Source organism: Schistocerca nitens, chromosome 7, assembly GCF_023898315.1.
Source record: "Schistocerca nitens isolate TAMUIC-IGC-003100 chromosome 7, iqSchNite1.1, whole genome shotgun sequence".
In the NCBI taxonomy this organism is placed as follows: Eukaryota; Metazoa; Arthropoda; class Insecta; order Orthoptera; family Acrididae; genus Schistocerca; species Schistocerca nitens.
The window spans coordinates 403,226,151-403,298,239 of record NC_064620.1 but is presented as its reverse complement, the minus strand read 5'-3'; positions in this window follow the sequence as shown (position 1 = coordinate 403,298,239).

The following is a 72,089-nucleotide window of genomic DNA, read 5'->3' as shown; positions in this document are numbered from 1 at the left end:
TTCGAACTTAAGTACACGCACCGCCGGAGCTCCGGACTGGGACTGCTTGAATCTCATTGGCAGTGGCGCAGTCGTTAGTGGCAGCGCCCTCGTGCCGCGGTGGCGGCTATAGGAAGCGCGTGGGCGTAACTGGTGGTGCGCTTATTTGAACTGTGCCCGACCGGATAGAGGTCGATACCGCACTAAGCATTATTACAGTCTGTTTATTGGCTAATAATACGAACCCATGACTACCAGTCCATTCTGTGAAAACCGCACATCAATAGCACTTTCTATTTCTGCAATATTTGCGGTACATGTTGTAGGTGATTCGCCGTGAATACACAGAATAGTACACAACGTATATGGAAGCGGACTACATGCAAGCAAACATGACCAGGTATTACCCAACAGATTGTCATTACCATAAATACTAAAGTTTTACGCTAACAACAAAGCGTAAAGAGTGAAATACATGGATCCTAAAAGTTTACAAAACTTAAGATTGTACTGGTAAAAACTTGTCATGTCAGTTTTACAAGCTGTGTCTTAACACCACTGCTTATTCTAGACATTACTGCTACCAAGTGAGCATTGACACTGGCCAATTGCTGCGGTCGTAGAGATTGGATCATACGATGTCTGTGTACATACGTAGCAAGCGATAGTTATTCTACAGTAGCTGAAGATTAGGGTAGACGATCACACACGTAGAAAAAGCCCTTTGTGAGTACTCTCTTGGTAGCTGTGTGTGTTGGGGCTTATGGGCGCTCAACGTCGAGGTCATCAGCGCCCTGACACACATTAAAGGGAACGAATGTGGACGGACCTAATAAAACTGAAACACACACGCAAAGAAAGCAGGAAAAGAAGGAAAATACGACATAAGAAAGTAGAACGTAAGGAAAGGGAAAACGTAGTAACAAGAATGCCACAGTAAATTGTCATTGGCTGGCCACTTACATAAAATATGGGCGAGCTTGTCACACAGTAAGCAAATTACGATCCTCTCCCTAAAATCTTTGTAAAAACATTTGCAATGGCACAGAACTTTAAAACTTTAACCACATTCGTTCGAGTGTTGCCTAAAAGAGATGACAGGTCCGTTGGCAAGTCAGCCGCGGCCCGCTGGTCAGAAAATAAAACGCAATCCAATTAAACGTGGCGCACAGTGACGTGGACGCCACAAGCGCCACACATTGGAGGGTCCTCTCACCGGAGCAGGAAGCCATGCGTCAGAGGGCTGTGGCCTATCCGAAACCAAGTGAGGAGAACCTCGTCCCGTCGACAGGGCTGAAAGGAATTACACCACACACGCGTTGTGGGCTTGACTATACGGAGCTTATTGTCAGTCACTTCCAGCCACTCATCCTCCCACCGACGCATGACTCGTGAGCTCGACAGCGAGGTGAGTGAGTGCAGAGGTATAGCACACTGAGATACTTGTGGATCGAGACACGCCTCCTTGGCTGCGAGATCTGCCCTTTCATTCCCAGCAATGCTGACATGCCCCGGAACCCAGCAGAAAGCAATGCCGATATGCCCCGGAACCCACCTTCCCCAATCGCTGTAGGTGGAGGAGGGCATCCTGGATGGTCTGGACTATTTTATCTGCTGGATACAAATGTTGCAAAGAGTGAAGGACACTTAGTGAATCGGAACAGACAAGAAATTTAGAACAGGAGTAATGTCTCATCTGCTCCAGTGCCAGCAAGATCGCAGACAATTCTGCATCAAAGACAGTAAAAGTCTGAGGCAGTCGGACCTTGAGGACACGATCCGGAAAAACAACAGAGCAACCAACGGAATCCCCTTGTTTCGACCCATCCGTAAAAACAGCTACATAGTCGTGGTGCTCAGATAAAATGGCAGAAAATGCTGCATTAAAAACGGTGGCTGGAGTGCAATCTCTCTTGTACTGCAATAAATTTAAAATCACTCCGGGCCTCTTCAGTAACCAGGGTGGCGGTTAAAACCCAGGATTTGGGGTTGTACAGACTCCACACCGAGGGACTCTAGCACACGTTGCACACGGATCCCAAACGGCAACGTAGCCCGGGGACGATGGGAAAAAAGGCGGTCCAGAGGTGGATGAGCAACAAGATGGTGAGCAGACGAGGTGGGAGCTGCAAGAAACTTACAAGCCTGGCGCACCAACAGGAGCTGCAGCCGGATGGTAAATGGCGGTTCCCCAGCCTCAGCACAGAGGTTGGGTATGGGACTGGTCCGATAAACGCCCGTGGCCAGTCGAATCCTGGACAGCGTCAGGGATCTGCAAATAAGACGGCCTCGCTGACCCATACACTGTGCACCCATAGTCCAACCGTAAACGCACAAAAGCTCGATAAAACTGAAGGAGACGCGTCCTGTCCGCTCCCCAAGACCTGTGGCTGAGGCACTTGAGGATGTTCAGTGCCTTCAGGGTTCTGGCTTTCAAGTCGCGTAGGTGTGGCAGCCATGACAACCTGGAGTCAAAAATTAGGCCCAGAAACCGCACTGTGTCTCTAAAATGTAGGACAGTATCCCCCATATGCAAAGCAGGCAAAGTAAAAAGACGACGAGAACGATTAAAATGAACACAAACACACTTATCGGCAGAAAACCGAAAACCCGTCTTTGCAGCCCACTCCTCTAACCGCCGCACTGTTAGCTGCAACTGACGGCTCACGGTTGCAACACTGGAGGAGGTACAGAAAACAGCAAAGTCGTCCACAAATAAGGAGCACTGTACTGGACTCCTCACTGTAACGTTATACTGTTGATGGCTAAGGCAAAGAGGGTTACGCTTAAAACACTGCCCTGGGGGACACCGTTCTCTTGCTCAAAACGATCAGACAGTGTGTTACCAACTCGGGTCCGAAAAAACCGCCGAGACGGGAAAGACCGAATGAAAATGGGGAGGCGGCCACAAAAACCCCATTGATGCAGTTGTGCAAGAATACAGTGTCTCCAAGTACTATCATATGCCTTACTGATATCAAAGAAGATACCGATACAGTGATGCTGACGGAGGAAAGCCTGCTGAATAGCCGCCTCTAGTAGGGTCCGGTTGTCGACCGTGGACCGAAATTTTCGGAATTCACACTGAGAGCGGCTAAGGAGCTGTTTGGTTTGTAACAGCCAGACCAGACGACAGTTAACCATCCGTTCCAGGGTCTTTCCGACACAGCTCGTCAAGGCGATACTCCGATAACTACTGGGACATGTGCGGTCCTTTCCTGGTTTTAGGAGAGGGATGAGAATTGCCTCCCTCCACGAGGTGGGGAACACTCCTGTCTGCCATATGAGATTAAAACATTCGAGGAGGATTTCCTTTGACGCCACTGGCAGATGACGAAGCATGGAGTACCGGATGCGGTGGTGACCTGGTGCAGTATCAGAAGTCTCAGTAAGTGCTGATTCAAGTTCCCACATGGAGAAAGGGGAGTTGTAGGCCTCAGAACTGTTCGACTGAAAGTCCAAGTTTGCTCTCTCGACAGTACCACGGTAGCGACGAAACGCTGCATCCTGATTTGCAGTGGCAGTACTTTGTGCAAAATGCTCTTCCAGCGTCTGTGCAATGGCTCTGGGTGTCGTTTGGAGGCATCCCTGGTTCAGGACTGCAGCTATTGGTAAACGGCTGCGTTTACCGGAAATCTTCCAGATGGCTTCCCATACTTTTGTGGAATAAGTGGAACGGTTGATGGAGTCCAGGAACTCCTGCCATGACCTTTTCTTGCTCTCCTTAATGACACGGAGTGCCCTGGCTCTCGTGATTCGAAAGGCGGTAGGATTGACCGCTGTTGGGCGGCATTTAAATCGTCGAAGAGCCGCATGCCTGTCCCGGATGGCTGAATGGCACTCTTCTGTCCACCAAGGCACAAGGCGCCGCTTAAGAGGGCCAGAAGACTTTGGTATGGACAGGTCAGCAGCATGATGGATCACAAGTGTGATGTTATCCACCCATTCCTGTACTTTGTTGCGGCGTTCAAAGACAGCCAACCGACTGAACAGTGGCCAGTTAGCCCTGCCAATCAGCCACGATGGCGGCCTCTGCTCCAGCAATACACCATCCAGGAGATGAATGCGGATGGGGAAGTGATCGCTGGAATGAAGGTCGTCAATGGCCTCACAGTGAACAGAGTCGGTGAGGGTTGTAAAGCAGAAAGATAGGTCAATGGCTGAGAATGGACCAGTAGCACCAGAGAAATGAGTCGGAGTACCAGTGTTGAGGATGCACAACGCTTGAGATGTCAGGAGGCTCTCCAAAACTCGACCTCGAGCGCAAAGAGAAGTGGAGCCCCACAGGACATGATGGGCATTGAAGTCACCCAGGAGGAGAAACGGGCGGGGCAGATGTTCGATAAGATCTGTGAGAGCCTCTAAGTTCACTGCATCCAGAGGAGGTAAATTAAGGGAGCAAACGGTAAGCTTCCGACGTGAATGAATTTGAACTGCAACTGCTTGCAAGTCAGTATCCAGGGGGAGAGCAGAGGAGTGGTGGTCATTATTGACAAACACGGTGACTCCGCCTTTGGCCCTTTCCCCAGTCAGGTCATCCTTGCGATATAACGTATAGCTCCTTAGTACAGGAGCATCAGATGGTTTTAAATGCGTTTCCTGAAAACACAAGCACAGGGGGCATTGCCGTGCTAGGAGGTTCAGTTCCTCCACATGTGTCCAGAATCCATTCATGTTCCACTGTGTAATGGGAGCCATCTATCAGGGTGGGAGTAGATTCATCCTCACTTTCTGTCAGGGAGGAGTGCCCACAACAGGTAGAGGTTCAGTTTTGGTGCGAGATGATTGCCCCAGTCTGACATCAACCTCCATCGCCTCTGAAGAGGAGGCGAGAGAGAATGACATCAACATCAGCAGACTGTATAACTTCAGTCTCCTTCAGCGGGCGAGTCTTTACCTTTGACTTTGGCTTAGATTTGTTGGCCTGAGGTGGCATTGGAGCCAAAACCTCAGAAGCAGAAGGGGGTGTAGCAGCGCTGGGCAGTGCACAAGACTGGACCCGGGAAGGGGCAGGAAGGTCCATGATGTCAGCTACCACGGTATGGTCAGAAGGCCGGGGGGGGAGCAGCAGGCTTCACAGGAACAGCAGCAGCACACGTACATTGACAAATGCAGGTTCTAGTGCTGACAGTAGCAACCTCCGTTTGTGTAGCGGCATCAGTTTTCAAGACTGGCTGTTTGAGAACGGAAGAAAAGGGGGCAGCGAACGTGGGCGGCTGCGTGGACTTGTATACACTCCTGGAAATTGAAATAAGAACACCGTGAATTCATTGTCCCAGGAAGGGGAAACTTTATTGACACATTCCTGGGGTCAGATACATCACATGATCACACTGACAGAACCACAGGCACATAGACACAGGCAACAGAGCATGCACAATGTCGGCACTAGTACAGTGTATATCCACCTTTCGCAGCAATGCAGGCTGCTATTCTCCCATGGAGACGATCGTAGAGATGCTGGATGTAGTCCTGTGGAACGGCTTGCCATGCCATTTCCACCTGGCGCCTCAGTTGGACCAGCGTTCGTGCTGGACGTGCAGACCGCGTGAGACGACGCTTCATCCAGTCCCAAACATGCTCAATGGGGGACAGATCCGGAGATCTTGCTGGCCAGGGTAGTTGACTTACACCTTCTAGAGCACGTTGGGTGGCACGGGATACATGCGGACGTGCATTGTCCTGTTGGAACAGCAAGTTCCCTTGCCGGTCTAGGAATGGTAGAACGATGGGTTCGATGACGGTTTGGATGTACCGTGCACTATTCAGTGTCCCCTCGACGATCACCAGTGGTGTACGGCCAGTGTAGGAGATCGCTCCCCACACCATGATGCCAGGTGTTGGCCCTGTGTGCCTCGGTCGTATGCAGTCCTGATTGTGGCGCTCACCTGCACGGCGCCAAACACGCATACGACCATCATTGGCACCAAGGCAGAAGCGACTCTCATCGCTGAAGACGACACGTCTCCATTCGTCCCTCCATTCACGCCTGTCGCGACACCACTGGAGGCGGGCTGCACGATGTTGGGGCGTGAGCGGAAGACGGCCTAACGGTGTGCGGGACCGTAGCCCAGCTTCATGAAAACGGTTGCGAATGGTCCTCGCCGATACCCCAGGAGCAACAGTGTCCCTAATTTACTGGGAAGTGGCGGTGCGGTCCCATACGGCACTGCGTAGGATCCTACGGTCTTGGCGTGCATCCGTGCGTCGCTGCGGTCCGGTCCCAGGTCGACGGGCACGTGCACCTTCCGCCGACCACTGGCGACAACATCGATGTACTGTGGAGACCTCACGCCCCACGTGTTGAGCAATTTGATGGTACGTCCACCCGGCCTCCCGCATGCCCACTATACGCCCTCGCTCAAAGTCCGTCAACTGCACATACGGTTCACGTCCACGCTGTCGCGGCATGCTACCAGTGTTAAAGACTGCGATGGAGCTCCGTATGCCACGGCAAACTGGCTGACACTGACGGCGGCGGTGCACAAATGCTGCGCAGCTAGCGCCATTCGACGGCCAACACCGCGGTTCCTGGTGTGTCCGCTGTGCCGTGCGTGTGATCATTGCTTGTACAGCCCTCTCGCAGTGTCCGGAGCAAGTATGGTGGGTCTGACACACCGGTGTCAATGTGTTCTTTTTTCCATTTCCAGGAGTGTAGTTTGTAGAAGTGACATGAAAAGCTTCTACCAGTATAGCAATAAAATTTTAATATTTTTTGACTCCGAGTATTTCGCCTTATAAGCTTCGTGGCTAAAATTAATGGATGTCCACATGTTACACAAACATCTATTTTCTCATACATGTTTAGCACGTTTGTGCCATCGTCAGTGGGTATTCTTTATTAAAATCAGTGAAATGTGAACGTATTTTAAGCGATAACTAGTCTGACAAAAATTAGGCCTAAAACAGATTTTGTGTGTTGTTTTCTCCACCTTCATTTTCTACATTACTGTGTTATGTAGGACTCTTTGTACATCATAGGATACAGTAACTTGTTATATGCAACTAAATGATGTTAATGTGAGTTTAGTTGGCGAGTTAACACATCAGTTTATATGTAAAAGTAATTTTGCTGTGTGAAAATATTTCGCTACTATATTTGCGATAATTTACTTTCAACTTTCGAAAATCTTTTTGCATCTGCATTCTCGTAAGTTTTTGAGATGCACCCACAGACACTACAAATATTTTGTGGAACTTCGTTCATAAATAATTCTTGGTGCATTGTTATCAGCAACTTATGGGAATACAAATGAGAAAAGATTTTTGAAGACTAAATGTAAATATAGGCCTACTTTACGTTAGAACTATTATCACTGAAAACATATCCACACGTTACAGAACTGAATAAAGAACACAAACTGACGATGGCACAAATGTGCCGGGGAGCTGGGGTCGCCTTGTGTGCAGCAGACCGAGCACAGAATGTGGTAGAGTGGTCCTGTGGTCCAGAGTATGCCCGGAGGTGCTAGCGATATAGCAGTATGTGTAACAACATTTATTTGCCTGAATGAGTTTACAGAGTTATAAGGTAGTGTGTCGCTTGGTGGCCAGGCCTCAGCGTGAGCCGTGAGGAAGTGCTGAGACAGCCCCTCAGGGAGTGGTGATGTCAAAGGTTAGTCAGCTGCGGCAGTGTGTTTTCGTGAAGAGGGCAGCGTGAAGACAGGCAGGTGTAACCCCTCCAGCCTTCTGTGGTACAGAATGGTCCACACCTTAGCGCTCTCGTAGACAGCCTGTTGCGTGCTTACAAGGGAACCTCCCCATCGCACCCCCCTCAGATTTAGTTATAAGTTGGCACAGTGGATAGGCCTTGAAAAACTGAACACAGACCAATCGAGAAAACAGGAAGAAGTTGTGTGGAACTATGAAAAAAAATAAGCAAAATATACAAACTGAGTAGTCCATACGCAAGATAGGCAACATCAAGGACAATCTGAGTTAAGGAGCGCCGTGGTCCCGTGGTTGGCGTGAGCAGCTGCGGAACGAGAAGTCCTCGGTTCAAGTCTCTCTCGAGTGAAAAGTTTTACTTTCTTTGTTTTCGCAAAGTTATGATCTGTCCGTTCGTTCATTGACGTCTCTGTTCACTGTAATAAGTTTAGTGTCTGTGTTCTGCGACCGCACCGCACAACCGTGTGATTATTAGACGAAAGGACGTGCCTCTCCAGTGGGAACCGAAAACATTTGATCAGAAGGTCATAGATCAACCGATTACTTCACAGGAAAACACGTCTGATATATTCTATACGACACTGGTGACGGCATGTGCGTCACATGACAGGAATATTTTGTCGACCCACGTAACTTGTACACTTGGCTATTGGGTAAAAAGATTCTTCTACCTTGCCCGATTTAGGTTTTCTTGTGGAAGTGATAATCACTCCCAAAAAAGTGATGAAAACATAAGAGTTTGTCACATAAACTGCAACAAATGAATGCAATAGTTTCACAGTCGCACGGTTTTTCCTGTGCTCTGTCAAAACATATGTTTTTAACGTTTTCAAATTTTTCCGTGTGTAGACCGTCAAATCCTACATATGTCCAAGCAAATTTGAACATGTCCTGGAATTTTGGAGAGCGAAGTTGATTATGCGTGAGTGCCTGAACTTTGATAATTGTCTGAAAATAAAAAATTAAACTTTTCACTCGAGGGAAGACTTGACCCAAGGACCTCTCGTTCGGCAGCTCCTCACGCTAACCACCTGACCACGGCGCTCCTCAGCTCAGAGTCTCCTTGATGTTGCCTACCTGTGCATGGACTACTCGGTTTGTATATTTTGCTTATTTTTTTTCATAGTTCCACACAACTTCTTCCTGTTTTCTCGATTAATCTGTGTTCAGTTTTTCAAGGCCTATCCACTGTGCCAACTTATAACTAAATCTGAGGGGGGTGCGATGGGGAGGTTCCCTTGTTAGAACAGTCGACTGTGTGGGTCAGCCAGTCGGCACTCGTCATCCACCATGGACTGACCAAGACTGCAGCGGTCGTCACATGTTGGTCAGGGGGATGGGTGAATGATTCATGGTTGGACCGTGTAGAGATCACAGCTTGCAGATCGACCATGACTGACCTTCAATGAGAGGGGGCTCGGAACATACCAGTTCTCCACATCTGCAATGTTCCAGTAGGCAGTAACGGCAGACCACAGAAATTGTTTGCAAAAAGTTGACTGTGTCTCGGCGTCGACGTCAGCGAGCAGATGGCAGATCGATCATCATCGATCAGCTTGTCTTGCTTTCACTGAAACTCGATAGACTGTCATTCTCTCTCGTTCTAGCAACACGGTCAGATTGGCGACACGACTGGATGTGTCTTTGAGCTGTGAAAGTCTCGTTATTTAAAGAGCCAAGCCTGTACCCATTCTTGGTGGATCTGGGTGCATGATCGAATTTGCCCTCGTTTATTTGTCTCGTCAGCGCTCCTTGCCTTGCTGTGGTGGTTCAGTAATTATTCTGGGTCACCAAGCTCAGGTTTCCTGCAACGTTTGACTATTGAAGTGGGCCTCTGGCAGGTGAAGTTACAGTAGGTTGCTTCATTCGGCCTTGTCATGTAGCATTGTGGCGTTTCCGCTTTTCACTGGCGGTGCACCTTGTTGACATTCCAATTAGCTCACTGACCCCAAGCTGGCCTTCTCCGCTCTAAGTTCGCCAGGTATAAATTAAAAAAAACCGCAAGTACTTCGAAATTATTCCGAAGCTCCACAGTATGCTGATGACTATCATGCGATTGAAACCGGCTCCGACAAATAAAGTAGACAATACAGCAGCTTTTGGTGGAATACAATGGTTTAAAACAGTCACAAACAGTCTCGACCGCAAAAACATTTATTTTGATGGTAACTTTTTTTTTTGCCATTCACAGATCTTCATCCCATGATGGTAGGTGATGGCGGTGAATGGAACAGATGTTGTAACTCCACGAACTGAACTACAATTGACTTTCTAGTGGATCTACTTGTACGCCGTCATCCACTGCTATCACCTGTTGCTGTTGCACAGTTCTATACATCTATAGTTTCCTTTCATGTGGGTAAAAAATCTTGGCTATTGTGTTTTCGCAAAGGCTAACGTGCACTATAATTTGTCACTCTAGCTGAACACTGCTTCTGGACGACCTCTGGACAAATGACAATTTCCTCCGTAACGTGAGGGTTACTACTTTGTAAGCGAATGTCTCTGGTATACTGCACGTGCAGCTAAACATGACCGACGAAGAAAGGAGCAGATAGGGAGCGAGTGACGTGGTACGTTAAGGCCGCCTCTCGCAAGACGAATATACATATTTTAAATTTATGGGTAATATTGCAAGCGAAAGGAACGGGAACTTCATTAGTCCGGGCGCGCCGTAAAAGTCGCTCACATTTCATGAATAATATATGTTGTAAACGCAGTAGTGGGCAGTTAGAAGGTTATACCCGGCGCTCTGAATTACGTCTTGATGCCGCCGTAAAGATTTATGCCCGCGCCGGGAGGCCTGGCAATGGTGGGGATGGGGGAGGGAGGGGGGACGGGTTTCGCCCGGTCTGGTCGTAGAGTCGCGTTTCTGGACGCTAAAAGCCCTCCCTCAAATTTCATGGCTGCGAAGCGGCGCTCCCGGCTGAAGAGACAGGCGCGACAGAATTTAACCCGCGTTCGACTTCGGCGTCCTCGCTGCCGTTAATGAAACTCGTTTCCGAAACGTCACCGTACTTCGCAGCAGTCTAGAAGCACACTGTCACCTGCATTCTTGACTTGGCCTTTACAATAGATTCTGCAGTATCCCCCTTACAACCTATTCAAATACAGTTGAATTTTGTTTCATTAGAACCTTACAAGAATCTGCGTTCACTTTATAACATTTTCTCTGTGTTCAAATTTAATATGCTGCTTACTCTTTTGCCATTACAAATTGTGCTCTATTCGTAATGAAATGAAGTACACTGAACAGCTTCAAGTATTTTTTTGGAAGATATCATGGATGTATTTGTGAAACATACACTCCTGGAAATTGAAATAAGAACACCGTGAATTCATTGTCCCAGGAAGGGGAAACTTTATTGACACATTCCTGGGGTCAGATACATCACATGATCACACTGACAGAACCACAGGCACATAGACACAGGCAACAGAGCATGCACAATGTCGGCACTAGTACGGTGTATATCCACCTTTCGCAGTAATGCAGGCTGCTATTCTCCCATGGAGACGATCGTAGAGATGCTGGATGTAGTCCTGTGGAACGGCTTGCCATGCCATTTCCACCTGGCGCCTCAGTTGGACCAGCGTTCGTGCTGGACGTGCAGACCGCGTGAGACGACGCTTCATCCAGTCCCAAACATGCTAAATGGGGGACAGATCCGGAGATCTTGCTGGCCAGGGTAGTTGACTTACACCTTCTAGAGCACGTTGGGTGGCACGGGATACATGCGGACGTGCATTGTCCTGTTGGAACAGCAAGTTCCCTTGCCGGTCTAGGAATGGTAGAACGATGGGTTCGATGACGGTTTGGATGTACCGTGCACTATTCAGTGTCCCCTCGACGATCACCAGTGGTGTACGGCCAATGTAGGAGATCGCTCCCCACACCATGATGCCGGGTGTTGGCCCTGTGTGCCTCGGTCGTATGCAGTCCTGATTGTGGCGCTCACCTGCACGGCGCCAAACACGCATACGACCATCATTGGCACCAAGGCAGAAGCGACTCTCATCGCTGAAGACGACACGTCTCCATTCGTCCCTCCATTCACGCCTGTCGCGACACCACTGGAGGCGGGCTGCACGATGTTGGGGCGTGAGCGGAAGACGGCCTAACGGTGTGCGGGACCGTAGCCCAGCTTCATGGAGATGGTTGCGAATGGTCCTCGCCGATACCCCAGGAGCAACAGTGTCCCTAATTTGCTGGGAAGTGGCGGTGCGGTCCCCTACGGCACTGCCTAGGATCCTACGGTCTTGGCGTGCATACGTGCGTCGCTGCGGTCCGGTCCCAGGTCGACGGGCACGTGCACCTTCCGCCGACCACTGGCGACAACATCGATGTACTGTGGAGACCTCACGCCCCACGTGTTGAGCAATTCGGCGGTACGTCCACCCAGCCTCCCGCATGCCCACTATACGCCCTCGCTCAAAGTCCGTCAACTGCACATACGGTTCACGTCCACGCTGTCGCGGCATGCTACCAGTGTTAAAGACTGCGATGGAGCTCCGTATGCCACGGCAAACTGGCTGACACTGACGGCGGCGGTGCACAAATGCTGCGCAGCTAGCGCCATCCGACGGCCAACACCGCGGTTCCTGGTGTGTCCGCTGTGCCGTGCGTGTGATCATTGCTTGTACAGCCCTCTCGCAGTGTCCGGAGCAAGTATGGTGGGTCTGACACACCGGTGTCAATGTGTTCTTTTTTCTATTTCCAGGAGTGTATTTGTTCGTAAAATCCACTACTGCAATTCCAGTCATGTGGCCACCATCAAGTGGAGGTCAACGAATATGTGGTATATGTTACATGCATCATGGCAGTTTTAGAATAACGCATTACTGGCACTGTACTTCAGCAGATGAAGTGTAGTTGTGTGGTACTGCAGAAGTACAACTATATACAGCATCGTACTTACGAAACATCAAGCGTATGGCAGTTATAGGGCAACAGATTACTCACATTGTTACTAAGCACATGTTGAATCTTTAAAGAAATATCTGACATGTATATATGTCACGTTGTGTCTATAGGTTGAACGTAAAACTGAAAGGTTCTGCCTACATTGATTGAGAACGAGACTGTGGAGTGGGGTTTGGGGTGGTGATTTTGCATGTATTGGATTAATAAAAAAACATGACGAAACAATTCAATAACGACATAAATAAATCCTCACAAGAAAGTGATGCGAAGAGTATTGAAATATAGTAATAGGTCGACAATATATTGCCTAGACCTAATTTTTGTGTACTTAGGCACCGGACGATGAAACAGTTATTGCAAAATCCGATAATGGGAGCGAGAACTGGGTTAATAAATTGCAGAAATTTTATTAACTAAAAATTTAAATAATTTTAGGCTACAACAAATACACAGTTATCACTAAATATAATGAGTAACTTCCTTCACTACTTGTAAATAAATGTTCTTCCATAGGCTACAGGTAGCCAATACATAGTGATAATCCTCTTAAGCACTGTATACAATAGACACTCTGTTCGTCTGGAATACAGATCGCATTATAATTTGACCAAGATATAAGGTTACAATTCTTGTGCCTGACGCATGTAGCAATGAAGTTCCTTCTATCCGCACATTTAAGTTACATTACACTTCAGTAAAACAACTCCAATCTCAGAGATTAAACTTAAACAGGCACTTTAGTAAGCTATTTAAAAGAAAAGCGCTCCATAACTTTCCGGTACAACAATATATAACACATTATCAATTAAGAACAACAAAATACTTAAAATGTTTGCTTATAATATAACCTGTTGGATCAGATCTGGGAGGTCCCTATCACCTACCACTTGTCAGGCTCCCGTCCCCTCCAATCCCCTCCCCCCCCCCATCCCCCCACGCACTTCCTAAATCTTGGTTCGGAAACGCATCCCGCATCCCTCTCCACTCTCCCCCCCCCCCCCCGTCCCTCCTCCAGACACCCACCCACACAAACCCCGTCCTATGCACTACATTAAAATCATACGTTCCCATGGTTTCCTTCTCCCTGGGAATCTACATCCACTCATTTCTTTACCCATATTAGTCACTCAGCACATCGATCTTTCTCTTTTACCTAATGCAACTGTATGTCTGTATTTATAGATCTGTGTCTATATTTTAATTAATCACCAAATCGAACGTAACGCAGCTGACGATCTATTTTTATTGTACAAAATGTTTTTTTTTGTCAACCACCACGTCTAACTTTTATATTACGTTTTTAGAATTTTGCTCTTACGTGGCTGAAGAGCGGCTAATTGTACTCGCTGAAAGTTCATCCCCCTGCTCATGTGGAGCAGGGGCGGGGGGGGGGGGGGGGAGCAATAAATAAACAAAAACTGGATTGAGATTGCCGATGACTATATTCCACCGCGTCACAACCTAATGTTGTAGGGCGAGCTTTTTAACATCACACAGTGATAACAAACTATCAAAATTGTAGTCCCAGTATATACTTTTAACAACCACAAGCGAAATGCATACTTTCAATCTTTGCAAATCTTAAGCATAAAATTCAGCAGTAATGTTTTCCAAGAGTCCTGCTTTATCCACGCTACGCATTGCGTCTTTCTTTTTGTCCATTGACACTACAGCCTTCTTTCTCTTTGCTGTCAATTTACAATCGCAACAAACTTGGTAACGGGGCACCGTAGAGCTCATTGTCACTTTCTTAAGTTGACAGCTTACCAGTACCTGTGTACTGCGGTTGGCCGAATTTAAATTTAATGACTGTCGTCGGTAGTCTCTTTCCGTTGTTACATCCAGACATCCAGAGTGTCGAGTACTGTACACTGTTACAATTGAAGTAAAAAGAAAAATACGGATTATTAAGTGCGTAGATATCTAGTGCCTCAGAACCGCTTGTGCTGTTGATCTGTAAATGTAATCATTCTATATGTACTGTTGCAACAATAAATCTTGAGTGAACTTGAAGTTTCTAAAAGGGTGTACTAATTATTTCTGGCAATGTAGCTACAAAACGTAAAAAAGACGTATTTAATAATTTCAGTGTTGAAAGTTCCTTTCATTAGGTGTTTCCAGATTAAATAGTTCAAAAAAAAATGGTTCAAATGGCTCTGAGGACTATGGGACTTAACATCTTAGGTCATCAGTCCCCTAGAACTTAGAACTAGTTAAACGTAACTAACCTAAGGACATCACACACATCCATGCCCGAGGCAGGATTCGAACCTGCGACCGTAGTAGTCGCGCGGTTCCGGACTGCGCGCCTAGAACCGCGAGACCACCGCGGCCGGCGATTAAATAGTTTTCTTTTTATTAGATACTTTCCGCAGTTTCCCCTTCATTAAATATCTTTCATTAGATATTTTCAAGTTACTGGAACGACTGTACATCTAGACGTCAGGGACTGGGAAGGATTACTCAGGGGCAGCACGCTATGTTGCAGGTAGCCTGCCTGAAAAAGGGAATTCTAAGGCAGAATCATTATAATCATGTAAAAGAAGTTGGTTTTGGTGCAGTCGAAGGGCACCTGATACCCTGTGAATGCAGTAATAAGAAGCGGATGGTTGAATACTGATACAATAAGATGTAGGATATCGACCATTTTCGGTCAAGAGATACGGCAGAGCGGAAGTGAGTTGCAATAGAGCCAGCCGCAGGTGGGCAACAGTGTTACGTGTTACAAAGCAAAACACGGCTGATTGTCGTTGTGAAGCAGAATCAGCTGGGCGCAGTATAGCAAAAGCTGACTCGGCAATTTGCTAGCGGAAGGATGGAAGCCTTTCCTCACTTGCTACCAAGGGAGCATTTGAAATACGTGCCTTAAACCCTAAACGAACATAGTCTGCAATTTACAAGCACTCAGCCATTCTTGTATTAAATCATTCTTATCTTAGAATCGCAGCCTACACCACGAGGTTGTGGAACACAGAGCGAATTCTCGGAATGCGATATTGGGTCCGCTGTTGGATCGCGAGATAGGATAGCCTGCCCTGAATCACGAGGGTGTGCCCGCTCACTGGAAGAAGTTCACGGCCATCGTAAGCTGTGCCACTGTGCTATCATGACAGTCGCCGCTGCGGACATTGTTCACAGCAACAGAAAACGACTGCATCATCTACAAACAATCTAAGAGGGCTGCTCCGAGTGTCTCCTGCGGTTTTTGTGTAGCTCATGAACAAAAGGACCCATAACACTGCTTTCAGGTACGCCAGTTATTACTTCTATTTTATTTAATTTTGAATAAAAACAACAATGTTTTCTTCTATTGATTTTTGTATATGTCAAACTAGTATTCGGCTAATTGGATCGTCTTCAGAGAACAACTGATAAACGTCTGAAAGGGACACTAGATCTAAGGTTAGCATACATTATAAGCAAAGATAAAATCCAGCTGCATAGAGTGTTGTACATCAACTTATTTTTTAACGTTGCAATTACACATTACACAATGAACAATATTAAGTACAACAACCGTCTTCAGAGAACAACTGATAAACGTCTGAAAGGGACACTAGATCTAAGGTTAGCATACATTATAAGCAAAGATAAAATCCAGCTGCATAGAGTGTTGTACATAAACTTATTTCTTAACGTTGCTGTTACACATTACACAATGAACAATGTTAAGCACAATAAATAATTAAACTACACAACATTACAGGTTAAATGGTTATAATGCTAAATTTTGTGGAGTTGTGGAAGCGACCAAAAGACTGTTAAACTGAGTATTCTTTGTGTGAGTTGTGCAACAAACAACTTTTTTAACTAAACTTTAGGCAATGGTCACTATTATACACATAAATTAAAATAAACACTCATACAGTACTATGGGTTATATGGTTATGATGCCATAGTTCGTGAGGTCGCGACAGTAGTTTAGAACTAACTGAGAAATAGTACTTATGTTGTTGAACAAACAAATTTTACATTTTAAATTACATTTTTATGCCAAGGACAGTATTAAACACAGTGCATTGGTTAAAATACACAATATTAAAGCTTTACACTTTAAATTGTTGAAATTTGTGGAGTAATTAAGTTTAGGAATACGAAATTCTATTGTGTTTCGTTTTCGTGTAGCAATATGTACCATTGTGGCAGTTTGTAGATATGTGGTTGATTGATTGCGTCATATGAAGCTTAAAAGTGGGGCTGAGCGCAGCTTTAATTTAGAACCATCTGGGGATTTTTACTCTATGACTTTTTGTCAGTTACTTCGAAATGCGACCTATCTGAGAGGAAATCATGACTTCAGTCACACAGCTGAGGCGGCGAAACATAGGCACCCGATTTAATTAGAAACGCTTGTGAAGCACAATGTCGAAAGCCTTTTGGAAAGCTAAAAATATGGAATCAATTTGATATACCATGTCGATAGCACTCATTACTACTTGAGAATAAAGAGCGAGTTATATTTCACAAGAATGATATTATCTGAATCGGTACTTACTACTTGTCAATGAATCATTTTCTTCGAGGTAATTCGTAATGATCGAACACGGTATATGTTCCAAAATCCTAATGCAAATTCACGTTAGTCACATGGATATGTAATTCAGCAGATTACTCTTATTTCCTTTCTTGGGTGTTGGTGTGACTCGTGCAGATTTCCAGTTATAGATATGGTTCCTTCAAAGAGCAAGCGTTTGAATATGATTATAAGTACAGCGCTATTGTACCAGCATATCTTGAAAGGAACATGACCATTGTACAAACTGAACCGGAGGTCTTGCCTTTGTTAAGTGATTAAGCTGCTTTGCTGCACTGCGGACATCTGTCATTAAGTTACTCATGATGGTATTTGTTCTAGATTCGAATTGTGGAATATTTACTTGGTGAAGGAGTTTCGGAAAACCGTGTTTAGTAACTGTCCTTTAGTGGCATTGTCCTCAGTGACATCACCATTATTATCGCGCAGTGAAGGCTTGGTTCAAATGGCTCTGAGCACTATGCGACTTAACTTCTGAGGTCATCAGTCGCCTAGAACTTAGAACTAATTAAACCTAAATAACCTAAGGACATCACAGACATCCATGCCCGAGGCAGGATTCGAACCTGTGACCGTAGTGGTCGCTCGGTTCCAGACTGTAGCGCCTAGAACCGCACGATCACTCCGACCGGCGTCGCAGTGAAGGTATTGACTGCGTCTTGCCACTGGTGTACTTTAGTTATGACCAGAATCTTTTTCGGTTTTCTATCATATTTCGAGACAAAGTTTCGTTGTGGGAGCTATTAAAAGCATATCACACCGAAGTTCACGCTAAATTTCGAGCTTCTTTAAAACTTCTCCGAACTTGGCGATCTTGTTTTGTTTTGAATTCGGCTTGCCTTGTTTATTCTTTCTGCAACAGTGTTCTGATCTGTCTTGTGTACCATGGGCTGTCAGTACTATCTCTTATTTACTTATCTCTCAATTGAAACGTCTAGATATTACTCTGAAAAGTGACACGTACGTAAGTATCCTGTCTGATCACCTGCATCCATTCGTGTCCATTGAACATTCCGACGGATTTGGGCAATTCCAGCAGGACAAGGCGCACCCCACACGTCCAGAGTTGCTACAGAGCGGCTCCAGGAAAATTCTTCTGAGTTTAAACAATACCGCTGGCCACCAAACTCCCCAGACATGAGCATTATTGAGCATATCAGGGATACCTTGCAACGTGCTGTTCAGAAAAGATTTCCACCTCCTCGTATTCTCACGGATTTATGGATAACCCTGCAGGATTCCTAGTGTCATTTCCCTCCTACACTACTTGAGACATTAGTCGAGTACATTCCACGTCGTGTTCCGACACTTCTGCGTGCTCGCGGGGGCCCTACGATATTAGGGGCAGGTGTATCAGTTTCTTTGCCTCTCCAGTGTAGTTTTGCAGATAGGAATTAATATCAGGACCGTGACAAAACTTTGCTCTGAGTGTTTAGGGAACAGTGGACATCTATCCATGTTTGTATACATTCAGATTAGTGTCAGGAACTGCCGTTAGATACGTAATACACTAACTAACGGGTATAAAGTTTTTTTAGTATTTGTTCAATAGCTGCAATTATATCAGGACACTCTGTTGTGGTCCGTCGATTGTACTCGTAGTTCTGATGTCACCCGCACGGTGATAAGGAAGATGCTTGCTTTCCAAGCGCTTCGGGCTACTGCGTGGCAGTGCATCATTATTTCTACAACACTTTTCAGGGCAATTAGTATATTGTTGGTCCCCCATTTGTGGCTTAATTCTATCACTCAGCAACATTTTCTTCAGTCGCCTTAACTTTATTAATTAGTAGAGGAAACAAACAGGTTTACAAATGGCCGATTAAGCCGGACCGTTACAGCCAACAGGAACGCATAAAACACATCTCAACACGGCAAGAAAACGGGCCACTGTCCGCGGAGGAAAAATGTCTGCCGTGCGGTTAAAGGCGCTGCAGTCTGGAACCGCAAGACTGCTACGGTCGCAGGTTCGAATCCTGCCTCGGGCATGGATGTTTGTGATGTCCTTAGGTTAGTTAGGTTTAACTAGTTCTAAGTTCTAGGGGACTAATGACCTCAGCAGTTGAGTCCCATAGTGCTCAGAGCCATTTGAACCATTTTTTTGAAAAATGTCTCTTTCTGATAAGACAGCTGAACCAAATCCGCGCCATCTCTCAGCCAACAATTCCATAGCTTCTCCTAAGATTCGCTAACGTGTGACGGGATGAACCTGAGTTGGTGGATGATTATTTACAACTGAGGAAATTAATCATAGTCATTTCTTTTGCATCTTTTCAACGATAAAGCTTAGTATCCACGACCAAGGAAGGATCTTAGAAGGGAGAAATTACCGGTATTTGTTTTAGTTTAACTCGCGATATTTATTTAAAACTTTCGAGTTCGTGTGAAATGGCGGATAATTGCAAGTGTTCTTAAGTTGCAGGGAAGCAAGACAGGTGCCGTACGGGAAACATAACGATTGTGATCTCCAATGAAAGTCGGTGTGACACTGAACGGCTGAGCCTCGGAAGATTTCCCGAAACGCTCGTTCACTGAAGTCGAACAATGTATACTTAAAATTGTTAGAGTATTAACTATACACGTATTTGTCTTTTCAGAAACTTGGATATAACCACGGAAAAGAATCACATTTACTGGATGCAGTATGACAAAGAAAGAACGGGTGGATGGCTACAGATGATATAGATTTTTCATTAGCATAACCAGACCTTCAAAATTGTTATGATAGAGACTTTTGATGTGTGAAAGAGCTCGTTCCTGACTTCAAGTAACTTTCAGATGAACATGGCACTATTATAAGTCCACACTACTAACAGACCGTAGTGGGATTGTCACTGCTGGCTAAGTTACGCCAATATAAAGATTTCAGTCACTGTATTTATAATACTCCCTTCACTATGATGAAACTCAATAACAGCGATTTTACAATCCCCGCTTGACCAGTTCGCGTAATTAAAGCAAAAGATTCAAGTAATATCAACAAATAAATCGTCATACTTGTCGCAAAGAGCATGTTTACTGTTACCACTTCCGCCTGCGTGAAGCGGGTTCATCGCTTTCCTGGCTGTGTACAATGTCAAATAAAACTTTACGGCGAGAATGTTTCGAATTGTACCACGTCGTCAGTTTCACAATGCAAAGCTCGACTTGCCTTCACGCTAACTGCAGCGTTTAAGGGCTTGGCGGCACGTATCTCCGACCATAAATATAATTGTACTCATTTGCATATTCCGTGAGTAGCCGCAATTCATATCGGCCGCTGTAGTTGGACCTGGCAGCGCAGGCGACTCATAAATCTAACCACCAAGAAGCTGCAGCTGTAATAGCAGCAGCACGTACGGGAATGGATTCGTGAAAGATACGAGTGGAACGAATTCCGCTAAGGCTCCCGTGCCATTCAGGTCCTCGAACTTGATGTTTCACTGCTGTTATAAATTGATAATAGGCTATTTCTTTTAATATGATAAATATGTAATAAAAGTGAGACTAGATGCAACCAACAGTCTCGTTACGCTCTATGAATGAAATATGCGCAACACTTATGGAATATTATATAATACTTATTCTTTAACTAACTGATTTTCGGGTATTAGACTATCACCAGGTACAAAATAAATATGTATCGCTGTAAATTTTGGGAGAACAAAGATTTTAAACTAGGCGGATCCAAAGAGTTCATCAACTGCTGTCAAAGATAATAGTTATTAACATTCGATATAATCTTTGCCAGCCAATTGCATTTAGTTTAACAACTTTGATATAACACAGTCCACAGTGACACGTATTTGATTTTGTAACTGATGAACGCCTAAGAATCGAAAACCAGTTAATTGATAAACATGGTACGGGATATTGACGTAGCCAACCAGGTAGTAGAAGTTTAATATATTTCCGTATTCCACTTTCAACGATGTCATATACTTCTTGGGTGCTGCAGCCTTACTCTGAAATGATTAAAATCACTCCGGAAAAGTAAAGTTTTCCCAAATGCGAGAATATGTTTCAAGGTACAACATGGTCACCTACCTAGGAAAAAGTATTCTACTGAAATTTAAAAGTCTTACAACGAGAAAATATTGTTAGTAGTGTATTTACATGTCTGTCTGTTGTATTATTATTCCGCTACACACCTATAATTAGTAAAACGCATTATACTAAGTATAAGTATTATCAGAATCCAGCTACCAGTTAAATTGTTTGGAAATAGAAGCTATTGGAAATTGACATACTTTTTCATTTTCGAGACAGACAAAATTATTAAGAGATTAAAGAAATTCAATTCCTTTGCATATATCACACGTACCAAGGTAAAAGACTTTCTTCCATCTAAAAGGACAAGATGGTGCGCGACCGACGACGTATGTGCTAACCATCTACACGTTATATAACTAACTTCAAAAATATACAAAATTTTAGTTTCCATAAAGTTCTATAAATGCCCAGTGCCGGGGGCACGCCTACTGGGATTAGCTCCGTGGGCAGGCCATAAAGAGTAGGTTTGTAGCTTAACTGGCACACCTGTAACGCTGCAGAATAGACCATTAGTGTAGCTTAACAGACTAGATTAACCTTGTCCAATTAACCTTGTCCATTGAATTGCGTCAGTTTTTATAATGTAAGTAGAAGCTGCATTTGATATTGTATTAACTAAAGACCCACTAACTAGTTTAGGTGGTGGGTTATTTTGTATAACATTATTGAATTGTGTAAATAAAGAATTTTTTTTTAAAAAATGAAAGACTAACACCTTCCAAAAAGCTTTCATATATAAGGGGCAGGCAGATGCAACCGATCAGCCACCAAAACGAAACTATAGAATGATTCCATTCAAAGGTAATCACCACATGCGTTAAGACAGTTATCCCACTGCGAGATTAAACGATCAATTCCGAGGGTTTTTTAGAACGCAGTCGGCAGCTGACGGATCTACAACTACTCTAACACTTCCTCATCCGACTGAAAGCGACATCCACGCATGTGTTTCTTCATGTCGCCAAAGATCGTAAAATCGATGAAAGATCCGGGCTGTACGGAGGATGTTGCAGTGTTTCCCAACCAAATGGATAAAGCGTAGCCTTCGTCAATTGGCAGTGTGGGGACGGACGTCATGGTGAAAGATTATTCCGTCCGAAAGCATTCTGTCAGCATGAGGACAAATGGGAAAGCCAAAAGTGGACAAATCCCACATCTCCTCCACCAAAGCAAACCACATCTCTTCACTCACGTTCGAAGGCTAGCGCCCCATGTGGTCATCTATCCGGCGTGGCTCATGGTGGTGTTGATGTGTGCGTGTGTTGGAGCCTCTAATACGTCGCAGTTGCCGATAGTTCGATTTTTTTTTTTTTGTATCCAATGAGTCTTTGTGCATTGTAGTATTTCGGCTGTTTAAGCATTGTGAGCTTGTTAGCTTAGCATTACATATGCATTAACTTTTGACAATTTACGAGTTCTTTTCGTATCTGTTGCATTATTTTGTGAACAGAATATCTTCCAAAACCCTACTGCCAATTGACGTATTGATATTTGTCTGTAATTAAGCGGATTACTCCCCTTTCCTTCCTTGAGTATTGGTGTTTCCTGTACAACTTTCCCGTCTTTAGGTACGGATCTTTCGTCGAGGCGAGAGGGTGTATATGATTTTTGGTATAGAACTATTTTATCAGCATATTCTGAAAGGATCATAATTAATATACAACCTGGAACGAAGACTTACCTGTATTAAGTTATTTAAGCTGCCTCGTTGCACCTAGTATATCTACAAGTTACTCATGTTGGTGGCTGTTTTTGATTCGAATTCTGGAGTATTTTCTCCGTCTTCCTTGGTGAAGAAATTTCAATAAACAGTGTTTAGGAACTCTAAATTAATGGCATCGGTAACCTCACCCATGTAATCGCACATTTAAGGTACCGATTGTGTCTTGCCGCTGGTGCATTTAACATACGCTTTCGATACAGACTGTCGCTGCCGAAATTATTTAAAGCTTTTCGCATTGTAGGCTGCACTAAGATTCTAGATACAGTAAAATATCGCCGATCTTGGAGATTTTGCCTCCGTTGAAACTTGGCATGTTTTTTTGTTGTTTTTCCAGCCGTGTTCTAACCTGTTTTGTGTAAAATGGAGAATCTATTATTAATTTGCTTGGTACAAATCTCTCACTTACCGTCGATACTATTTCATTGAATTTAAAACATTTCTGGTTTACGCTTACGTAGTTTGGAGGGAGTAGATACTGTCTCTTAAGAAGGCGTCATTCGAATTTTTATCTGCTTTCTTGAACAGAATATTTAGAGTCTATTTTTGGGAGACTTGGATGGTACAGCATTCTGCCTGGCTACAACAACCTTGCGGTCACTAATCCTTGTATCCATTATGATGGATTCTATTTACTGAGGACAACTTGTTGCTAAAAGATCAAGTATGTTTTCGGAACATTTTACAAATTGAGAAGGCATCTTGAACTAATTATTCAAAATAATTTTTGGAGGATGCACTTAGTCGGTATCCGGCGATGCATTATACCTCCCACCGAATTTAAACATGTGTTTTCGCCAGTTTGTCGAGGACAGATTGATGTCATAACCAGTTCGACTCGATTTTTCTTTGAACAGTTCAGCAGCTACATCACTGTAATCTGGAGATCGGTGAAAGGAAACAATTATTAATTTATTCTGATTGTCAAGAATAACCTCTATCCATACTAAATCATAGGAACTATGTACTTTAATTTCACTACGGGATAAACTACTACTAATAGCGCCAAACACGCCACCACAAACTGTACTTAGTCTATCCTTTCTGAACGCCATTTGATCATTTGCAAGAGTTTCGTTTGATCGTATCCCCGGTTTCTGCCAGCTTTCAATACCAATAACGATTTGAGCTTCGATGCTTTCTATTAGCGCCTGCGGCTCTTGTTGCATCCCAACACAACTACGACAGTTTACAACTACAATACCGATTGTCGCTAGGTCTACTCACGTCCTGAGTTTCCCCCGCATCTTTTGATACTGAAGCATTATGTGTACTTTCCCAAGACCCTATCACCTAAAAAAACCTCCCAAGTCACACCACATAGCCTCACTTAACCGTGTAGCTACTTCCTGTATGTAGTGCACCCCTAACCTATTCAATGGAAATGTACGTTGGAGGCAGCAGTGTCATTTTTCAGTCATCGGCAGATGCGGGTTCTCTGAATTTTCTCAGTTGTGTGCCATGAAAAGAACGTCGTCTTGTCTGCAGAGCATTCTGTTTAAGTTCATGAAGTATTTCCGTAATACTCGCGTGTTGACCGATGATAAACAAATCTGACAACATACTTTTGAATTGCTTCGATTTCTTCCTTTAATCCGACCTGGTGGAAATCCAAAACACTGGGGCAGAGCTCTGTAATAGGTCGCACTACTGTACGCGGTCTCTTTTATGGACGAATCACAATTTCCTAGACTTCTGTCAATAAAACGAAATCGCCCATCAGAATTCCCGACCTTACGTGCTCGTTGCATTTCATGCAGCTTTCCAACGTTACGCACTGATACACTCCTGGAAATGGAAAAAAGAACACATTGACACCGGTGTGTCAGACCCACCATACTTGCTCCGGACACTGCGAGAGCTGTACAAGCAATGATCACACGCACGGCACAGCGGACACACCAGGAACCGCGGTGTTGGCCGTCGAATGGCGCTAGCTGCGCAGCATTTGTGCACCGCCGCCGTCAGTGTCAGCCAGTTTGCCGTGGCATACGGAGCTCCATCGCAGTCTTTAACACTGGTAGCATGCCGCGACAGCGTGGACGTGAACCGTATGTGCAGTTGACGGACTTTGAGCGAGGGCGTATAGTGGGCATGCGGGAGGCCGGGTGGACGTACCGCCGAATTGCTCAACACGTGGGGCGTGAGGTCTCCACAGTAGATCGATGTTGTCGCCAGTGGTCGGCGGAAGGTGCACGTGCCCGTCGACCTGGGACCGGACCGCAGCGACGCACGGACGCACGCCAAGACCGTAGGATCCTACGCAGTGCCGTAGGGGACCGCACCGCCACTTCCCAGCAAATTAGGGACACTGTTGCTCCTGGGGTATCGGCGAGGACCATTCGCAACCGTCTCCATGAAGCTGGGCTACGGTCCCGCACACCGTTAGGCCGTCTTCCGCTCACGCCCCAACATCGTGCAGCCCGCCTCCAGTGGTGTCGCGACAGGCGTGAATGGAGGGACGAATGGAGACGTGTCGTCTTCAGCGATGAGAGTCGCTTCTGCCTTGGTGCCAATGATGGTCGTATGCGTGTTTGGCGCCGTGCAGGTGAGCGCCACAATCAGGACTGCATACGACCGAGGCACACAGGGCCAACACCCGGCATCATGGTGTGGGGAGCGATCTCCTACACTGGCCGTACACCACTGGTGATCGTCGAGGGGACACTGAATAGTGCACGGTACATCCAAACCGTCATCGAACCCATCGTTCTACCATTCCTAGACCGGCAAGGGAACTTGCTGTTCCAACAGGACAATGCACGTCCGCATGTATCCCGTGCCACCCAACGTGCTCTACAAGGTGTAATTCAACTACCCTGGCCAGCAAGATCTCCGGATCTGTCCCCCATTGAGCATGTTTGGGACTGGATGAAGCGTCGTATCACGTGGTCTGCACGTCCAGCACGAACGCTGGTCCAACTGAGGCGCCAGGTGGAAATGGCATGGCAAGCCGTTCCACAGGACTACATCCAGCATCTCTACGATCGTCTCCATGGGAGAATAGCAGCCTGCATTGCTGCGAAAGGTGGATATACACTGTACTAGTGCCGACATTGTGCATGCTCTGTTGCCTGTGTCTATGTGCCTGTGGTTCTGTCAGTGTGATCATGTGATGTATCTGACCCCAAGAATGTGTCAATAAAGTTTCCCCTTCCTGGGACAATGAATTCACGGTGTTCTTATTTCAATGTCCAGGAGTGTATTTAAACGACGTGACTGTGTCATTAATCGACGTGTCCGTGTTAAACAGCATACCACTAATACCGTGTTTGCACAGGATTGTTTTTCCAACTCATCTGTACTAGCTTGCCTTTTCCTACATTTAAAAAAAGGCTGCCATTGATCATACAAAACAGAAATTTTGGTTTACCTTGTCCTGCGTTTTCATTCCTGTCTGATGTTTATTTCATATTAGGTTTTTCATGTACTTGGAGTAATTTGAACTAATTATCAGTTCATCTGTAGTTCAGATTCTGCTTCAGTAACACGTAGGGACTTATTAACTGTCTCGGCCATTGATAACGTGCATTAAGAATACTGATCTACGGTGGACACACATTAAACCCGCCATTCTGATACATATAACCAAGAATTTTACTGGTCGATCTGTAAGGTCGGAGTACCCAATACTTCTCCTCCGAAATTCCAGAGGTCTCAGTAAGATCCTTCTGCAGTGTATAATGCACAGTAAATTCCATGTCTTCAATTTCAGCTCCAAAGGTATGTTCGCCACTGTCAAAATCCACAAGATGTAGAGCACGTCGACGGAGAGACTATTTCACTCCAGTGTCGTTTTCAGTCAGATGAGTTGCTAGATCAGATTAGTTATGGGCTTCATCCACTGGTAGAGGCAACATAAATTTACGTAAGATAGGCATATAAAAACTGTTTACATTGCTGTTATCTGTATGATAAAAGAATTAGAACATATAACTTACAAAATGTGGGACAACATGGCGTCCCCTTCGGATTCTCTATTGGGCAGCGTTATAGCAATATTTAGAAGAGATATATCTCAATCCACAGTAAATCTTCTTCGATTTTTCTCTTCGAATGTTCCAACATTCCAAGAATAGTTTGAGGAAACTGATTCGAACATGTACATTCAAAATGTAATGCGCTGCTAGGTACGGTTGGGAATGTCCTCCCTGTGCTGTCATTTGCTGCTGCCGAAAACTGCGAATGAAAGGGACACGTGGCAGCGGACGTTGTCCACCCCTGGGATGGAACAGCGCGAGCCCCTGACGCGCAGAATGGCCAGGTGAGTGCGCCGCCTGTGAATTATGCAGACCCGCAGCGCAGTCCGCCAGCACAGCCTGCGCTCTGCGATGTGTGGCGAGCGGGCAGCTAATACACGGACCCAGTGGACCGTTGCCCGTAAATAATTAACAGAACGCCGCCGATACTGCAATAGCTGTAGTTCGGTTGCCTGCGCCTTTTGTTTCATTTATTTGAAAATCTTCCAGGCTAAGGTAAACATTGTAAGACGTGTATGTTTCTATTGTCTACTGTCAAACCACAATTTATGAAAGATGTTTATATTTTATTAATAGGATTAAGTAGGAATAATTAATATTTGTCATGTTGGAAATAATTGTGGTAGCAGGGAAGTCTGCAACAAAGTATTGTTGGCAGGAGAGACCGCACATTGATATAATTTTAAAAAGGGCGGGAGAGACCGCGTATGGACACATTTTAAGAAAATAGCGGGAAAGACCGCGTATTGGTACATTTTGTAATGGTAGCAGGGGTTTCTGCACCAGAAAGCATTGTTGGCGGGAGAGACCGCACTTTAGCGTTCGTAGGAAGTCAGTAGTAAGCGAGAAGTGAAGCGAGTCGGTGGCAGGTCTGAAGCGAGAGGTTGAGAGGAGCGGTGTGTCTGCCAGCCACCAGCTATGATTTACAAGAGATTATAAACGGGTGTACAGAGACATCAGCTAACTATTACCATAAGAGGAACTAATATTATTGAATTATTTTTTCGAGAAACTCAAGACTACTGAAGGTATGTTTACGCAATGCTAGTTGTAAGATTATTGTAAAAAGTATGACCCATTTGAACGTTTGTAAAATCATTTCATTCAGAACATGATTAATTTTTGCCAGCAATATTGCATTACTGATTATAATCCATCCCAAAAACCATCAACGTAAAACTTTCGAAAATTTTATTGTTGTCAAGAAAAAGTTTAACTGTGAATTACATAACGTCTGTCAAATTAATTAAAGAATAACGTCAGCTTTGGTAATTAATACAGCCATTTATTATGACAGCCCACCGGCAGCTAATAAAGTATAGTAAACCAGAGTAAGTATATTCATGTAGCAGTTCGATGTAGCAGTCAGATGGCGATCCAGTAACAATAAAAAAGGTAAGGAACAGTTTTGTGTTATTGCAGATAACGACTGAGGGCCACGACGACGATACATTCTATGTTTCGTCGAAATAATCACTTTTAAAAAGCAGCAATTAAATTTGTATGCGAAGATTGAGAAAGAGAATAAATTTCAAAGGGAAGATTTCATTTGTTATTATTAAGTAAGAGATAGAAATCCTATGGGAAGGTTTCATAGGTTATTGTAGAAGGGAAGGTTGCGTAACAAATGAGATATAGAGGAGACGGGAAGGTTTCACTTGGCGACATCCAATCAGTAAGACTCTTTAGTGAATCTACTGTGAAAATGAATGTAGTGACTCTGACAATTGTATGAATAAGTTAGTGTTAAGTGGCGCTACTCTTATACTAAAGTGTATACCTTTAATTCACAGCCCACCGGCAATTCTGTTTGCTGTATTGATTCTGCGTTGAAAAGTGTTTTTTCAGGGTTGAATCCGCTTTGAACAGTGATATATTTTGTTGCGTGTGCTTATTATAGACAATGTCCCGCAGAATAATTACTCGTTCTCAAGGTGATAAAAGTGTAGAAAATACTGAAGAGAAATTATTTTCAGGAATAGACAGAAATAATACGTGTGAGAAACCCGATAGTGAAACGTTAGGTGAACAGACATTCGAGAGTAGTAATAATATGGAATCTTTTGACGAACAATCAACTTCAGAAATGTCAACTGATAACGAGACATTAGTGCAAAATAGTTTGTTTTTAAATACAACAGACGCTACACAGCCACAAATTACGTGTAGCAGACATAATAATTTCAGTAACGAAACCACTATAATGCAGTCAAACAGTGTACATTACGTGCCGAAACAGAGCCAAACGGCACACAGCTACACAATCTGCGTAGCAGATACCACAGTTTTATCGACGAAAATTCCGAAATAACGGAAGAGGTGACACTATTAATGTCATCTGAGGATGTTCAAATGAACACAGATGTACAACCTTTAACAACGAATACAAAAACACACAGAAGTCAATCTGAAACGAATCCAATAATGGCATTTTTGCTACAAATATGACAAGACATGAATCAAAACTTTAACAGAAGGGCACAAGAATCAGCAGACCTAAAAAACGAAATCAAGGTAGTCGCTGAAAAATGTTCACAATCAAACCAATAATTACACGCCGAGATTCAAGATATAACAGATAAACAAGAAGCATTCGCGGTTAGCGTACGAGAAACAATGAGAGAGAAATTTTATAAACTAAACGCTCACAAAAGATCAACGAACTCACTACAAGAATAGACCTGTTAGATACTAACAATGACAGTAAATCAGATGACACTACACCAGTCTCAGTTCAATAGATTTCCAATGGTAAAGATACGCAAATTACAAATGTGCAACAAACAATTGCAGACCTAGAATCACGTAATAATTTGTTACATCAGAAAATCAATTATTTACATCAAGGGGTAGCTGACACACAAGAAACAACTGCAAACAATCAATAACAACAGAACACACACCATTAGGACATGCCTCAGATGCACAATACATATAATGTCGGTAGACTGCAGAGAGTAAGAGATCTTAATTTGGTGGAAAGACACGTAAATTCATATGCACAACATTACGAAAATAATTACACACAAAAACATGACGGTTTCGACCACAAGCATTTCCTTTCAGTGAGAAAGTTAAAAAACATTTAAAAACGACAGGACGCAAATACATCCACTGAGCTGGATCCAACAATTCAATGTGGCACTCCCACCGTTATGACTAGTTCAACATAAGCTAGAATTTATTATTATTAGTTCTTGAAGGGAAACCAGCAAGAAGAATGCGACCAACCGCTAGACAGTTTTTTTTTCAGTAGAAGCATTCCAGGAAGCATTTCTAGCAGCATATTGGTCAGAAACCAGCAAAAAGTCAACATATAAATCCATTACACATCGTTGAAAAGGAGGATGTATCACTCGGTTTAGTTTTAGATTCACGTCAGGTTAATAAAATAATCATTACAGAATCTGACCAACCACAGACGTTACAAGAGTTACTGCAAAAGTTTCATGTCATCTCTATATATACCACCCTCGATCTCAAATCAGGATTTTGACAAATCCAGTTGCATCCAAATTGCCAAATTTGCTTTGGTGAATGTTACTAATTTTGTAAACTTCCATTTGGACTAACGATTTCGTCTGCAGCCTTTATACGAGGTATGAATACAATTCTCCCACAGGATCTTAAAAACAAAATTACTACATATGTAGATGACATTCTAATCGCAGCAGAAACCTGGGAACAGCACAACCACACTCTTAAACAATTACTGAATACATTCGAGCAGAACGGTGTAACTATAAACCTCCGTAAATTTGAATTTGGAAAAGCCTCAATAAAAGTTCTAGGTCATATCATTTCACAAACAGGTATTGCACCAGACTCCGACAAATTGCAAGCATCGAAAGATATGGACGTGCCAACAAATAAGAAGGAACCACGGAGCTTTTTAGGCCTTATTAATTATTTTAGAAAATTCATTCATTATGAAGCACTAGACACACCTTTGCTATACCAGCTCACAAGTAAAAACACAATTTGGTCATGGAATGAAGACGATGAAGCTGAATTTGAGAATTTGAAAGAAGTGTTACTAAGGGCACCTTTGTTATCACATCCTGACCCAACACAAAACTTTTCCATTGCAACAGATGGTTCAACTACAGCGCTAGGAGTACATATTTTCCAGGACGTAGAGGAGGAAGGGAAGACAATCTTTAAACATATTGCGTTTGCAAGCAGGATACTTTCTCCAGCAGAGCGCAAATATTCTGTAACAGAATTAGAGACGCTATGCGTAGTATGGGAATTTAAGAGATTCCGTCATTATCTATATGGAAGACACACCACAGTATATACCGATCACCGAGCAGTACAGTTTTTATTATCAGCAAAACTTACATATGATAGATTAAGCCGTTGGAAATTATATCTACAAGAGGTCGACTTCACTATTGTACACATTCCAGGCACGCAGAATATTGTTTCCGGCGCACTATCGAGATCTATACACCATAAACGACTAGAGAAAGAAAATACCGTCTGCCACAACAACCATAGTATTATGTGTATCAAACAAGAAGCTTTCGAAACCTTTATATCATCAGCATTACAGGACATAGAGAGAAAACAGCAGAAAAATGAAACACTAAAAGAGATTGTAACGCTTTGGCAAGCAAGATCAAGGCAAAAATCAGACGTAATTACACTATACATCAAAATATTCTCTTTATTCGCTCATACCCAGACGGCAACAATTGACTTTTATGCATTCCAGAAGGGATCAGAAACAAGTTGATATGGTATACGCACCTAAGCTATGCACACTACGGAGCTAGGAAATGCTTTCTAATTCTTCGACAAAATTGTCACTTCAACAATATGGAAAACCACATTCGCAAAGTTATGATATCCTGCAAGAAATGTCAGAAAGCTAAATCATCAACAGTGTCACATATTCCACCACTGTATCCCATCATACCGGTTAAGTTAAGACACATGGCAACAGTAGATCTTTTCGGTCAAATCCCCAGAACAAGTAAAGTTTATAGTTATATTCTAGTAGCCGTAGAACTGACATCCAAATTTGTAACATTTTCTCCACTAAGGAAAGCAACAGACAGATCAGTATCAAGAGCATTTGTAAGAGATTTTCTATCAATAGTAACACATGTAAAGAAGGTTATTTCAGATAACGGACCGCAGTTTAGGTCAGACATATGGAAAGAAATGTTAGAGAGTAAGAACATAACACCAATTTACATATCAAGATATCACAGTTCTTCTAACCCGTCAGAAAGAATAATGAAAGGGATGGGGAAACTATGTAGAATTTATTGCCACAGGAAGCTTACAACATGGGACGAATACATTTCACAGTTTCAGGAAGTAGTAAATGCACTACTTAATGAGTCAACGATACTCTTACCAACTGTAATACTGACGAATAAAGACCCACCGAATAAACTTACTGAAATGATTACTTTTCCAAAGAAGCGTAGATTTCGTCATTGTGAGATAACAGACATGACACTAGCAAACATTAAACGAGCTGCAGATCGTCGGAAGAGACAGCAGAAGCAGGTAAGTAGATTAAGCAAGTACGAGATTGGCAATAAGGTACTAGTCCGTACTCATTATCTGTCACATAAAGCGAAGAACCGATGCAAAAAATTTGAACTTCTATATGCAGGCCAGTACAGAATTCGAAATTTTCCGCAAGCTAATGTAGTGCACATTGAGACACTTAGAACAGAAAAATCGAGAGGAAACCATCATATGTCAAACATAAAGAAATTCTTAAAATAGAAAAACCTTCTTACAGGGATACATATAGACAGAGTATAACAATGAGCTTTTTGACACGTCCCAGCAAGCCCGAACACAGTGAGCTACTAATGGGTTATTTACGTGCACAACAGGTCACCTCGACTCGACCGTAGATAAATATGTTGTTGTTGTTGTGGTCTTCAGTCCTGAGACTGGTTTGATGCAGCTCTCCATGTTACTCTATCCTGTGCAAGCTTCTTCATCTCCCAGTACCTACTGCAACCTACATCCTTCTGAATCTGCTTAGTGTATTGATCTCTTGGTCTCCCTCTACGATTTTTACCCTCCACGCTGCCCTCCAATGCTAAATTTGTGATCCCTTGATGCCTTAAAACATGTCCTACCAACCGATCCCTTCTTCTAGTCAAGTTGTGCCACAAACTTCTCTTCTCCCCAATCCTATTCAATACCTCCTCATTAGTTACGTGATCTACCCACCTTATCTTCAGCATTCTTCTGTAGCACCACATTTCGAAAGCTTCTATTCTCTTCTTGTCCAAACTGGTTATCGTCCATGTTTCACTTCCATACATGGCTACACTCCATACAAATAAAGACACATTTATTTCACATTATGTAAGGTAAGTGAAGCAATTAACAGGACTACTTTCAATGTAAATGTATAACACGTACAAATGATTTTCATACAGTAGTAGCAATTAGTTGTATTCTTTAACATGTGCATGCAGCATTGTTGTCATAGTTCACAGGTCATGCCGAGAGCTGACGCGATTTTCCAGATGCAGAGAGATGTTGAAGTCACGCTGTGCACTGACGATTATTAACCATGAATATTTTATTGTAGGTAATGTAGAGAGATATTGAAGTCATAGGCTATGGAAAGAGATGACAAGAGGTACAAAGGACAGAGGAGAATGAAGATGTTAGTATGTAAGGAATATAATTTAGCAATGGTTTATTTTGATAACAGGTGACAGAACGCAGCGCAGCACTACGGATGGAGAAACCACATTAAACTGCTTACTATATGGACTTCGCTATTCGAAATTTTTTTTCTGCATTGAACATGATATCTTTTACATCAGATACATACATAGGAAAAACAAATCACTCCAAATGTCAGCATACCGATTCGCACTCTGCGTAAAATACAAATGTTTTCTCTTAAATACAAATGATGATGTGTGCTACACAACTCAAACATAATTTATAGTCGACTGACAATATGACTCGTAACTGACGACCACATTACCGAACATACTGAAATCACAGAAAGTGACATAGTTTGTCACAATGTACTTTCATATTTCAAAAACTGTGAATTCACAACCTATGAAGTAATATAACAGTGTCTTTATGTAATTATTTATATGAGCACCAGATTATGATATATTTAAAGGAAATGTATCTGCTAAAGTCACAGAAAGTGATATAGTTTATATAAAGGTACTTGTCTATTTTATTTAAAACGTTGATGCCTAAATGTACTACTAAATTCCACTTACAGGAATATTGGGGTCAAATGGTTCAAATGGCTCTGAGCACTATGGGACTTAACTTCTGAGGTCATCAGTCCCCTAGAACTTAGAACTACTTAAACCTAACTAACCTAAGGACATCACACACATCCATGCCCGAGGCAGGATTCGAACCTGCGACCGTAGCGGTCTCGCAGTTCCAGACTGTAGCGCTTAGAACCGCTCGGCCACTCGGGCCGGCAGGAATATTTGTTTATGTTATTGACTGTCACGTAATGTCATATGTACTGTAGGCTGAATTCACTACACATGAAAAATGTGTTTTTTATGTAATTATTTAAAACTATAAACTTTATCTACACTCACACAAGGTGACATATTTTGTCCTTTTAAACGTAAAATAGGAAAGAGATGATGTAAAATTTGGTAATAACGATATCAACCACATCCGTGAACCTTTTGACAAAATTATTATACCTGTACCTTAATTCCTGTGCATCCCCCTGGTTATGGAGCACAAACAAAGTGAATAGTGAACCACGTTACTTGAATCTACGATGTTTTCTATGAGGCGTCGGTATACCAAGATGCACACCACAGTCATGATGTACGTCAATAGCTGCTTGCATACCAAGATTCACACCATCACTACTAATGGACAATTGGAGTTGGAACTCCTACCTGATGTAGCTGCGCCAACTCAGGCAATTCGACGGTTAACTTAGTGTTTGGTTACACTAAAACTATGGATCAAAAAGACGACGGAATCACATGGCGAAACCTGGAGTTGTGCAATGTGAGGGAAAGAAACGGACTTTTGAGTGCATTCACAGACAGTTGCAGTGCTTTGACCATGCTATCCAATTCCTTCCTTTTCCTTCCTTGAATATGGTACTAATAGATGCCAATTTTACCAGAGGAACAAATTTATAATGAAACATAAATTATGTTCTAATTATTTGAAATCCATTACTATTAGAGATATAAATAACTTTTCCTACCTGATGTACACTTCCAACTTATGGACTCATATTATTTGTACATTTTGAAGTATACTGTTTTGAATATTCTCTTTGTTAGACTTTGGAAAAAAAAATCACATGACAGTATATGTATGTGCTTTGTTGAAAGAAATATTCTACCATTAACTTATTTATTACTACACGTATTTCTATAATTAAATTTTCTACTTTCGTGAAGTCGAAATGACTTAACGACGTAGGAAAATTTTAAGGAAACCCAGTGGAGGGTCATGTAAGGCGTGTATATTTCTATTGTCTATTGTCAAACCAAAATTTATGAAAGATATTTATATTTTATTAATAGGATTAAGTAGGAATAATTAATATTTGTCATGTTGGAAATAATTGTGGTAGCAGGGAATGTCTGCACCAAAGTATTGTTGGCAGGAGAGACCGCACATTCATATAATTTTAAAAAGGGCGGCCGCTCGGGATTAGCCGAGTGGTTTAAGGCGCTGAAGTCATGGACTGTGCGGCTGGTTCCGACGGAGGCTCGAGTCCTCCCTCGGGCATGGGTGTGTGTGTTTGTCCCTAGGATAATTTAAGTTAAGTAGGGTGTAAGCTTAGGGACTGATGACCTTAGCAGTTAAGCCCCATAAAATTTCACACACATTTGAACAATTTTTTAAAAAGGGCGGGAGAGACCGCGTATGGATACATTTTACGAAAAGAGCGGGAAAGACAGCGTATTGATACATTATGTAATGGTAGCAGGGATTGTCTTCACCATAAAGCATTGTTGGCGTGTTAGACCGCACTTCAGCGTTCGTAGGAAGTCAGTAGTAAGCGAGAAGTGAAGCGAGTCGTTAGCAGGTCTCAAGCGAGAGGTTGAGAGGAAAGGTGTGCCTGTCAGCCACCTTCTATGATTTACAAGAGATTATAAACGGATGTACAGAGACATCAGCTAACTATTATCATAAGAGGAACTAATGTTATTGAATAATTTTTTTGAGAAACTCAAGACTACTGAAGGTATGTTTACGCAATGCTAGTTGTAAGATTATTGTAAAAAGTATGACCCATTTGAACGTTTGTAAAATCATTTCATTCAGAACATGATTAATTTTTGCCAGCAATATTGCATTACTGATTATAATCCATCCCAAAAACCATCAACGTAAATCTTTGGAAAATTTTATTGTTGTCAAGAAAAAGTTTAACTATGAATTACGTGACGTCAGTCAAATTAGTTAAAGAATAACGTCAGCTTTGCTATTAAAGAATAACGTCAGCTTTGGTAATAAATACAGCCACTTATTATGACTGCTCACGGCAGCTAATAAAGTGTAGTAAAACAGAGTAAGTATATTCATGTAGCAGTTCGATGTAGCAGTCAGGTGGCGATCCAGTAACAATAAAAAAGGTAAGGAACAGTTTTGGGTTATTGCAGATAACGACTGAGGGCCACGACGACGACTCATTCTATGTTTCGTCGAAATAATCAGAAAATCACTTTTAAAAAGCAGCAATTAAATTTGTATACGAAAATTGAGAAAGAGAATAAATTTCAAAGGGAAGATTTCATTTGTTATTATTAAGCAAGAGATAGAAATCCTAAGGGAAGGTTTCATAGGATATTGTAGAAGGGAAGGTTGCGTAACAAAAGAGATATAGAGGAGACGGGAAGGTTTCAACATGGTACGAACAACAACAATCCCGCCATACACTTGACTGGAAACAACTGAATGTTAAGTTGGTGTTTTGAGAGTTAAAAGAGACAGAAACTATGTACAGTATTGGATTACAACAACTTGGTACAACTACGTGAGGACGTAGCATCGTATAAGTATTGAATATACTACTAAGAAACAATACGAAATGAAATGAGACGATCATGTAAAATAAGTATCAAGGAGAATGTATGGGAGATTTTATTTACTGAAATGGCTCTGGGAAAGTGCAGAGCATCTACAAAGATAATCACATATAACACGCTAGTGCGCTAGAATATTGTTCCAGTTTTGAAGTTCTTATCAAGCAGCCACGGCAGCAGGCATCGAATGAATTCAGAAACGCCCTGATAGGGTCGCATAGACCGTACGAAAATGTAACAGAAATTACGGGGATTTTAAATGGGAATCCTTTGAAGAAAAATGATGTAGTTCTCTAGTTCTCTTCAGGTTACAACACAAGGTCATGAATTAAGGGACACAAATAGCAACACACAGTGAAAGAATACCAGTTACTCTATACCAGCTCTTACCCCAAAACCAAACTGCAACTAAAACCGATGACCTACACTAACAAGAAATTTAACTTTATTAGGCCACTTTCTTCAGACAGTATTCTTTCAGTTGAATAAACTAGGCCCAACAGCGGCGTCCTTGTGTTTCTCCAGGTAATCAAAAGGCAACTCAAGTAGACCAGCTCTTTCTCGCTAGTATGCACTACACCCAGTACTTGACACAGCAAAAACGATACAATTATTTGTAAAAATTCCTTACTTTCCGTCATCACTTTATAGAATGAGAAAATTAGGCTAATGTATGAAGCAACAGACATGCTCAGTCATCAAGCATAAGGTTCAAATGGCTCTGAGCACTATGGGACTTAACTTCTGGGACTTAACTTCTGAGGTCATCAGTCCCCCAGAATTTAGAACTACTTAAACCTAACTAACCTAAGGACATCACACACATCCATGCCCGAGGCAGGATTCGAACCTGCGACCGTAGCGGGCGCGCAGTTCCATACTGAAGCGCTTAGAACCGCTCGGCCACTCTGGCCGACCAAGCAGAAGGAAGTGAATTTGGCAGTCTCTGCAAAGTCCAGACTAATATAAATAAGACCCATTTGTTGCAGCCGATTAACCAATGTTTGCAATATTATATATCCAAAATATTTACGTGGTGAAGCCGTCATGCGCTATGATAGGGATTCTTACACGTCTGTTAAACTAGACTAACCAACAAAACTGAGCCCCAGGTAACTTATGTGTCAATGAAAAGTGCAGATTCCTGACACTTCTTGGCAGATTAAAACTGTGGACCGGGCCAGGACTCAGATCCTGAACATTTGCCTTTCTGGAAAAAATGCTCTTCCGATTGAACTTGGTATCACACCTTTACTTCCTGCTGATTCCGGATTCGAGTACCGCCGGTGCTGCAGGTGCTGCAAACGTCAGACCTATAGAAATAATACTTATCTGTGGCTGCCGGATGACCGACGGTTGCATTACTATACATCAAAATATTTACATGGTGAAGCCATCATGCACTGTGATACGAATTATTACACGAAAGAAACAGAATGTTTCATGTCAGTACATACCTCGGCGCAGAGTGAAAATTCATTCTGGGGCATAACCTCCTTGTATACTGGATGAGAGAGGCAAACAAGTATCTATCCTTCGCAGAAGTTAATATCTCTGGGGCACATTTTCGGCAACTGATTAACTACTTATTAAGTACATTCAAGGTGAGTTACAAGTGAGACAATGAAGAACCACAAAATATTTACGTGTATTTTGACACAGATTTATTACAATACACACCAAAGTCCTGAATTGTAGAAGCCAGCGCTGTCAAGATACGGGGAAAATCTCATATGATAGTAGGATATTAGCAATCTTACAAGAACTTGTGAATCGAAGATTGCTGATTGTGACGCGGAAATAGACTACTGATTAGCGCGCAAGTTGTGATTTCTTGTTCCTCTTCCGTCCTGGCTTGCGCACAGGAACGTTCAAAAGTCGCCGTCACGTTTCTCATTTTTATAATATTTGATTGTGCTACCGTTTCTTGACATGGGGGCGTGGAATGAGCAATTTAGTGTTTGTCCCTTCACGTGTGACACAGTGCACGAAACATGTTTTCTCATTTATCCGTCATTTTGTGGAGTACCAGTACCCAATATTTCAAAAATGGTTCAAATGGCTCTGAGCACTATGGGACTTAACATCTGAGGTCATCAGTCCCCTAGACTTAGAACTACTTAAACCTAATTAACCTAAGGACAGCACACACATCCATGCCCGAGGCAGGATTCGAACCTGCGACCGTAGCAGCAGCGCGGTTCCGGACTGAAGCGTCTAGAACCGCACAGCCACAACGGCCGGCCGTACCCAATATTTACTGTAAAATTTAGACGATAATACTACAGATGAAACCGTACCAGAAATGTACTGTTACGTCTCCAACTTGTCTCGTATAGGGTGGTTTTATAAGTCTCGTAAATTTATATGAAAGACTAGAAAGTTTTTGTTGTGACATCATGGTTGATAAGATTGATTATTCCTAGGATCGTAGAAAGAATGTCATTGTTGACAGCTGTTTGAATAGTCAGTGTGTCGACTGCGATTGAAAATGGAGGCAACCGAGTTTCGTGCTATTATTAAACATTTTCATTTGAAGGATTACATTACCACACAAGTAAAAAAAAAATAATTGGATGAACTTCTTGCTGATTCTGCACCATCATTGAAGACCATTTATGTATGTACTGATCAATTTAAACTTGGTTGGACAAGCAGCGAAGACGAAGCGCACACCGGTCGTATTATTGAGGTCACAAAAGGAAACGAAGGAAACAATTGACAAAAGGAAGCTGAATAAAAATTTGTGGGATTTCTGAGACTGCAAGCATCTCAACTGAGCAGGTGCATAATATTCTGCACGGAGAACTGACTACGAAGATGCTGTGTGCGAGGTGGGTGCTGCGATTGCTCACTGTCGACCAAAAGCGTATCCGGCACAAAATTTCAACACAAAGTCTGGCAGTATTTAATCACAATTAACAAGACATTTTACGTCGATTTCTGACTGTTGATTAAACATGCGTCCATCATTATACGCCAGAGTCAAAACGCCAGTCAAAACAATGGACAAAGGCTGGTGAACGTGCACCGAAGAAGGCACATACCATTTTTGCAGCTGGTAAGATGATGGCCACTGTTGCTTGGGATTCCCAAGGAATAATCCTCATAGATTACTTGGAGAAAGGCAAAACCTTAACTGGGTCTTATTATGCTTCATTGCTAGATCGTCTAAAACTTTCGTTGGCTGAAAAAGAACAAGGTTTGCGCGAAAAAAATGCTCTTTCGCCAGAATAATGCACCATCGTACATATCATGGTAAAAAAATGTTGGAAGTGCATGAACTGGGCTTTGAATTTGTTCTTCATCCACTATATTCATCAGGAAGTGGCAGTTGCAATCAACGAGCATTTTACAGAGTTTGACAGAACCCATTTCACCGATGGGTTGATAAAGCTGGAGGATCGCTGGGCCAAGTGTATGTCCACCAAAGGAGACTATGTCGAGAAGTAAGGTGAGTTGTTTACGAAACAACAATTTTTTACTGTTTTTTTTTTACAACACTTGTCAACCCTATTTGGTAGAAGCCAGTAGCAACATGAACAGGGGTCACTGATAAAATATAGCTCCAGATCAGTGTTAGGTCTTAGTCCAGCATTAAACTATACAGCGATCTCTGTAAAGTAACGCTCAACTATAAATCGCCTCAAGCATTGAGGGAATGAGACCTTAATCGAAGAAGGTGATATATTGAAAATCGACGCAAATCCGTCTAGATTACTGTTTCCTTGGTATCGGGGATATGGTGCAGAAAAATATTTCCGAACACAACAGGCACAAGCACACAATTGGGGTTGGGTGACGGCGGATAGATAAACTGTGGCATACATGTATCATAGCTTGAATGGTAGCAGAGTGAGAGGTGGTACAGTTGTTGAAGAACTGGCATCGCACTGCAGAAGAGTCGTGCTCAGATTCTGCTCTGTCACTTTCCGAGATTACCATGCTTACGTAAGCCCGAAACTCGCCTTTCTTAGATACTGAGATATTTCAATGAAACGTTTCTCAGTAAGCAACGATACAAAATATTGCGAATGATACAAGATTTCGGGTGGGATAATTGTAGCGTCAAGAGAGCACGTTCCACTGACGATGGGAAAATTTCTTTCCATGGAAGCACCGTAAAGTACAAGTTAATTGATAACTGTGAAAAATAAATTATTAATATTCAAATATAACATTATCAGTAAAGGACACAGGGAGTGCATCAAGCCAGTGAGGCCGTCGGGTGACGTCACTTTTCTATGATGTGTGACCGATCAGTAGAGAAGAAATCTCACGCGGAAATTTACATAAGAAAAAGAAAAGTATCCACAAATTAATCTCAAGAAGGGGGATTCCGTCTTCGATTGATGAAGAGTTAACGACAATACACGAATAGTGACGTCTGCAGTTATAAATCATAAAACCACAATGAAAATTATGTTTATGGAAAGAAGTGAGAAAGGTAATTGATTCTGAAGTAATTACACGATTAAATATAACAAATTGATCAATTATTGCCAAGAAAGGAAATACATTATAATTGCATCCGATCTCACATAGGAGAAAGATGAAGAACCGTTTACAAGAGAAATGAATTTGCACATGCCCTTGCTATAGACATTATAAATTAATAATTCTACATAATTATAGAAGCTTGGCTTCTTTGACAAATATTTACTTTGATTACGAAGGGAATAATTAATTCTTTGGTCTTTTTATAATTTTCTTACACAGTGTTTTAAATGGTATTTAAAAAATGTAATGCTTCAAGGCTAATGCCCTTATAGCTCTTTCGAAAATGCATGTGATAGCGTTCCTACGAGGTACAGACGAAGTTCTATGATTCATCGATCAGTTGTGAATCATACAATGTCTACGTATCTCAGTCCAAGACAAAACACTTCAATGACTAACCTAATTCGTATACTCAGCCGAGGAGTATACGCTGTTTTGAGACTTCCTGTATGGTGATTAGCATTGCTTGCCTTTCGCAGACTATGATCTATCTAGCCACACTTTAAAATTACTTCTGCAAGTACCTCCTACCAGTGTGCGGTCCGCCATGCTTGCCTTTCGCGGGCTGTGATGTGTCTAGGCACACTTCACTTCTGCTCGTACCTCCTTCCTTTTTGCTCAAACTTTTTATGGGTAACATACTAGCCGTGCGGTGGTTGTCAGCCTACCCAGGCATTATCATTCAGTAATTCTAATTCCATCACAGCCCGATTTGACTGTTCTGTCAGTTTGAAACGTTCCTTCCTTCCACAAAATCACACTCGCAGTTACCGCCTGAATCCTGGCACTGAAAATTGGTGCCGGGCGTTGCGCAGGACAAATAACATTGCTCCGTAGTTTTCCTCGGAAACGTTTTTTGGCGGAAGCGGATAAATTCTCCGGGCTGTCGCTCTATCCAATCAGTCTAAATAACGGTCGTCAGTCTCATTTTGACGAGCTAGACAGGGTTAAAATTGTCACATTCTCTATACCTGTCGTGAAGCAATCCAATTACTTCCAAAGACGCTCACATCAGACAACCGCAGTCACTTCGCCATCTCCAAGCGTTTTCTAGCATCTCTTCTATAAAAAACAGGATAACAGTCTAAAGCTAAAAAGGAAATGACACCTACAAAAACACCACATACTTCAACTGGAGCAAATGGAATTTATGATCTTGTATAGCATCCAGGACAATTAAGGCTCGTTTTACCAAACAATATGTCCAGATTGCTGAGGTACCCCCTCCTGATATGAGACATCTGTATGACGAGCAGGGTGCCCTCATCAAGTCGCATCCTTTATCACAAGAAAACGGAAAGCAGCTGAGCCCTTCAAACACTGCCACACTTTTGCCAACTCCGTCGGCTTTACGTAGCAGAGGAACAAATGCAGATCATTCGCTCCTGACTTCATAGACGCATGTTAAACCGTATCTCTGCCCCACAAGGACCACGACTCTGGTCCTGCCTGGACGCCGGATAGAGATGTGCGAACTACCAAAACCTCACCATGACAATATTTTAACATGCAGATATTTCGACCACAATCGCACAGAGGAGAACGTAGGCACTGTAATTGGCCGTTTCCTACTAACATTTATATAACTTGACGTCAGCTCCTGCATCTTGCCAACCAACTGAGAAGTTTCTTTTCCAAACGGTATCGGAAGACATCCACTGTCCTATGGAAAACGCTCGCCTATGAAAACAGCAGGACCGTGATAGACCTGCACGATTTGACTGGATTAAGGGAAGGCCAGCACATTATCCCCAGCTTGGAGAGTAGTCTCCATCCCCCAGCAACCGCAAAAAACAGCACTGCTGCTCACAATAGCCTCCACCACTAGCCGATGGGGGCAACCAGGAACTGATATGTTAACTGCCCTAAAGAGGACTGTGCACAGTCGATAGAAACATCGGCCATTTAGTTGCATGAGTTTCATAATGTCGCGACCCAAAATTATCTTATTCAAAATGATATGTTACAAGCTCAAGAAAGAGATAAAATGGTCCTCAGGTAGCCGAACATAACCATTTTCAGTCAATGATCAGGTCTGTTGGACCAGAGAACCCAGCGCATTCAATGTAAACACAGCCCATACTGTTATGGAGCCACCACCAGCTTGCACAGCACCTTGTTGACAACTTGTGTCGATGGCTTCTACATCTATATCTACGTGATTACTCTGCTATTCACAATAAAGTGCCTGGCAGAGGGTTCAATGAACCACCTTCAAGCTGTCTTTCTACCGTTCCACTCCACTCTCCAACGGCACGCGGGAAAAGCGAGCACTTAAATTTTTCTGTGCGAGCCCTGATTTCTCTTATTTTATCGTGATGATCATTCCTCCCTATGTAAGTGGGTGGCAACAGAATGTTTTCACAACCGAAGGAGAAAACTGGTGATTGAAATTTCATGAGAAGATTCCGTCGCAACGGAAAGCGCCTTTGATTTAATGCTTTCCATTCCAATTCACGTATCATGTCCTGTGATACTATCTCCTCTATTTCCCGATAATATAAAGAGAGATGCCTTTCTTTGTACTTTTTCGGTGTCATCAGTCAGTCCCACCTGATGCGGATCCCACACCGCAGAGCAACACTACAGAATAGGACGGACAAGCGTGGTGTAAGCAGTCTCTTTAGTAGACCTGTTGCACCTTTTAAGTGTTCTGCCAATGAGTCGCAGTCTTCGATTTGCTCTACCCACACTATTATCTAAGTGATCGTTACAATTTATTTGTAACTGTAATCCCTAAGTATTTAGTTGAATTTATAGCCTTAATATTTGTGTGACTTATCGAGTAATCGAAATTTAGCTGATTTATTTTAGTACTCACGTGAATAACTTCACACTTTTCCTTATTCAGAATCAACTGCCACTTTTCGTACCATACAGATATCTTATCTAAATCATTTTGCAAGTCGTTTTGATCATCTGATGACTTTACAAGACGGCAAATGACAGCATCAACTGAAAACAATCTAAGACGGCTACTGACATTATGTCGTTAATCTAGATCAGGAACAATAGAGGACCTATAACACTTCCTTGGGGAACGACGGATACTAATTCTGTTTTACTCGATGACTTTTGAAACGTCCCCTTTGAAAAATTATACATGACTGTGCTTAAAATGACACACAATATTTTTGGCACAACGCAATCTGACTTTCAATAATCCCTACAAAAGAATGGCCCTGACTAACATTAACCTATACCTTTCACAAATCACTTACCTCACAAAAATCTTCGTTACTCGAACTACTGCAATACAGCGAGCGCCACTACTGCCAGCTAAATAAAAGATTCAAACTACTGAAGGTACTAGCTACTGATAGGCATAGTTAGCAAATGAAAGATTTTGATAAAGAACAAACAATGTATTTACCTTAATAGTGTTCAAAGGTCATAATATATATAGCAGTTCATGACATCCAGTGTTACAAATTTCAAAACTCCGCCATTTCTCTCCCCACATCCACCACTGCTGGCGGTTCACCTCCAACTGCGCAACGCTACGCGCTGTTAACATCCAGCTGCCCAACACTACAATAGCAAACAAGAATGCAAACCAACCACAGACTGCACACAGCACAGCCAGTGATTTTCATACAGAGCGCTACGTGGCGTTACCAACAATAAAAAAACCTAAACAGCCTACTTACATAGCCCCCATGCTCCCCACAAAAAATTTTACAAATTGTTTTGGGCAGTGGCCAATACAGATTTGAAAAAAATTTTTCATAATTACAATAACAAAGAAATAAAATGCACACACTTATTGATACAATGTTGGTCAAAAGCTAAAATTTTCTCACAGTCCATAAAGATAGTCCTCATCATCCATCACAGTAAAATTGCAGTGTTTTTTTTTTTTCAAAGTCTGAGCAGTAAAAGAAAATGCACACGGAAGTAGTGGAATTTCATGCAGTTTGAAGAAGTAGTGTTGTCCTTCCAACGGAAAGACAGTGCTGACTCTCGACATGCAGACAGGTAATGGACCACAACAGAGCAAACCCACAGCAGAGTCAGTCGAAGTTTTGAAGAATATTGGTAGGTAGGTCATCACAGAGCAGACCCACTGTAGTTCTGGTAGAGATTATGGTATTGGTGGGCCACCAGAGGTGCAGACCCACTGCAGTCCTTGTAGAAATAATGGTATTGGTGGGTCGTCAAAGGTGCAGACCCACTGCAGTCCTTGTAGAAATAATGGTATTGGTGGGTCATCAAAGGTGCAGACCCACTGTAGTCCTTGTAGAGACGGCCAGCAGCCATCTGTTGCGACTGTGCAGGTGCACAATCACCATCGAAGAGTCTTGCGGAGAATATAGCAAGTCCATAAACCACCACTTGTCCACTCACAAAAAATTTGTTTGAAATGTCCTTAGAACCAGCAATGCTGTTATCCAGTCCCTTGCTGAATTATTAACACACGTGCAAACACTAACAGTCCCAACTTCTCACATATTGTGCATATAGTATGACCAACAGAAACGTGTGCAGTTAAATGTAACTTACAAGTTACTTAATTTGATGAACTGGTGTCAATTACAATTTTATAACATAAGAATACAATAACAAAGGTACAAAATACATCATTAAAGAAAATAACAATACAGATAACATTTGTGGTAGTGCAGGCTTTACAAGAATCGAAATAACATATACATCAGTGTTACAGGAACTATGACACAAGTACATACATAAAAGGTCAGAATAACTTTTGAAACATCAACTTCACACATGAACAACACAAAAGAACAGATAAATAATGTCTAAACATCTTTACAAAGTAAATAACATAGTATTAGAAAAATACTACAACATACTCTCATCAGCTAAACACATAAAGACAGGAAAAGCACAGAAACTTCCTGGCAGATTAAAACTGCGTGCCCGACCGAGACTCGAACTCGGGACCTTTACCTTTCACGGGCAAGTGCTCTACCATCTGAGCTACCGAAGCACGACTCACGCCCGGTACTCACAGCTTTACTTCTGCCAGTATCTCGTCTCCTACCTTCCAAACTTTACAGAAGCTCTTCTGCGAACCTTGCAGAACTAGCACTCCTGAAAGAAAGGATACTGCGGAGACATGGCTTAGCCACAGCCTGGGGGATGTTTCCAGAATGAGATTCTCACTCTGCAGCGGAGTGTGCGCTGATATGAAACTTCCTGGCAGATTAAAACTGTGTGCCCGACCGCACAGCTTTACTTCTGCCAGTATCTCGTCTCCTACCTTCCAAAGTTTACAGAAGCTCTTCTGCGAACCTTGCAGAACTAGCACTCCTGAAAGAAAGGATACTGCGGAGACATGGCTTAGCCACAGCCTGGGGGTTGTTTCTAGAATGAAATTTTCACTCTACAGCGGAGTGTGCGCTGATATGAAACTTCCTGGCAGATTTCATTATAGAAACAACCTCCAGGAACAACACAGAAATCAATGTGGGACGTATGACTAACGTATCTCTTTCGACAATGCTGCAAAATTTGGCGTTAATGGGCTATGGCAGCAGACGACCGACGCGCTAACAGCAGTACATTGTCTGCAGCGAATCTCCTGCGCTCGTGACCATATCAGCTGGAATCTAGACGAGTGGTAAACCGTGGCCTGGTCATATGAATTCCGATTTCAGTTGGTAATAGGTGAGATAAGATTCGAATGGGGCGCATACCTTACTTAATAAAGGCAAGGCCTCCGGTCCAGATTGTATACCATTCAGGTTCCTCTCAGAGTATGCTGATAAAATAGCTCCATATTTAGCAATTATATACAACCACTCGCTCACAGAAATAACCGTCCCTAAGGACTGGAAAACTGCTCAGGTCACACCAATACCCAAAAAGGGAAGTAGGAGTAATCCGCTGAATTAAAGGCCTATATAACTACGGTCGGTTTGTAGTAGGGTTTTGGAACATATCCTGTATTCGAACATTATGAGCGAACCTCGAGGAAAACGATTTATTGACACATAGTCAGCACGGATTCAGAAAATATCGTTCTTGTGAAACACAACTAGCTCTTTATACTCATGAAGTAATAAGTGCTATAGACAGGTGATATCAAATTGATTCCATATTTTTAGATTTCCAGAAGGCTTTCGACACCGTTCTTCACAAACGTCTTCTAACCAAACTGCGTGCCTACGGAGCATCGCTTCAGTTGTGCGACTGGATTCGTGATTTCCTGTCAGAAAGGTCACATTTCGTAGTAATAGACGGAAAGTGTAAGTAGGCTGTTTAGGTTTTTTTATTGGTAACGCCACGTAGCACTCTGTATGAAAATCACTGGCTGTGCTGTGTGCAGTCTGTGGCTGGTTTGCATTGTTGTTTGCTACTGTACTATGGAATGAAGTTTTGCGTTGGGCTGCAGCACCAAATGTTACACTGAAAACAAACCCTGCATTTTCCTCTTATGTTATTCTGCTATGTGTTTGTGTACCCTTGTTAATTTGTGTTTTTCCTCCAGAATGAGATTCTCACTCTGCAGCGGAGTGTGCGCTGATATGGTTGTTGTTTGTGTGTTAGCACTTACAATTCTACGCTAATGCTGCTGTTATCGTTGGTCACTAAAAAGCCCGTATTACACGATGTGCCTAAACCGTACACCTATGCACCAACGCCCCTAACGTGCATACCTGTAACTACAGACTGGTTCACTTCCAACCTATTACACCATACTGTACGCGCGAAAAGAAAATAGATGTCTTATGTCCCGATGTCTTGTAAAGTCATTCGTTCTACCGCGCGCAACTCAAGGGCGACTGTATGATATACTGAAGCGTCACACGTTCAAATTATTTGTGAACTCAAGGTTCCTATTTATAAAGGAATTGTTTTCTACCATTATGTATTAAGTAATAGTTTTCTGTAAAGTAGGTTAGTACTGTTCTGAATTACAGACGCAACAGTTTTATATTACGACACTTGATTGCTCAGGTATATGTATGTCGAAATTTACATTTATACAGCATATTGCACATGGAGGATCCACTTGTTTTAGGAGCTATTGCCCTGGCAGTGACAGTAAATCTTCGGATTAGGGCAGAACGGCGACGAAAACGAAAAGTCAAACGTTGTTTGGATCGACCCTGGCTGACAAGGGGGATGGAAGGCAAGGAAATATATTCACTGTTAATGAAAGAACTGAGGCCCGAAGATCCGAAGGAATTTCGGAACTTCGTTAGGATGGACATGGCCTGTTTCGAGAAGCTGCTGTCTATGATAGAAAATGGAAACAGAAAGTGTGACACAGTCATGAGGGAGGCTATCTCACCTTCTAGAGAGTAAGAATTATATGGTTATGTTTTGTGATCATACCAGCCTAGATCACTAATAAAATACCGGTGAACGCCCTGTTATGTTGCTGGCTGATTGTAACATTACGTTTCCTGGCGAATGGGGAATCTTTTAAGAGTCTGGCTTTTAGCCACAGAATAGCACAGCCTACCATTTCAAAAGTTGTCGTGGATATATGCACTGCAATTTGCAACACATTAAATTAGGTGACCTTGTGTTATTTTTCCAAGCTTGGACTAGGCTCAGAATTTTGCAGTCCTAGTCTGTCGCACTGGGGCAAACTGCAAGGACTTTCTCCCTTTCACTGCCAGTTTCTATTTTCTGGCATGTTGAAATCAAGCAAGGGGTGCAATTAAATCAAACCTGGACTTTCGTAAACTAACGCATTACGTTACAAATCGAAAATCACCGTATAACGTTTTATGCATATTCCTCAGAAAGAAACAATTTCCGACTACCATATTATGATACAGTGGGTCATACATACACCTTTCCTCGCTGTATGCCTTATTTCAGACGCTTAATTCCTCTCTGCTCCATTTCTAGAATACGAAGCTATCAATAGAAAAAACCTTTCACAAACAGCTAGTATATAAGAGTCTACTGCAAAAAACGTTTCTTTTCTGCATTTGTGAAACCTGTTTACTGAAAAAAAATGCAGAAGATCCCCAACGCGAAAAATCCCCCAACACGAACGTCCGAAATTAGCCACTAGACGCCTAACAATAACCAAACAACAAGCAGAAAACACCGTGGTACACCCTTCTGCGCATGCGCGAATTATCGCTTCCTGCCGCGCATGCGCGGATTGACGGCAGTTTAGAAATGCTCTCTATTCATGCGTGCAGATAATGTGTCTGTTAATTTTGGTAGTTTCACTCGTTCTACCGCTGGATGGCTGTCGCGATGGACCAGTACCGTTCGCGGCGGACCGTCGAGTAATACCGGGTTAAGTGAATGCCTTCGGCCGCTGCTCTGTCCGTGGTGAAAGGTAATGCCTGAAATTTGGCATTCTCGGCACACTCCTGACAATGTGCTTCTCAGAATCATCTGCGTACAAATGACAGCTCCGCTTTTTTTTCTTTATTGTGATTTTAAAACCCATAGAACAGGTAGGCTGGCAGCAGCACAATACGCCGCTCTTCAGCCAAAGATAGTACAATGATAAAAACAGAGAAGACACATGAGTTGGAACAAAACGGCGGGGAAAAAACAGTAGACACATGAACATAAAAAAACATGAAGCCGTTCACACTCGATGACAATCCACACTACAAACTGTTGACACGAAGCACAAACACTGAAGATGTCGATGGCACTGGTGAACGATTGAGTGTGACGGTGAACACTGAACACTTAACACGATGGCACACACGAGACACTGATGGCGATGATCTCCGGGGCGCAAATGTCCGCTTAGCGTGTGCGAGTACGGGGACCTGCCAAGAGGGGAATAAGGGTGAGGTGGGGGACAGGGGAGAACAAGGATGCCAGTGGCTGAGGAGATGGGGGGAGGAGGAGGGGGACTGGGGAGGGGAAGCCCGGGGGAGGAGTGGGAAGAAATGGAGGAGGGTGGGAAGAGGGAGAGAAGGGAGGGAGGGTGCCCAAAGGAGCAAACACAGGAAGAGGGTGGGAGGATCAAAGTTGGTAGGAGGGGTAGATGGAGGGGAGGAGGGCATCATCAGGGAGAGGGAGCTGGAGGAAGCCACCTTGGGAGAGGGTAAGGAGGGTGGAGAGATGGAGACCGGGTGGGACGTGGGAATACAGGCGCGGCAGCGGGCGGGGGTGGGAGAGGATGGGCGAGACAAGCGGGTGAGGAGGGTCGAGCTTGCGGGAGGTGTGCAGGATCTGTATCCTTTCAAGGAAAAGGAGGAGGTGGGGGAACGGAATGAGATCGTACAGGATCCGCATGGGGGAGGGGAGACGGATGCAATAGGTGAGGCAGAGAGCATGGTGTTCAAGGATTTGAGGGGATTTATAAAAGGTAGGGGGGACGGAGATCCAGGCCGGATGGGTGTAACAAAGGATAGGGCGGATGAGGGACTTATAGGTGTGGCGTATGGTGGAGGGTTCCAGACCCCACGTATGGCCAGAAAGGAGCTTGAGGAGACGGAGTCGGGAGCGTGCCTTGGCTTGGATTGCCCGGAAATGGGGGGTCCAGGAGAGTCGACGGTCGAGGGTGACGCCAAGGTACTTAAGGGTGGGGGTGAGGGCGATAGGACGGCCATAGATGGTGAGACAGAAATCAAGGAGGCGGAAGGAAGGGGTGGTTTTGCCTACAAAGATCGCCTGGGTTTTGGAGGGATTGACCTTGAGCAACCACTGGTTGCATCAAGTGGTGAACCGGTCAAGATGCGATTGGAGAAGGTGTTGGGAGCGCTTCAGGGTGGGGGCAAGGGCAAGGAAGGCGGTGTCATTGGCAAACTGGAGAAGGTGGACGGGGGGGTGACGGCGGCGGCATGTCCGCCGTATACAAAAGGTACAGAAGGGGCGAGAGGACGGAGCCTTGGGGCACACCGGCGGAGGGAAAAAAGGTGTAGGAATCCGTGTTATGGATGGTGACGTAGGAAGGACGGTGGGAGAGAAAGGAGCCGATCAGACGGACGTAATTAATGGGAAAGGCGAATGTTTGGAGCTTGAAGAGGAGACCAGAATGCCATACGTGGTCATAAGCACATTCGAGGTCCCAGGAGAGGAAGATTGCAGAGCGACGGGATTAAGCTGTTCGGAAAGGAGATGAGTGAGGTGAAGGAGAAGGTCGTCGGAAGAGAAGGACGGCCGAAAGCCACACTGGGTAATGGGAAGGCGGCGGTGCTGGCGGAGATGCTGGTGGATGCGGCGGGTGAGGATAGATTCCAGGACCTTGCTGAAGACCGAGGTAAGGCTGATGGGATGGTAGGAGGAGACGGCGGATGGCGGTTTACCAGGTTTAAGGAACATCAGGATATGGGAGGTTTTCCACAGGTCAGGGTAGTAACCAGTGGACAGGACTACATTGTAGAGCCTGGCCAGGGTGGAGAGGAAAGAGACAGGAGCTTCACGAAGGTGACGGTAGGTGACTCGATCGTGACCAGGAGCAGTGTTGCGTTTCATGCGGAGTGTAGCAATGAGATCCTGTGTAGTGATAGGGGCATTGAGTTCCGTGTGTGCCATGTTGTCCAAGTACTGGAAACCAGGGGTGAGGGGAGGGTCAGAAGTGTCAGTTCGATCGTGGACATCTGGGAAGAGGGATTAATCGAACTGGGGATAATCGGGGATGGAAAAGACATCGGAGAGGTAAGAGGCAAAGTGATTGGCCTTACTAAGGGTGTCAGGCAAGGGATGATCATTATGGAGAAGAGGATAGTAGGGGGAGGGTTTAGTTCCAGTAAGGCGACAGAAGGCCGACCAGAAGGACGAGTTTATAGGTAGGGTAGCATTTAAACGGGTGCATGTCTGTCGCCAGTCCCGGCGTTTCTTAGCCACGAGCAAATTACGAATGTGTCGCTGGAGTTGCTGGTGGTGTCGGAGTGTGTCTGGGGGGGGACGGGGACGAAGGGAATTGCCAGGAGGGGTGGGGGCGTCCAGAGGACGGACAGGGACGGTGAGTTCAGGAGTGGTCGGAGGGGGTCGGGCTTTACACTTCTGGGAGTAGGTGGGATGGGGGAGATTGCAGGTATTACAGGAGGGAGGGGATTGAAGGTTAGAGCACTGCTGGAGGAAGTGTGCTTGCCTACAATGCGGGCAGGTGGGGCCTTCGCGGCACTCGGCTCTTGGGTGTGTGTTATAACACAGACACCTCTGGCAGCACAGGGATTGGGAGGGGGCGACCTTATAGCGCTGGTTGAAGAGGAGGGCACCCTCCTTCAGGAGATGGTCAATGGAGGGGCTGTCCCCAGAGAAAACCCACATAAGGCTGATGGGGCCGGCCGAGTTGAAAATGCGGCGGACTGCCCGCAACTGCAGTGTGGGATGCGCCTTGAGCTCTGCCGACACCTCCTCCTCTGTGATCGTCAGACTGAGCCGAGTGATCACAGCGGTGAGGGTCTGCGGGCAATGCGGGGGTTGGGGTTGGCGGGTAGGAGATGGAGAAGGAGCAGGGGTGAGGGAGGGGTTGGAGCCAAAGTGGGTGATGGGGAGGCGGGAGAGGATGTCAGTATTGAGGGTGGGGCTGGGGGAGGAGATGAGAACGGAATGCCGTCTGGGAGTGAGGAGGGAGATGGGGGCACCGTGGAAGTGTTGGTGGAGGAGGAGGGAGAGATTCCGGGCCTCGAGAAGGGAAGGATCGGGACGGGAGAGGAGGTATTTGTATAAAGAGGGGGGGAGGAGGAGGAGGAGGATGAGGCGGAGAGAGCAGGGCCAGGAGTGGAGACATCCATGGCATCCTGGGGGGGGGGGGAAGGAGGACGGGGTGGGGCCTTTTTGGGAGCGGAGGAGGTGGTGGTGCCACTAGGGCGTTTAACGGTGGCAGAAGGGTGGGTGGTGATATGAGGGACGGGAGCTATAGGGAGGTGGCGGGAAGGGGCAGGTCCCGGCGTGGACGCAGCAGTTCGCGCCGGAAATGGTGACGGTGAAGGCGACGGCGACGGCGACGGTAGTGGCGGTGATAGCGAAGGCGATGGGGAGAGTTGGGCATGGGCAGTGGCCCGACGGGCCACCACCCTAGCTGGAGCTGCAGTGACTGGCTGTGGGAGTGGGGGGAAAGGATCAGAGGGAGAGGAGTGGGAGGAAGAAGCTGGAGAGGGAGCGACAAAGAGCGAGGGCGAAGGGAGAGTGAGAAGAGGAGGGTTGGAAAGAGGGGAGTGTGACTGTGCACACCATGTAATGGTGGTGGTGGCGGCGGAGGGAGAAGTATAAACTATGGCTGTGGTGGTAGTGGTGGTGGGGGCTGACATGACGACAGGGATAAACAAAAATGCACAGGACGAAAAGGAAAGGAAAAAAAAAAGCTGGGGACAGACGAAGACGGACGAAGACCAGAGTCCCACGCTGCTGGCACTGGCGCTGACGCTGTGGCAGGAATGCCGCAGCTGCTGCTGCTGCTGCTACCGCGGACGGGGCCGGGGCCGCTGGACCGCTGCTGCTGGCCGGGACCGCTTCTGCTGGCCGGGACCGCTGCTGCTGCTGCTGCTGCTGCTGCTCGGCTGGACCACTGCTGCTGGGCTGGCTGGCACCTGAAAACGTAGCGCTTCGATTAGTGCTGGAATGGCACAATCGAAGGGCGGTATCCTTTCGGAGTACCGCCGGAGATGACAGCTCCGCCAACGCACTGTCCTTTTATGCCTTGTGTAAGCGATACTACCGCCGTCTGCATATGTGCATATCGCTACCCTGTGACTTTTGCCACCTCAGTGTATATAGCCACCCTGTTAGAGAGCCTGTGTAGGGAGAGAGTGGCCAACCGGACGATACGGCGGCCATGTTTCTGCCAAACTGCGGGCGGGACTTTTGAATGGCCAATAGTGGAGTAGTGGAGTACACACTCACCGAATCAAAAGCACAAGGCAATATGGCGAAATCATTCGTTAAATGTCTTTCTTTACAGCTGTAATATACTCATAGTAGCCTATTACGTACAGCACAGGAAAATTTGATACAGTGGCTGTAAACATTATTCGTTACTTGTATTTATCTCCTTTAAAGTTCGTTTACTCGACATATTGCAATGAAAGTAACTTAAATAAAAAAATATAGTGTATAGCATTTGTTTTGTATCGGAAGCGCATAACGCTAAAGATTTAACGTACCTGTATTACGTCAGATGAATGAAAGTCGTAAGCAGTTGTTTACTTGTGACATGCAAAAAGTGTGAGACGTATTAGTACTTCTTGTCACGTCTTCAAACGTTTTGCATGTCACAACTAAACATCTGCTTACGACTATACTGAATACCTCTCGTAGATAACAAATGAAAAAGATTACAAAAAATCAGGTAATGTTAAATGTAGGCTACTGTAATAACGACCAAATACAACAAGAAAACTACCGTATCCCTTCTACCCCACAGTAAGTAGGCCTATTAAAAACTGTCTTCAAGAGTACCTCCAATTATTTGCTACGAGCCGGCCGCGGTGGTCTCGCGGTTCTAGGCGCGCAGTCCGGAACCGTGCAACTGCTACGGTCGCAGTTTCGAATCCTGCCTCGGGCATGCATGTGTGTGATGTCCTTAGGTTAGTTAGGTTTAAGTAGTTCTAAGTTCTAGGGGACTTATGACCACAGCAGTTGAGTCCCATAGTGCTCAGAGCCATTTTTATTTGCTACGAATAATGTTTCAGCAACCACGACAACTGCGTCAACAGTCAGGCAATAATACTGAAACCAAAATAATGTCTAGTGTTCTGATTCGGAACGAAATAAAGTTTGACGCTATAAAGTCGAATGAGCATGGCACAACAATTACAGGAACTTTCCGTTTCCAGCAAGGACTGTCAGATATTGGCTTCAGAAAAGCTTGTGATGCTACCAGTATGCACGCAAACGCTAATTACGTACTAAAAACAATATACAACTAAATCGAACATGCATGCACAACGCATAACAAGTCTCTCAATAATCAAATACCTTTTAATTGTTTCCAAAAGTCCTTTGAACTTCAATTCAACTTAAAAGCGCGGCGAACATAGGAAGCGCAAGAGACGTTTGAGGGAAACATGGCGCCAAAGCTAATCAACCATTCACGGGCAACTTCACCTACGGCCAGTGTGCGATTTGCAGGGTGGGATGGGGGGATTTCCCCCCCTCTGCATCAGACCATCCCCTCCTCTGGCTTCAGTTTATGCATCCCAACCTGGGCTGTTTATTTCCCACGCACTGGAGTAAAACTTTACATATAATTTAAATTTGTGGAGCCGAACACTGAAAGTTTTTAATACAGTCTTACTATTAATACTATTAATATGTTTGCTTATTAATTTTGAAAAAGTGTTATGTAGTAGTTAAGCATTTCAAAACATTTAGAACTAAATCATCATTATCATGTTGTCATTGTTCAAAATGGCTCAAATGGCTCTGAGCACTATGGGACTTAACACCTGTGGTCATCAGTCCCCTAGAACTTAGAACTACTTAAACCTAACTAACCTAAGGACATCACACACATCCATGCCCGCGGCAGGATTCGAACCTGCGACCGTAGCGGTCACGCGGCTTCAGACTGAAGCGCCTAGAACCGCACGGCCACACCGGCCGGCTGTTGTCATTGTTGCTTTCGTCTAAGGTGCGTCATCCGTTTACTTGCGAACTTGCGAGGGAAGTAGTGTGGCAGTCATACCGCAGCAGTCGTACCATAGAGTTGGGTGAGCTGGGGGCTGAAATTCCCACCCCGGGCCCTGACACAGGGTGGTGACCGGCCCGGTACCTGTGCGAATATTTAGCGTTAGGCCACCGTTTAGCAACGGTATGGCGCGGACTAACGCGTCTGGGACGAAATCACACATTACTAAATAACGCACCATCGTCTGCTTCTAGTTCCTAGGATACTATTTCGTGGACCTTCTTTAAATACTCTTCTCTTCCACCATCGTTTTCTTTTCCTTTGGTTTTCATTTCCGTTGTTAGTTGCATGTGCAAGTACCGAGTAGGCCGCCGCTGCGATACTTTATCATCCTTTATACTGCAAGACCGACACGCGTGTGGCACAAATTCTGTTCCTTTGGTATAAATTAACGCGCCGCATGCAACATACGCCGCAAGATGTTGCCTGTTGTAACATGCTACAAGACGACGCACGCCACATTTCCGTAGCATGCCACAATGTTGCAAGACGTCGCCCCAGCGTAAACGAGGCTTTAGAGCCAGGTCTGTACTGTATGGTGGATGTGATGTGTTGCGTACGAAACTAAAACCTGCAATCAGATCCATACGTCGTGGAAAACTGTGAAGAGATGTCATCCTTGCCCACATTCTGCTAAACGACGCAATAAAGGAGTTGAGATTCGAAGTGATGGAACATCCACCATACAGTACAAACCTGGCTCCAAGTGATTTTCACGTGTTTGGACCCTTAACGGAAGCACTACAGGGAAGAAGATTTGAAAGTGATGAAGACGTCATTGCTGCGGTGCAAAATTAGTTACAGATGCAACCGAAAAGCGTATTTTCTGATGAAATAAAAAAGAAAAACTCGTAAAACGTCGGGAAAACTGCACTGAAGTACAGGGAGGTTACGTAGAAAAATAACGCATGTTTCAGTTTTCTGTCATCAGAATAAGTGCAGCTTTTCAAAAATATGCCTTTACTTTTTGAATTCCCGTCGTATACCTGTATGTACATGATTTTGTAAATAAGCTTTACCTATAATGTACTTTTAAAGATATAACAAGGGATTGCTTTTCTGATAGTGCATACGCGTGAATAGTGAGTTTCGGCATTAACATCTATTTGTAAATAACTGTTTAACCATTGGTAACGCCACGGTCCAAGCTAGTAACATATGCAATTATACTAACCCCCTAAGACATCTCCCCCCCCCCCCCCCCCAATTGGTAAAAGCACAAATCGCACACTGCCAACGGCCACTCTCTCTGTATACAGGCTCTCTACACCCTGTACGTTATGGCTGCCATCTGCTGGCAGGTATTCTCATCACTTTGTTATTTAAAGGAGCACGCACGAGACGAAGGACCAGTCATCCCGGGCGCTTCCTGAGTTTTAGCGTGGCGGCTGGCCGGCTAGCCGGTTGTTAGAGGCGGACAGTAAATTGCGCCCGGGGGCTTTGCCGGCCGGGGCCTAGCGGTGGCTGGTGTAAGGCGCCGCCCTTTGAGGGACAGGCCGGAGGCGCGGCGCAGCGCGGCTCTGCGGGCTCCGCCATCGGCCGAGTGACAGCGCGGTATTACGCGCCCTCACCCGTAAAATTTACTGACCCTTCCTCTCCCTGTCCCTCTCCCTCTCCCTGCTGCTCCGCCCCCGAGGGGCTGCCGGCTTCCGCCAGTAAGCCGGGGCGAACGTCAGGCGAGCGCGCGCGCACACACACACACGTGCTTGCACGGCGAGCCGTTAAAGCGAACGCCATCTTATGAGACTGCTGATGCCGTCTTTGTGTCCACCGTCCACTGTTCTACTGAGACCCTTTCTCTAAACCGCGTTCGACCAGTGGTCTTCTTAGAGATGACCAATAGCGTGATGAAATACACTGCACATCAAAATTAAAGGATCTCTTTTTCGAAACCTCGTAAATGACTCCCCGCACGACGCGTATTTCTGAAATTTGGCTCAAAGGTGCCTGCAACCTTTCTCCGTAATGGTGAAAAAGCGAGCTGCCATACTACGTCACACGTGGTGTTGGCGACGCTTCAGAAAGCAAGGCGTCGACAAAAAAAGGCCACAAATCGAAATTTCATGTGAGCTTTACGGTCGGTTACTAATGTCACATTGGCAAAAATGATGTTCTTTACAGGAAATGCCCAATATGTCCACCGTCATTCCTCAACAATACCTGTAGTCGAAGAATAACGTGAACAGCACTGTAAAGCATGTCCGGAGTTATGGTGAGGCATTGGCGTCGGATGTTGTCTTTCAGCATCCCTTGAGATGTCCTGCATAAACATCGTACGTTCCAGCAGGTGTTTATCAGCCAGGCTGGGGATGATGCGATACTGTAACATATCGGCGTACCTCTCACCCGTCACGGTAGCCGTTACAAAACAAGAATCACGCATTTCCTCGAAGAAAAAAGGCCCGATAATGGTAGATATGGTAAATCCAACCCATACCGTGACTTTCCCGTCATGCAATGGAGTTTCCACGACAGTTCTAGGATTTTCGGTAGCCCAAATTCTACAGTTGTGGGCGTTGACAGACCCTCGGAGCGTGAAATGAGCTTCGTCGGTCCACAAAACGTTACTCAACCAATCGTCATCTTCCGCCATCTTTGAAACGCCCACACCGCAAATGCCCTCCGCTTCACTAAATCGCCAGGTAACAGTTCATGATGCCGATGGATTTTGTACAGATAGCATCGGAGGGTACGACTCAGTGCCAACCAAACGGTAGTGTATGGAATGCTGGTGCGACGTGTGACTGCACGAGCGCTGAATTCCCCGTGCGTAGACGAACCCGCTACAGTCTCCATTTTGTCTCAGCAGGGTAACGCCTTGTGCTCGGTCGGCCACTACGGGGTCTACCGTCTAAACAACCCGTGGCTTCGAACTTCGAAATCATTCTCGCCACAGCTGTATTTGTCAACGGACCTTTACCCGTTCGAATCCCCTTCCTATGGCGATAGGATCGTAACGCTGAACTAGCACATTCCCCATTCTGATAATACAGCTTCACTAAAAGCACCTTTTCAAGTAACATCAACATGCTGCGATTGCTGGCGCATCTGATTCTCTCTCTCTTTTTTTTTTTCTTTATTGTATTTCAATTCCCCATCGGCGCGGGCTGGCAGCAGCATATGCACTGCTTTTCAGCCGAAAGACATAGAACAAATAATAGAAGACAGTGAAAAATATACAAAGGAGAGAATATGGTGAACATAGATATAAAAAAAGGGTGAACATCATGGAAGGCAATAGACAAAAAAAGGGCGACTGTAAAATGGAGATAAAAAACTGTAAAAAAGGTAGCGCACACAAAAAGCCACACACTGCGACAATTAAAAGAACACAAGGCACAGTAAGACCAGAGCATAAAAAGTATCGACGAATGGCGTAGCACATAACAAACACCGATAGCGAACCTCAAGGCAGCACACAATTAAAATCACACCTCTTGACGCACAGGAGAAACAGCACTAACACAACACTGACGTGCCACACTGACGATGATCAAAACGGAGGATCTGACAGGCGCAAGGAGATGAGCGAGATCGGAAGAAGGATGGGAGGGAGGGAGGGTAAGAGAGGGGGGAGATGGGCGGGGGGCGCGCTGAAGAGGGCCAGGTAGGGAGGGGACGTCGGAGCGAAAGAGGCAAGTATGGGGTGCAGGGTCTCAGGGGGGGGGGGGGGGAGGAGAAAAATCCGCTCTGGGAGAAGGAGAGAAAAAGGGGGCCCTGGGGAGGGGGGCAACAAGGCCAGGTTATATTTGGAAGGAAGATTGTCTCTCTCATTACAGCTCCTTTTATACACGACTGTCATGCGCAGTCACTGACATTTTGCTGTCCAGCGCCATCTGTCGGACATTTTGTGAACTTTGCTTTTTTTTTATTCTAATAAAACTCCATGTCATTCCAAGCATGTGTGTCAATTTTTACCTCTCTATCTACATTATTCTGTGGTTTATTAAGTTTTCAAATTTATACTGACTTTTTGATCACCCGGTATATATATATATATATAAAGACACGAATATATATATATATATATATATATATATATATATATATATATATATATATATATATATATATATATATACGAATGGCACACTAACTCCTTAGTGTGCCATTCGTGTCTTTCCGACATAGGACATAGGTGCGATAAATGCCGAATTGTGAAATAGGACGACGTTATTGCCAAATGCTCGCAAACTGGGCCAAAGTGCTGCTTCTCGTTTGGAAGGTAGGAGACGAGGTACTGGCAGAATTAAAGCTGTGAGGACGGGGCGTGAGTCATGCTTGGGTACCTCAGCCGGTAGAGCACTTGCCCGCGAAAGGCAAAGGTCCCGAGTTCGAGTCTCGGTCCGGCACACATCTGCCAGGAAGTTTCATATTGTAGATCACTGTACAGCCATCTTTACGAAATCAATCACTAACAAAAAGATATGACGGATACGAATTTTATTTGTCAATGAGCAGAAGAAGAAATTGTTACAATTTAGCTTCTATGCAAGGGATAGGTATTGTGTTGCAATGACATACAACGGGTATTTTCGTGGAGCGTCACAAATCATATTCGAAGAATGTAGTCTTCTGGATGCCGTCGTATCCTGCTTTCAGAAACGCCTGATCAACCCTGCAGGAATGACATTCGCCGGCAGTTCCTGATATAGATCTAGACTCACTTACATCTGTATTTACGCCTGTGTGTTACGATTTCTAGCGAGATACATGTCGTACTCACACAGTTTCTCCAATCTCCTCGCATTCGATTCTCTGACCGTGCGTAGGGAGAACGGTTGTTGATAAACTTTCATGGTGGGCTTGAATATTTCTGGTCTTCCTAGCACTGTCGCTTTGGGAGTTGTACAACGGAAGAAGTAACGTGTCGCCCGACTCTTTTCAGAACATATGCTCTTAGGATTTTAACAGTAAATCTCTGTCTGATGTATAGAGCCTCTCTTTAGAACCTCTTGTATCTGCCGTTGGACTTTCCATGAATGCCTCAGCGAACCACAAGTACTTACGAAACAAACCCTCTGCGATAGGCACTGCTATTCCTTGAATACTCCCTGTTTCCACTCTTAATCGTACCTGAAGTGCATGCTAAATTGTTGAATAATACTCAAGTAGGGGCAGAATCGACGTATTGGGTTACATAGAACGCGCGAAATAACGAAGGGTGGCGCAGAAACGCAATCCAATCAGTCGTGAGTGCTGGGCTATTCATTTCATTGGTCCGAAAGGGTGGCTGCCTCAGCTGACTCTTGCCTCCCGACCTGTGCACCTGCAGCGTTCTCGCTGCTATCTCTTTACTACACAGTGCGGCACCATAGTCTGTGCAGGAAAAGTTCTTCATTATCAGAAACATGTTATTATACGCAGTTGCATTAAATTTTTATCAGAAGAGGCAAACGAGGAACCAAAACTCACAGTAAACGGTGTGCTTGGTAGAGATGCTGCAAGCCATAGTTATTGCAGTCTCTTAATAAAAAGAGTAAAGATGGCGGAGGGGGGGGGGGTTAGGGGCTAACATAGCTATAAATCAATATTCCCATCATACCTTTGGTTGGAACAGCGATCAATACAACCACAAAACCTTATCTGTAGTGCTGGTTTTTATTGTGCCTACTGGCTACTAGTTACAGAACCAGCAGCAGAATGAGGGCATACGCTAGCACACAGTGGCTGAGTGCGCTTCCCAACCAGGTGTTTCATACACTGTGACATAATTGTCAAACACTGGCAATAGATCAAAGCTTGAATTCAGTAACCAGTTTCAAATGGAATTGAGGTGTAATAATCATACGGATATGAAAACTCATGACAGAGTAGCGTGGAGAGTTGCATCGAACTGGTCTGTAGAAACAACATCCCGTGGTTGTAGCAGTATTCTGATAGTCATCTAAAAGCGCAGAGCAAGGTGGAATGATGCTTTTAGACCACTTTTTCGGACTGCATTTCATCATCATCATCATATCATACTCATTGTTACGGCGTAAAATCAAGCACTGGCACTCCAGTCGGGAATGAGAGAGAGGGCTGTGACAAGACGTAAGTCAATTGCATCCTGACTGACCCCTCTCCAGGACGACAACGCGATAGCAACGACCGCTATGAGAAGAGGGCATAAGCGCCACGCCCGACTGGTCGCGGCCCAGTCGAACAGCAGCATCAAGATTAGGTAATTGTATAGCAGTGACTTAGGAATTGTATATACTGAAGTACTTGATTATTTTGTCTATCACCTTTTGCTTGCGACACATCTATGTGATATTCAAAGTTAAGTATTACCAACTATTTTTTTGTAATAAAACTTATTAATACGATTTGTTTGAATTGTTGTCTAGCGATCCGTGAAAGCAGGTTTCCTAAACACCCCATATTCGATGACTAGGCAGGATTTAACATTTGGCGACGAGAAGGTTGACGAACAGCAAAGCGACAACGCAGAGCCGACAGCCATCATAGATACTCGAATCCGGGATCTCCTGCTTACATGGCAGACGCTCTATCCATCTGAGCCACCGAGAGCACAGAGGATAGTGCAATTGCAGGGACTATCTCGCGCATGCCTCCCCCGAGACACACATTCTCACCTTATATCTCCACACATTACATTCGTAGTGTCCCTACCCAACACACTCATTACTCGTGGAAGACATTCTTACCAAGTCCCATAAGAGTTCGAGTAATATGTATGCATCCGCACAGAAGAAGAAGGCCATGGCCGGTATTGAAAGAACTATACAGGGTGTTACAAAAAGGTACGGCCAAACTTTCAGGAAACATTCCTCACACACAAAGAAAGAAAATACGTTATGTGGACATGTGTCCGGAAACGCTTACTTTCCATGTTGGAGCTCATTTTATTACTTCTCTTCAAATCACATTAATCATGGAATGGAAACACACAGCAACAGAACGTACCAGCGTGACTTCAAACACTTTGTTACAGGAAATGTTCAAAATGTCCTCCGTTAGCGAGGATACATGCATCCACCCTCCGTCGCATGGAATCCCTGATGCGCCGATGCAGCCCTGGAGAATGGCGTATTGTATCACAGCCGTCCACAATACGAGCACGAAGAGTCTCTATATTTGGTACCGGGGTTGCGTAGACAAGAGCTTTCAAATGCCCCCATAAGTAAAAGTCAAGAGGGTTGAGGTCAGGAGAGCGTGGAGGCCATGGAATTGGTCCGCCTCTACCAATCCATCGGTGACCGAATCTGTTGTTGAGAAGCGTACGAACACTTCGACTGAAATGTGCAGGAACTCAATCACGCATGAACCACATGTTGTGTCGTAATTGTAAAGGCACCTGTTCTAGCAACACAGGTAGAGTATCCTGTATGAAATCATGATAACGTGCTCCATTGAGCGTAGGCGGAAGAACATGGGGCCCAATCAAGACATCACCAACAGTGCCTGCCCAAACGTTCACAGAAAATCTATGTTGATGACGTGATTGCACAATTGCGTGCGGATTATCGTCAGCCCACACATGTTGATTGTGAAAATTTACAATTTGATCACGTTGGAATGAAGCCTCATCCGTAAAGAGAACATTTGCACTGAAAAGAGGATTGACACATTGTTGGAAGAACCATTCGCAGAAGTGTACCCGTGGAGGCCAATCAGCTGCTGATAGTGTCTGCACACGCTGTACATGGTACGGAAACAACTGGTTCTCCCGTAGCACTCTCCATACAGTGACGTGGTCAATGTTACCTTGTACAGCAGCAACTTCTCTGACGCTGACATTAGGGTTATCGTCAACTGCACGAAGAATTGCCTCGTCCATTGCAGGTGTTCTCGTCGTTCTAGGTCTTCCCCAGTCGCGAGTCATAGGCTGGAACGTTCTGTGCTCCCTAAGACGCCCATCAATTGCTTCGAACGCCTTCCTGTCGGGACACCTTCGTTCTGGAAATCTGTCTCGCTAAAAACGTACCGCGTCACGGCTATTGCCCCGTGCTAATCCATACATCAAATGGGCATCTACCAACTCCGCATTTGTAAACATTGCACTGACTGCAAAACCACGTCCGTGATGAACACTAACCTGTTGATGCTACGTACTGATGTGCTTGATGCTAGTACTGTAGAGCAATGAGTCGCATGTCAACACAAGCACCGAAGTCAACATTACCTTCCTTCAACTGGGCCAACTGGCGCTGAATCGAGGAAGTACAGTACATACTGACGAAACTAAAATGAGCTCTAACAAGGAAATTAAGGGTTTCCGGACACATGACCACATAACATCTTTTCTTTATTTGTGTGTGAGGAATGTTTCCTGAAAGTTTGGCCGTACCTTTTTGTAACACCCTGTATACTTATATTGATATGGTGTCTGTTCATTCTAACATGTCCGAAGGAACACACGCCATTGATGATCTGCAACCGTGTACAACGAAATTATAATTATATAGTAATACCTTCAGCTGCTGACAGGCGTCGATATATATCAATGAGGACAGGCAAAATGTGTGCCCCGACCGGAACTCGAACCCAGGATCTCCTGCATACATGGCTGACGCTCTATCCATTCGAGCCACTGAGGGACATGTCCGAAAAAAAAGACACCATAGCCATATAAGTATATATTTCTGACAATACCGGCCATGACCTTCTTCTTCTGTGCGGATGCACACATATTAATCGAAATCTTACGGGACTTGGTAAGAATGTATTCCACGAGTAACGTGTTGGGTAGGGACACTTCGAATGTAGTGTGTGGACTTATAAAGTGAGAATGTGGGTCTCGCGGGAGGCGTTCGCGAGAGAGTCCCTGTAGCCGCACTAACCTCTGTGCCCTCGGTGGCTCAGATGGATAGAGCGTCTGCCATGTAAGCAGGACATCTCGCATTCGAGTCCCGGTCGGGGCACACATTTTCACCTGTCACCGTTGATATATATCAACGCCCGTCAGCAGCTGAAGGTATTAATATATAATTCTAATTTCGTTCTAGATAGCTGCAGGTCATCAGTGGTGTCTGTTCTTTTGGACACGTCCGAACAGACACCCATACCAGATCGGGTTGACGGAGGAGATAGAGAAGATCCAGAGAAGAGCGGCGCGTTTCGTCACAGGGTTATTTGGTAACCGTGATAGCGTTACGGAGATGTTTAACAAACTCAAGTGGCAGACTCTGCAAGAGAGGCGCTCTGCATCGCGGTGTAGCTTGCTCGTCAGGTTTCGAGAGGGTGCGTTTCTGGATGAGGTATCGAATATATTGCTTGCCCCTACTTATACCTCCCGAGGAGATCACGAATGTAAAATTAGAGAGATTCGAGCGCGCACGGAGGCTTTCAGACAGTCGTTCTTCCCGCGAACCATACGCGACTGGAATAGAAAGGGGAAGTAATGACAGTGGCACGTAAAGTGCCCTCCGCCACACACCGTTGGGTGGCTTGCGGAGTATATATATATATATATATATATATATATATATATATATATATATATATATATATATATATAGTGCCTGCAAACGCTGTACATGGTACGGAAACAACTGGTTCTCCCGTAGCACTCTCCATACAGTGACGTGGTCAACGTTACCTTGTACAGCAGCAACTTCTCTTCTGGCAATACCGGCGATGACCTGCTTCTGTGCGGATGCACACATATTACCCGAACTCTTACGGGACTTGGTAAAAATGTCTTCCACGAGTAATGAGTGTGTTGGGTAGGGAGACTACGAATGTAGTGTGGTTCAGATTCAAATGGCTCTAAGCACTATAGGATTTAACATCTCAGGTCATTAGTCCCCTAGACTTAGAACTACTTAAACCTAACTAACCTAAGGACATCACACACATCCATTCCCGAGGCAAGATTCGAACCTGCGACCGTAGCAGCAGCGCGGTTCCGCACTGAAGCCCCTAGAACCGCCGGGCACAGCGGCCGGCGTGGTGGATGGACATACCATATAAGGTGAGAATGTGGGTCTCACGGGAGGAGTGCCCGTGATAGTCCCTGCAATTGAACTATCCTTTGTGCCCTCGGTGGCTCAGATGGATAGTGCGTCTGCCATGTAAGCAGGAGATCCCGGTTTCGTGCTCAGGTCGGGGAGCACATTTTCACCTGACCTGCCAGTTCCTCGCAATATCTTAGTATTGCAGTCAGTCTTAGGGAAAATGAATGTTGTATTCGGTTCATACCCATTCTGCACAAATCGCAGCTCCACTGCATTGCTTGCATCGCAAGAATGTCCCCCTTGTTTGGACAGATGAGTGCCAATGAGCCTGTCAAGAACTTAAACGTGCATTGCTCAGTGAACGATGTTTGGTTCACTTTGATCGTGACAATCGGAATCGGTGCAGTGGATCCACACAGAATTGGTATAAAGATAGGCCTATTGCTTTCGAATCAAAAGTGTTGTCCAAAGCTCACTGTAAATATTCGCAAATAGAGAAAGAGGCATCGGCTATTGTGTATGGTGTCACCAAATTCCATCACTATTTGTAGGGCAGAAAAATCTACTTAGTAACGGATCACAAGCCATTTTAGTCCTTGTTTCGTCCAATGAAGCCGGTTCCTGTACGAACTGCCCAAAAATTGCAAAGGTGGGCTTTATTGTTGTCTCAGTACCAGTACGAGACTGGTACCGTCCGACAGCTCAACATGGTAATGCGGACGCACTTTGAAGTCTTCCGATTGGCCCTGATACAGACTTTGACGCTTCCGCTGCATCTTGTTATTTCGTACATCTTAGGCTTGCTGATTGCATATCATAAATAACTCGGTAGTGCGACGATACTTTGCACGTCTGCATAGCCTCACTGTACAGCAAGGCATGATTTTGTTCAAAATGACAGTGAACAGTCACGTGTACTGATTCTCAAAGCTTTGCAAACACAAGTGTTGCAGTTACTTCACCAAGGACACTGGGGGATTGTGCGGGTCGACACTGTACTTGGCAGGGTATGGACACAAAAGTAGAACAGATGACTTCACAGTATCACGAATGTGCGGAAAATCAGTCTGCTCCGCCACAAAAATTCTCTGCTGCAGGTCATCAGTGGTGTCTGTTCTTTTGGACATGTCCGAAAGGACAGACACCATACCCATATACGTATATGTCTTCCACGAGTAAGCGTGTGTTGGGTAGGGACATTAAGGGTTTTTAGCGGTAGCAGACGGTGGGCGCGAGGTGAGACCCTTCGTCGACTTGGTTCTTGCATGTATCTCATTTCAGGCCCAGACGGATTGCAGCGCCGACATAACAATCAAATTCGCCACTGTCATGTGCACGCTGATCCTTCTGTATCTCTTAATCTCTTACCACAGATTCACGGATCCAGAGGACAGCGCAGGCACAGCAGCCGCCAGAGGGTTTCATCACGACACAGCGAGATGACTCCATGGAGACGGAGCCTTCGCCTCCTCCGCCTCCTCTCGTCCTACCGATGGAGCTGGACCCGCCCACGCCGAGGCAGCCGACACCTTCGACATCTTGCTATGGGCGTCAAGAAGTGGACACGTACCCTTATGAGCATTTTCCCAGGGACATTTCCACCTGATCGAAGGCCTTATGGTGGGTTTCGACCGGAAGCATATCGTTCCCTGCTGTCACAGCTTTTGGTCCATCGCAGTGTCCACGTTCCTGCCTTCCCTGCGACTGTCGTGCTCCATATACGACGACGGTCCGTTGCTTTGGAAAGCGGGGGGGGGGGGGGGGGGGGGGGGGAGGAATGTGACAGTGTAAAGTCAAGTGCCAGCACGCCAGTCGGGAACGAGAGCAGAGAGGGCTGTGAGAAGAGGTCAGCCAATGGCAAGCTGACCGTCGTCTCTCCAGGAGACAACGCGACAGCAGCCGTCTGATAATTTTGTCTGTCGCCCTTTGCTTGCGACACATCTGTGTAATATTCAAAGTTAGGTATTGTAATTTACTTTTCTGTAATAAAAATCATTAATACGATTTGCTTGAATTGTTGTCTAGCGGTCCAAGGAAGCAGGTTTCCTTGATACCCCATATTCGTCGACTAGGCAGGATTTAACATTCATCAGCATCTTTATTCAGGGATGATGTTCGAGAGACCTGTTCCGGCTTCAGTATCTTAGTTTCGTCTCTTTCTGGGTTAACCTAAATACCTTACCCAATTTTGGTATATACTGCATCGTAAAACGTTTTTAGGATATCTTCCTTGTTGCATTCTGTCTGCATGTGGGATCCATTTCCACTTACATGTGTCGATTTTTTGTCTGTTTTTGCAAGTATTGTAAGCTTATTTCTAAAATCTTGATTTCTTATTCTGTCTTTTAGTTTAAGTCTTTTTAACAGATCTGACGAATTTCGTTTCTGACGGCACTATTCGATTCATGCCTTCTTTGTTTGCTGTCCAATCCACATATCCGTAAAGTAGCACTGGAACAGCCCTTGTTTTACATAATTTCAGTTACGTTTCTTTAGTTGTCTATTTGTTTGATGTTAGTTTTACTGTTGCACAGATAGCATGAAGTTTTGCTGTGTTATTCTTTATATATTCATCATATTTTGAAATTGTAATTTTGGACAATTTGGTTTAATTTAACAATATTTTTCTGTAATTCTTCTTCTGAAATGGCTATTATAGTTTGGACATCAGCATACCTTAACCTTTTTATATAGTGGCCCTTACATTGTTTTATTCCTTCTTTGTTTTTTGTTTCCTCATTCCGTTTCTAGTCATGTTATTAAAATATAAATTGAATAAAACTGGAGAAACATTGCGATTTTAGTTAGCTCTTTGGTTTGTTATAAAGCCATTCTTAGTCATTTTGTTTCCCGTTTTTCTTATAAATGTAATTTAATTGAATAACTTTCTTATGGCCCATATCCGGGTCGTGGAATTCCATTTTCTTGTAATACTGACCAGAACTTTGTCTCGTTTAATCTGTCCAACACCTTTAAATAGTCGGTAAAAGCTGTGCCTGTCTTATTTTTGAATTATTTTATTTATCGTTATCTGCAAAGTAAATATATTATACATAGTTACTGGTCCAAATCTAAACCTTCGTTTAAAATTGTTTCTGCTATTGGCCTGTCAACCAATGTTCCTCGTTTGAACAATGTTTCGCTACCACCGATTTGTTAGGCACTTCACGCTTCTGTCAAAGATGATTTGACACTTAGAATTTCCTCTGATCAGGACGTGGAGGCTTGTATTATTTCCCATCAAAAGGTATCGTTCTTCGGTCGGCCAGCCCGAGTATTGGTTTTAAGATCCAACAGCAAACTCGGAGAAATGCGGGGGAAGCCTACGAAGTCACAAAAGATTATAGGCTTGTGCTTGGTAAAAATATCACTCCTTAGCTTCAGCTGACCTACTCTTGAAAAATTTTAGGGCAATTTTCTTTGTATTTTAAAAACAACTTCACATGTGGAACGAAATACTACTTCTTTTCACATGTATTTCGGTGCAACTAAGTACTACACTAGATTTCACCATTGGAATAAAAAAATCTTAACTGAAAATACTACAATTAAAGCGAACAGTATTCTAGCAGTCACCTTCAAATGGATGCCTAAATCAGTCTAGTAATCGCAATGTTGATATGAGTATAATACTGCATGGGCGATCTACATCATCTTTTGGTGTAAGTGTTTTACTTTCCCAGCTTACAAACAAACCAAAGAGGCTTACATGTCTCAACTCAGGCCTCAAAGACATCCTAGCACTATCGAGATGGAATGTGAGAGAGGCAAAAATTTTATATAAAATCTTCTCGTTGTTCAGACAGAGCCGAATCGGAATTAAAACAAGACCTTTCGAAGATTAGCACCATCTTCTTCGCCAAGAGATGACGGTTTGCTGGCTGCAGAATCTGCTGCCTTTATAGTGGCACTCAAGATTGTCATAGATCGGGTGACGTCGCTTGGAATTTTAACTTCTATTAATGGTGACGTCACCTGGAGGGCGAGGTTTTCATGCGCAAATGTAGAAAATGTGCAATGTGGCAGTATGTTCCCCCTCGCGCATTAGGCCGCGGTTGAGGGGCGGAAAGGGGAATGGAGACCATTCCCGGCATCACATGCCCTGTTAAGAGGTAAGATTTTCGGCTGTATTTCTTTGAAGACGCTCTGCCTAAAGTGATCGGCTCTGCCAATAGAATTCCAAGCGGCGTCACCCCATCAGACGAAAAGCTTGAACGCCCCTTAAAAGGAAGCAGATTTCGCTTCTAGCACGCAATCATCTCTTGATAAAGAGTGAGGTACTAATCTTCGAAAGCTCGAGTTTTAACTCCGATTTGATACTGTCTGAACATCGAAAAGATTTTAAAGAATGCCACTGCGAAAAACTTGGTTGCTATTAGGTTCTGTTTCACATATAGGTGTACACGTCGATTGATATGTTTGCGTAAGCAGAAGAAACTAACGATCGAAGTCCGAAAACAATTTATTGGACTGTTCAATTAACCAAAACAAATTCTCCAAGTATAGCACCAACACAAAACAGTGATCCGTCTTCGAATCACAACTAAATACAAGAATAATATAGAAAACAACTGAAATAATTTCCTACTAGTCTCCGCCAGAGATTTCTCCGATATACCAAGCCTAATCCTGAGATCAGCGAGAAGATCCAAGCCGGGCTGCCGGGGCGGCAGCTATCCACGTCCGCTGGCGGTCGATGGCTTGCCGATGTGCGGCCGAGCGCCGGGCTTTATAGCGCTTCGGCTGATGAGTACCTTGGAACTATTTTCCATCACGTGGTTTGACGTGTGAAAATAGTTCCGGGATCTGCAGCGACATCTTCCTTATGTTTATGTGGGCCGGTAGTGGCCCCTGGTGGCCGCTGGTGTCTTTGCTGTGTTGTTGTTGTTGTTGTTGTTTTTATTGTTGTGGCCGTTCATCAATATTGCCTGTCGGTTGTGTAGTGCTTCGGTGTGTCGCGAAGCGGGCAACCCGCGGCTGCAGACTGTCAGTTTGGTTGCTGATACTCTAGGCGCCGTGATGTCTGGTGGAGAAAGCCACAGTATCGATGAGGTAATGTGATCTGTTGAGAGTAGTGGTAGAATGACACATTTCAATTCACAAACTGGATACTATTTTTGTGGTTTCACCGAAAGATCACGGTGCCATGACAAAGTCGGCAACTCACATCGATACCACAGAACATTGCTGTGTCTCGCTGCATACTCCAAAGACGAATGGGAAGCGCCGGCGAAGCCACACCGTCTATCCCAGCTCTGCAGCGCTACTGCACGGAGGTCGATATACAGCTGAGCTCCGATCACGCAGACAACATAGCCTAATCTGGACAGGTGTGTTACTTGTTTATTAGATAGAACTGTAATTCTGAACTTTGTACTTCAAGAGAAGAGTTTAGTAAATGTGTGCATCAAGTGTTGCTTTAATATACAATAACAGCTGTAAATATTCGGCACGTTCTTGTGGCAATGGGTTGTATAAAGTCAAGTAAATCTTTTTATTATTCTTGTAATAAAGTGAACTAATATTTCATATGTTATAGATCTACTCCACCGTCTCCTAGACCTGCAAACCGCGCGACTGCTACGGTCGCAGGTTCGAATCCTGCCTCGGGCATGGATGTGTTTGATGTCCTTAGGTTAGTTAGGTTTAAGTAGTTCTAAGTTCTAGGGGACTGATGACCACAGTAGTTAAGTCCCATAGTGCTCAGAGCCATTTATAGACCTGCAAAGTACCCAAAACTATACCGGAGGATTGTAGTTTCATCAGGTCACAACAATTTGTAAGACAATGAGTGTGCTATAAAACTGTGTCGTAAGTCTGACAGCCTCCTTCGATAGCGTTGCTCAACGCTTTCCGCTACAGCTCAGGACGAAGCTGTATTACTGTCTACTCCCCCATTGAAAACCCAGAGCAGTCTTTTTGTTTCTGCGTTCTCGTGTCTTATTGAGACTAAGGACGCTCGGTGGAAAGACAAGTCCGGAGGTATCCGGAACATTACCCTTGTTCCTGCACTTGGCGGCAGACGACGCGACAACAAAAGTCAATGCGTGAAGGGACCCGAGTGCGTGCGCGTGCGGCGATCCGCTACGTCGCAGGGCGAGCAGGGAAGGCATTCAGAGGGCGGGACAATGGCTGCCGGCAGAGGCGCTGTTTTCCATTTCAAAGCGGCAAGTCTGAATGGCGGCTGCTGGCTGCTCCTTCCCAGGTGCCGGCGGGCTTCTGTTTGCCGCCCCCGCACGTAGCGCACTCTTTCAGCCGGTGGCGG